At 36.5% G+C, this 72,089-nt stretch overlaps 1 protein-coding gene and 1 long non-coding RNA gene across 2 annotated transcripts in view; both read right to left on the bottom strand.

The window, feature by feature from the left end:
• Positions 1 to 22,618, bottom strand: part of LOC126811126 (uncharacterized) — a 26,682-nt gene extending 4,064 nt beyond the window's left edge. The window contains exons 1-4 of the mRNA XM_050536604.2: positions 22,131 to 22,618; positions 1,691 to 1,799; positions 504 to 808; positions 169 to 202 (exon numbers count right to left, since the gene is read on the bottom strand). Of these exons, the coding sequence (XP_050392561.1) occupies positions 169 to 202; positions 504 to 808; positions 1,691 to 1,799; positions 22,131 to 22,179 (497 nt within the window). The 5' untranslated portion in view covers positions 22,180 to 22,618. The remainder of the gene's footprint in view (positions 1 to 168; positions 203 to 503; positions 809 to 1,690; positions 1,800 to 22,130) is intronic.
• Positions 22,619 to 36,502: 13,884 nt separating this feature from the next.
• On the bottom strand, positions 36,503 to 64,420 carry LOC126811143 (uncharacterized). The gene is made up of 6 exons (XR_007675408.2): positions 64,021 to 64,420; positions 48,583 to 48,691; positions 47,323 to 47,501; positions 46,652 to 46,670; positions 40,626 to 40,659; positions 36,503 to 38,048 (listed from the first exon to the last, which is right to left on the bottom strand). It is a non-coding gene; the product is annotated as an uncharacterized LOC126811143 (long non-coding RNA).
• Between the last annotated feature and the right edge of the window lie 7,669 nt (positions 64,421 to 72,089).

The following is a 72,089-nucleotide window of genomic DNA, read 5'->3' as shown; positions in this document are numbered from 1 at the left end:
AAGAAATAACCATGTATTATACTAATCATTTTAAAACGTGGAAAACTTTTATCAGTATTGTGTGTTTTTAAGATATTTTATAAATCCATTTATCGATAAGGAAGTATTTTCGTATGTGGCTACATAATATTTCTTTAGTAAAACTAACAAGAAAAAAAGACTACTTACTTTATCTTTAGAGAACCAGTTATTTGTCCATTTGCTGTAAAATAAAAAAATATAAAGGGTTACAAGATGGTAATACCAGGTTTAAGTTGACCTCATGTTTAATTATTAACCAATGTATTCTTTAAACCCGTCTATCTCTAAAGTTTAAACCTGATTAAATCTAAAAGAATAATATAGATCTATTACATATTTCACATTAAACAAATCTTCTGAACATAACAATTAATTACATTATCAAGCAACCGTTTTGCAGTAAATAAAAGCAAGTACATGATGGGCATAGGTTTGCCAATCCCCCCACCCCACACAACTCATTCCTATACAAGCAGTTCTACCTTTCAATGAACGACGATTTTTAGCTCTGTCTTTTGTTGTAGATCTAAGACTACCGATGCCCTTTTCATCTAAGTACATAACTGGACCTCTGGGTTCATACATGAAAGGCATACCAACGGGCATCAACTGTTGTGGTTCTCGTTGACTTCTGACAGTATAGAACGTCACAGGTGGTCGAGGCCGAGCGGTTGGTCCATACGATCTAAATTTCATGGTCATGGGAAATCGTTGATACCTCGGTACCGCGCCAGTAGTCGGTACCACGATATCCATTGAATCTTTTTCATCTTCGTCATTTCTCTTTCTGTGAAATAGAAAAATAAATTTGCTCAAGAAATAGTGTATTTAACAGAAATTGTGTTTATAATACCAAATGATTATGTATGCAAGAAAAGAAATATTCGAATTGAGTTGTCTCCCCTTGATCAGACATCTTGCGACCAAAATGGAGAGTGCTGCAAGTGAGAGAGAGAGAGAGAAATGGGGTTTAACGTCCACTCGACACAAACTAGGTCATTTCGGGACTAACATATGTTTTTTTAAAATTTTTATTTACATAATTCTATTGCGCGTAGGGGTCTTTAGCAGTGGGAGGAAACCGGAGGACCCGGAGAAAACCCACGAGGTTGGACAGGCGACCCTACTCCTTGCCACGCACAACCGGGGATTCGAAACCACGCCAGTCGACTCAATGGCAGACTTTATGATACAGCGCGCGCACGCTAACCATTCAGCCATCCAACCCCCCGAGTGCTGCAAGTGTAGTCGTTTATCTTGCTGAGCTTCAGCTGCACGGTGGGATAAACCAAATATTGTATATTATAATTGTGGCCTACAATTTTTACATAGACTCATACATATATAAACATGGATTTATGCATCACGTCACCAGTATGTAAGCTCTGTAGTCTTTATCGCCCAATATTTTAACAAATACTGGGACAAAGACTTCTTCAATCCAAAGAACTGCAACCTAGATTAATGAATTATGTTTAAGTAACAGCGAATGTCGAGCACAAAGAAAATTCAATATATGTGTTTAAATGGTATTATGATTTGCATCTGTGAATTGCTACAGGTTTATCACTTGTATCCGTACCTTTCATAGTAGAAGTCCATCATGTTAAAAATATACTGTGGGTTTAACATAACACTAAATAGTTATAGAAATATAATGTAGACTTACCTGACAAAACAATAAATACTTATAGAAATAAGAGCCACAACCAATAATCCTCCCGCTACAACCCCTGCTATTATTAATCCCGTTAATCCTTCCTCTACCGCCATTACACCTGAAATATACAAAATTATATATCTGATGAAAAGTGACAAGGACACACTAAAACAAACTATTTAATTTATCTACGGTTCTTACAGCTCCAGTGATTTGGTCTCAATCGATGTGTATTACTTCAAGGTTTCAACTCCAAACACCTTTCTTGTGCCATCTGCCCTATTCAATATTGAAGCATCGTATTCTTTTTAGACATAAAGCTTTCTGTACAATACGCAACGCATTTTATCTCCCCAACCATCGTTGATCCTCTCACCCTGCCTACATACTGGTGGCGATGAGCCTACTAGATGATAGTTTCAACCTAACAAATAGCAAATGAAATGAAATGGGGTTTAACATCCTGGTCTTCTGCACCGATTGGGCTAAAGTATGGCGGATAAAGGGTATATATGCATTTGTGAAAAAGCCTTCTTATATCAAGGTTATGCTTGCAATATTTTGAAATTACCAATTGTGTTGTAGAATTTTGTGCATGCTCCCTGGACTTATTACATAAACATTAAAAGGACGTTCCATAAAACAACAACATGCATTGGGCAGCGTGTTTAGTATTTATAAACATATACACAAGATGCCATTTCTCGCGTTTTCGCAAGCTAACAATTTCTGTTTTCCTTTTGTAAATATACAGTTATACGTTCATATTATATCAATAAATGGACGCCTCCTCAAATAACCAAACATGCATGGGGTTTACTATTTGTAGAACATTTGACAGTACAGAGTAATAAAGTTCAAATTGCCCTGGTGATAAGAACTACGTTGTATTACATTCTCTACACCGTGTACGTGTTTAACCCTTCGGGTACAAATTATTATCATGTAAAAATAATTCTAAACAATAGAGAGAAGGGAACATAACATTTTGTTAAGATTAGAATGAAATATATAGGACAAGCTATTGATTAGTTTGGCCTAAGGTAATGCTACCGGTAATTAAGGTGCCATGATAGGTAATACTGATCACGACATATCTATCTTAATAATTCATTGTCTTTGCCTTGATAACTATATATACACATGGCCAACGGCAGCATGTGAGAGAGAGAGAGAGAAATGGGGTTTAACGTCCACTCGACACAAACTAGGTCATTTCGGGACTAACATATGGTTTAATTTTATTTCAATAATTCGCTTGCGCATAGGGGTCTTTAGCAGTGGGAGGAAACCGGAGGACCCGGAGAAAACCCACGAGGTTGGACAGGCGACTCTACTCCTTGTCACGTACAACCGGGGATTCGAAACCACGCCAGTCAACTCAATGACAGGTTTTATGATACAGCGCGCGCACGCTAACCATTCAGCCGTCCAACCCCCCCGGCAGCATGTGTAAAATAAACTTTAAATAATATACTTATCTGTGTACAAATGATAATTCAAAAGCTAATTTTTGGAATGTAGCAGTATAGTAGAATTTATAACTTAAAATATAGTCATTACTTGGTATATTTAATTTAATCCCCTCGTATCAATTGGTGGCGGCGGTGGTGGTGGGGGGGGGGTATTAATAGAAAACGGGGGCTAATCAATGGACAAAAGTGGTATGCAATTTCATTGAATGCAATTTGATGAATGCAACATATCACGATACTTTCAATGAGTACTGGTTACGTAGAATACATAACACATTGGTATAATAACAATGCATACCACATTGGTATAATAACAATGCATACCACGTTGGTATAATAACACAACATAACAGTGATATAATAACATATAACACTAAGTAAGCGCGATAGACCGAATTATCTAGCTAAAATTAAGACAGTGTTTGTATAGTCTGCATTATGTTTGAGTATGAAAACCAGGGTAATAGACTGAAAGTTGTACGTTGTTGACCTCACTTAGTCTTATCCCTATATCCATTAGGCCAAAAATATAAAATATGGATAGATCATAATATTAATCTTTAAAGGGGGCGGATAAATCAGATAGGACATTTTCGACATACTTTCAACAAATGACAAATGACTATTTCGACATATTTTATTTGTGAATTTAAGTGACTAATTATTTGATAAATTTCTGATGTGATTAAATCATTTTACCAATCTATAGGTAGATGGATAGTATAAGTAAAATGAAAATCAAAAAGAAAATAAACATAGAAGGCACAACCCCTTCCACAGTCGCCCACAATTTTTTTTAAGCGAACTCCAACCATGTGTACCAACATTATTTCAATATGAATAGAGTTTTGTGCACCTGTGGCCTATTGACGATATGTCATATATAATGAATTACATCTCAATGAATATGTCAACAGAAAGTTATTTTTTAAGAAATGGGTTAATGTAATGTGACATGGTTATTTTCATAGTGACTATATACAGTCCTAAAGACCTAACGGAAATCTCCGAATTGTCTTTTGAATGACTTGTCAAAAACACCCACAATCTTACTGATTAACAGCAAGTTACACGCAAATTTGATACACATGGCTGCATTCACTGTTTACATTTAGGTCCACAGAGTTCAACTGTCGACAGACTCGGACAAAAACGAAATATTTCAAAACAAACATTGAATCGACTTTGTCCCATCACTAATCGAAATAATATTTCCGATCAATCATTTCTAACCCTTTAGCAAACAGGTTTTTCTCCTTTAATTATTTATATCAATTTTAATATTGTTTTGGCCTATTAGGCCTTTTGGTAAGTAAGTAACCCTTTATATTTACTGGTACTCGACGATTAAAATAATTTTGTTAAATCTGTTAGTCTAAATCTTAGTATAACCTGCACACACATAGCGATGTCTTTTATGTACGTGTGATTATGACCACCCTGTGTAATATTCTACGGGTGTAATTAACAAGGGGGACACCATATTGACACAGGATTCAACAACACAGATCATAACCACTAGCCAAAAGAACCAGATCAATTAAATGGCGGATTGTGTTGACTTGTAAGGCAATATCACAGTACTTAAAGCCTCTTTGACAGGTACGTGTTGAAGAGCTTGTGGTATTTAAAGTGTTCATACGATAGAACGTGAAGATTATACTCCATGTAAGACATGTTTTACAAGATATCTCGCTTAATATTATATAAGATGCCATTCGTTGTTCTCTTTTTGATACTTTTGTTATCAAAATCACACAAATGCCTCATCTCGGGTGTTGTTATGTAAATGGGCACAAGGTGTAAGTAAAGTTTGAAGAGAGCAGCAAAAGGAATGCAACATGTCGCATTGTGACGTTTCGTCAACAAAACACTTCGGTTAGTTTGATACTTTTGTGTGGGTTATCATACAAGAGAAGAGAATATCGTCCGGGTTGTAGCAGTTCTTCGAATTCCAACCGTCAAGGTGTATATGTACCACATTTTTCATCCATACGACAAACGAGAAACGTTTTCCTTGTTTATGGAAGCCCGTTGCGGTCATTCTATAATTCCTGGTCAGGAATAGCACCTAGTCGTTCGGATTGTATGAAAAACCGAGACCACATGTACACGTTAGCATGTACATAAAATAACTTTTTTGCCGCTCTCCGAGCAAAATGTCCCGACATAGTACACTGCATGCGTGTATGCCTACAGACTGTCTTCATTATGCGGATTGGTTCAGACGTTTAAGTCCATTTCATTTGCTGTGATTTGTTCAGATGTTGGACTGTATATTACGTCATATTATACCTAGTAATGACTAGTATACGCCTAAAGATGTGATTATTAGGTAGCTATGACTAAATATATATTTTTGTATATTTTTTTTTTAATAAATTAAATTGTCAACCATAATAATAGGAAAAGGCGTGGTTATATATCAACATATTGTACTGGGCTTATATTCAATTAAATCTACACAACAGCGTATATTTAACTTCTTTATTCATACTTAACACACCTATCTTGTACCCACACGTGGATTATGATCGTGATAAGTACATGATAAGAAATGGGTATTTGCTGATTTCACCCACTTCCCGTTTGGAAATCAAAATAAAGTATACCTCAAAATAAAGTAGTTTTACATGGCGTCCTACCTATACGACAAATTGGCGTTGAATTTGTTGAATTTCTTTTTTTTTTATGAAATCATTTAAATTTGGATATGATTTGTAGAATATGCATATCTGTTCGTAGCCGATCACTTTATTTTTGTAATGCTGTGAGCGCTATCGACCACAAAACGCTCTTGTTGGCGTAAGACTGTGTTTGTCCAAGTTCTAATTGTCTATAAACGTTTTTCTATTTATTAGGAAATGATTTAAATTTGGATATGATTTGTAGGATGTGTATATCTACATGTATAACATATATTTCCTTGTCGATCACTTTGTGCAATAGTTTGGGCGTTGTCAACAAAAACACTTTTGGCGGTTCTGTAGCCGCGGTGGCTCAGTGAGTAAGACGGTGACTTGCTAACCGGAAGGTCTCGGGTTTGCTCCCGATGTTGGCGAGAAAATTCCTCGGGATTTTCCGGTGTGGTTCCCCCTTGTCAGGGGTGCAGGACGTTAGACCTGACAAGGACCAGTGTCTAGTCGTTCGGATGGGACGGAAATGTGACTTAAACACAATTCTGCATAGCCGAGGATGATGACGGATGCTTAAAACCACAGGTTTATGTCAAAAATAGTATATACATTGTATATAGTATATATCTTGGGGTCCCTGACTACAGCCTATAGGTATATGTTTACGATACTATGTGATTACCTGTAATGGTCAGTGATACCTATAATTCTCTAGTCGGTGGGAAAATCGAACCTTTCTTCCCTGTTATTAGTGTTACCCTGTAATAATACTGTTATTTACTTTTAAAACTTCCCTGTGTATGTTATAAAACATAACTGTGAATTATTAGATCCTTGTTATCACCTTACTTTTAAATAAAAAAAATAGTAAAATTCGCAGCTTTATTGTGACAGTCCAGGCTGTATGAAATTCAGAGCCGGATTAAGATTTTTGTAAGTAATGTGAGACACATAATGTGTGTAATGCATCAGGTATTTTTACCCACCGAACACATTATTTATATTTGTCGTAGAAATATATAAACAGATTTGTTTGCTAGAAATATATATATACAGTATATTAATTGGAAGCTTTTAAATGTATAATTGAAAGGGATATAGACATTGATTCACAAACGAAATAACGTTTCTCTTCATATCTTAAGGCCCACCATCGTGTATGGGCTCCCTGTGCCTGAGTACATAAGACCCATGTTTTAATCCAGCCCCGGTGAGATTGTATGATATTGGATCCTTCAAATGGATTGAGTAGGGGTTAACTGCACATAATACAGTATTCAATTGGTCATGCACGTACCAACGGTAGCCTCTATGCATTAACTGTCAGAACAACGCCCTCACCACAATCCCCGGTGGTCAAAGAGTTACAGAGCAATAACCTATTCTATTTATACCATTTGCCCGGGCATTACCGGAATTTATCGAAGAAGACCGATTGCGATATGCTGTACATAATATTTCTTTCTGTCTTCTAAAACATCCGAAGGCCGGTGACACTGTGTTAGCGAGACGTTATTAAACATTATTTCATCATGTATACTGGAAAGGTGTGAACGGGTAGATTACTCAATCCAGGATGCACTATAAATCTGTGGAGGTTTTACTGTAGGAGTTGAGGTATACAATACAAATAAAAGTTTGCCAGAGTCATTATGTCCTAAGCAACAGGTATTGATAATCTGTTATGATTTTTATTAACCTGTATTTTCCCTTTGGCTTTACATCCAAGTTAAAATAATAACACCAGTTTCTACAAAATAATGGACTTTTATTACTAAGTGTATGAATAAAAATGTATGTATGCGTTAGTTTGTTATGCGATCTAACGGTACGTGAGGTTGTGAAAGAAAAGATATAAATCTATGTTGTTGTATTTGGTGTTTGGATTGAATATTAATAATAAACCTAGTTTAAGTTGAGTCCAGTTTATATATACGGCATGATATAACTACCATATAGACATAGCCACGCCCTAGACGATCAAATATCGGGAAGATAATAAAACAGCGACATATGCGAATAAAAAGGTTTTTTATAGGTCTGCGCCTGGCTTCAAAGTATGGCGAGACAGCTATATCAATGACAATGCTCCCAGCAAATAGGATATACATGGAACGTATTTCTATGAAGTAAAATAGAAGCAAATTCGTTTGTAGCTGACAGAAATCTATTTACAGCCAAACTGAAAATGTCACCTGAGATGCATTGGTTGCAGCAAGTCACGCAATCCTTTTTAACTACAATCATTATGGTATGGTCGTGTGGTATTTAATATCAGAATTCATAGAACGTCACTGCGAAGAAAAAGGCCAGAGTCTTTTAGGATATCTCGACTTTGCCCTCGCTTTCAACAACGTTAGCTATCCTTGTTAAGGGTGGGCTACAATTATCGCATTTCCAGATGACCGATGTTAGTATTGACACGATCACGGTTTGTTACTGAGCGACGTTTCTAGAACTTATCTGGTCCTTATCATACTTGAAATTATCTGCTGTGAATGTATTAGTAATCTATATTAAAGATACATTATGGGAGATAAGATAAAGAGATGGCAGTTCTCGCTATAATAGTTAAAAACTAGATAGTGTAAAGGTAATTTGCTGTAAATTTCAGTCAAATTGATCCACTATGAGCCGAGAAAGAAGCCGGTGAAATTTTTGCATGGTCTCGGTTATCATTACTAAAATCATTAATATAAACAGCATAGTCTCGATTATCCACTTTTTCTGATTTAATTATCTTTGGCCGTTAGCGGCATATAGGAATCTAATCCAGCCTACATCGAAGGCTAGCCTTGACATCGAGAGTTTATTATGGTCTGGATAAGTTAATTAATGTCTAATTAATCATTTAGATAACATTTCAGGCCTAAAGAAAGACTTGTAATAAGCAGATTTTGCTCTTGCATAATGCATGTTTAAGAAGGGTTTAAGAAAAAACAATACACGTCGATTTTCAGGCATTCAGGTAATCTTTGCATCTGAGCTAACTAGGTATGAAATTCATTTTACACACAGGCAGTTATTTTTATGCTTTTAAATAATTTTGGGGAACCACTAAATATTGGGGGCAATTGGCTTCAGCCCAGTTAGCACTCTCTTCAATCCATATCTGGTAGTTTGATATAACAATCCTTAAAAAGGGCAGTTGGTGACCACAGCAGCGAGGACCAATGACTACTCATGTTTTGGGAGAACATCTTCATTTCAGAACCGTTCATTCTTTCGAAGCATTCTTTTTATCAACTCAAATGATGGATGCAGACTATGTTGTCTATACCAAAGTTGAATGTAAACATTCATATGACGTGTTATCTTAATGGTACAAGAGCTAAGAAAAGCTCCTCTTAGGAGGAAGTAATTTAACCATTCACAGACACCTCCAAACCTCGTAATTCTAGACTTTAATATCGCTTTATATCAACCCTGTTTCACAATACCTCGCATGTATTAAACTTTGACGGAGATTTATAATAAACCTTTTCATAGATATCATATTACACAGTTTTAGAGAAATATACCGGGGGTAAAAAAAGAATATGATCACGTGACTATCTTGACATAAATCGTGACAATATGTTGAGTATACTCATATCCTCATCTGTATACATACAGTGATGGAGGTTAAACAAAGATCATATTATTGAAGGTATGAATCAAGAAAACCGGTCTCGATAATTTCTCATGGATTTCACATTTTCTACACTGTCATGTCTATTTTTTTATATAATAATCTCAGTCAACAAAAGATCGGATGCATACTTTAGTTTCGCACTGCGGGAAGAATAATATTAATACAATTTTCCCATGTAATGTTTGATATCAAACAAAGCACAATCGCACGGTATGATTTTGAACATTTTCAAGACAAGATAATCATTCGGATAAGGTCCATAAGTTCGTATTTATAATGTAATGTAATGATTAACAATGGCCACATCAATGTGCATTATGGGTTCTCAGATACCCTGGTTGTATACACCCCCACTCCACCGCCTTGTGATCCCAGATTTCCTTAATTTCTCCCTAATTTTGAATTGTCATCAAGTAACATCCGTTAACATGAACAAACTGTTCAATCATCAATAATTAAACAGTCCCAAATAGTCTGAAGCAGCACATTTTTATATAGTGAACTGTTCGTTCGTAATTGATCTTAGAGTTGTGTATAATGGTATTCCAGTTAATATCTCTACACAGTGTACACTACTTTTTATCAGTTGGGTTTCCTTTCCAGATTACCCCCACCCCCTCCCCACCAACCCCACACTCAATACATGCGGAGTAGCGTTGATGTAGAGAGAAGTAGAAAAAGCCTTACCTTACCGCAAAATAAAAGAGGAAAAAGTCTCATTTATCAACCGTTTATATTGAATACCAACCCTAATACAAAGGCGCTTACTTAATACCCGGATGCAAATAAATACTTACAGACTGAAAATAGCAAAAGAAGACGGGCATGGCGGGGCTTATTTTAGAATAAGAAATTGCTCGGGGAGTGGCCAAAGGGAACAGGAAATCAGAGTCCCGGGAAGAGGAAAATTCAGCCTAAAATATTATTTTGGGAACTTCTAATGCCAAGTATGCTTATCGGTCAGGGCCCCATACATACCTTATTGTAGCTAAATTCATATTATGACTAAATTCAAGGTATCAGTAAATAGGCTAAGGGTAGTATGTGCTTGCAGTTCGATTTAGCAATAAACTAACGCCCTAGAAGAGTGGCTGTAACATGCATGTATATTAGATAGAGAAGCCGTGACATATCGTTTCTCTTATGAAAATATTTAATGCAACTACACGAATAGAGTTTCGAAAGTTCATTATTAAATTAGACAATCCTTTCCAAAGGTAATAAAGGTTATTAATGAGTAATGTCATATCCTAAAACAAGCTATATACGCCACATCCGTTAATAATAAACAATAGCATTACAATGTATAAAATATAAAATTCATACAAATCTGCAATGAATGATGATAACCACTGAACCCGAACAGAGGTAGGTGTAATTATATAGATCTGGAACACTCGCTATAGGCAAAGGTTTTCATACCCTTTCAAAACTAAAACTGTTATACACACGCCCATAAACCATATAAAATGACTTTATGGTATACTAAAGTGTTATATACATATCATTCAAGTCATTTCGCTACTGTCTACCTGTATGTCTAGTGAGTGCTGAGAGAAAATAAACTCTAATATACAAAATGCCCTACATTATTGTTCTGACATTAACTGATATATTGATTTCAGACGTGTACTCCGTTCTGGAAACCTTCAAGGATAAATACCGCAGAAATCCCAGGAGATGATTTATATACAAGCACACTATTTCATATTGATGGTCAATATTTTTCAATTATGACAGGTACAACGCATATGATTTTGATATTAAAAAGTCAGAAAACACTACACATGTATTATAATATAAACAAACAGAAGCCGTAATATATCGAGTAGTGATCCGTATGCAACAAACGATGCATGCGATAAAAGATTCTACTTTTCCCTGCAGGTATTGAAGATCCATTATCTAAAATTTAGATAAAGAGCGGACAACTGTCGTTATAATATTTAAAATAGGTAATACATTGAAAATTTCAGTCAAGTTACTATATTCTGGGCGTTAATAAAAACAACGTTTCGATTATCTATTTTTAAATTAAATTATTAAATGACGACCATGTTACAATCCATTAAAATGTCGACCTCCCGGGGGTATAGAGAGTTGATTATGTGGTGAATTTATATAGCATTTGAGGCCAAAAGAAAGACCAGACGGATTTTGCTCTTACATAATGTAAATTTAAATTAGCGTTTATTTCATTATGATGGCCATTGGTGGCGATTCTCGGTGACGAGGATGGATAGATGTGCATATGGTATCTACGTTGCCGTTGTCGGAACTGGTGATGCGCACGTCCACCCTAAACCCTCCAACCCCACCATACACTCCGCCATCAGCGTTATCACTTAGGTGGAAGCGACCGTAAAATAAAGCTATTTCACACACTCCAAGCTATTGCTTTATCTTCACCGTGATTGTTGATATATTTGTGTCGTATCTATTGTATCTTTGCCCTGCCCCTGTGTTGTTGCGCATTCTATTATGCACATTATTTTGAGGGTGTGTTATCTCAAAAACGTGAAATTTGGTGAAGCGAGTCTCTTGACCCAACCCCAGCCGTTAACAATATTCTCTATAAGCCATAGCTATTCAATACTCAAGGTCATTAACCCAAACCCACAATGTTAAAATCTATGTATGAAATTAACAACAACATCACTAATGGAAATAGAAAGATATTGAATGCACCAATTAATCAACATTAATTCTATATAGTTTATTGATTGATCTAACTACATCCTATTTTATTGATTGATTCTCTTTGTAGTCTGAATTCCACTTTCATTAACAACTCTAATTGTTTTCAATGTTTACATTTTGTATCTCACAAACTATTATAGAGATACAAACATGAAATGAAATGGGGTTTAACGTCATATATATATCTACAACCATAATAATGTTTTCTTTATGTCGGTTAATGAATATCGATATTTAATCATATGTTGATGGTTACTTGTATAGTTGAACTTTACTACATATGCTTACATTCGTATTTCGTGTAGCATATAGCAGATCATGACTCATGCTGGCATTACACAATGGGTTCTTTGGGTTGTATTCCTAATTGTTTTCAAATTTGAGTGAAGTCTGTGTCACTACAGACCCGGGACTGTACAGCGCAGTGGACGCTTACGGCTAGCCCCCGGATCCATTCACTTTTTTTGAACTGTCTGTATGTTTGTGTTTTCCTGAGTATGATGTCCTGTCCGTGTATTTGTTTTTGTGTAAATTTTGTGTGGTGCAGTCCCCCTGCACTTACTATTTTTGAGGGGAATTCGTGACGTCAAAGTAAACATGAAAAGGGGTTTAACGTCGCGTCAACATAATATTTCGGTCATTTTGAAACGGACATACTGTTAATTTTTATCTATGCTCACACGTGTGCAATGTCAGAGAGGTGAATTTTGTCTGAACAGCGGTGTTTCTTCCTACTGTTCATTGTTGACGCTAATATGTACACAGGTGGACTTCGGTTTTTGTTAGCCCCATATTCGAAGGCAATATTTTACATGCCACCCCGCGGGTGATACAGCCCTCAAGCGAGAACCGGGATTGAAACTCATTTTATTTTATTTTATTCCATACTCCATTGCCTTTACCGTTCGACAACCTTCCAACTCTTTTAAAGCAACTACATGTATGCAATTAGCAAATCTTCTCACCCCACCCCATCCCTCCGTAACTATCCCATTAAAGCTTGAATACTTAATACGTAAATGGATACGTAAGTGATTATTTAATTAAGAGCTCCCTTTTCAGTCATGGTGAGCAAAACAGAATGTTTAGAATTTTAGTTGGTATGATAGATTCTATTCAAATACTTGTCAACCATAGTACATCTATGTCAGACTATTTATTTAAACCCCCTAATAACATTATCTGACAACCTCATAACAGTATTACACTGGATCAATGTAATAGTCAGTATAGAGAATTAATGTTCCTATATTTACACTGGAACAATACTGACATTAGACTGCCTGAATATTATGTAAACATAGGAGAAAGCTTATAAAGAAAATGTCGCCTTTATATCTATTCAGATATACCACCACCCTATTTTCATTTTTATGAGCAGAACAGTAGGACGTTAAACCCCATTTCATTTCATTTCAGTTTACGTAAATTTTTACACTTAATGTGTCATATTTTTGTCGTTTTAATGACATGCACCACGCTTGATATTAATATCATAACGCATCATGCGATATTATTACTTTTAATCTACAAGAAAAAAAAATCTATTTTGATGCTCAAAGTTTCTAGTACGTTTTAGTAGTCAAACTATATTTGAGCTCTTATTGGATATAAATAAGGATTAGCTAGGCCTAATTTGATCATATTGAGAAACTGGGAAAGCCGCACGCTACTGGATCTTGACCGATCTGGAGAATATCTGGCAATGTTTATACCCACAATTCTAACCCTAACCCTTCAGAATAGTTTTATAAACCTAACCCTAACCCTAACCCTAGAGAAAGATATTCTCCAGATGAAACAAAGATCTAGTATTATGCGGAAAAGCCGATCACATCTGAAGAACAGGAAGTCTTGCGGAAAAAGTAAGTATGCCCACTTCGTGCAGGACTCTTGTCACCACTATTTTGATTTCAGTTTAAACAAACCATATACAAAAATCGAAAGCAGTAGCTGTATTAATCAAATAAAGGTTACGTCAGTTACAGGTAATATCGACAATATCATGGTGACGACCTCAGGGTATTTGAAATGCTAACTTTTTTTCGGGCTAGTAAACATTGTTAGCGTTACATTCTGCACACAGAGAACTATCACTTTGAATCTAGTATTTTGTTTTGTGGTTCTAACCGGTTTTACACCTTTAATACACACAAAGGCCAAATAAATAGTTTCAATTTTATTAAATGGAAGTGGAAAAGATACTTCTCAATATCCTCGAAGTTTACTATAGCGTTTTCGACTAATATCGTCAATGTAGGAATTAAAATGTCAGTCAACTAGCTTCGTGGCTGTTCTCAATTGTGGACATAAGTTTCGTATGTTAAAATCTCCCTTCACAATCTTGCCATACAATCTACGTAATGTACGTTATTATTCATGTTCGTATTAAAGGGCGCATGGCTCTAATTTTTTGGAACCTTGAAATAGACAAGAATGGTTCTAAAAGCACACATTAATGTAAAATGAATGTATGTAAAGTGGTTAATATTCAATTTTTAAAACAAATATTGTAATTTTTAATCAATTATGTTCAGTGAAATACGTGAACACTTTAAATTGAACAGCAGTCGTTTACGCCAGCTTAGTGCATTCTACACGTTTTTTTTAAAATAATTATTTTGTCGTTTGTGAATCAGCCTTTACTAATTACTTTCACACTGTGTTGTAAGATGTTTTTATTTGTTCATTACTAAATGGCACCTGAAACCATAGGGTACACGACTCGTGTATTTATTATAAAATGTTAATTGTGTCTTAAATATTGGATGTTAGGATACTATAGTTTCACGTTAAGATACATACCAACATTAATAATGATTGAAATTGATCAACATTAAATTCTAATTCGTGTTTTTAATTTCGAATATTATGGAAAATGTTGAGTTAGAAACATAGCTCCTTTAAAACGAATAGTGACGACAGGGGACGTTAGCTCAATCTATTTACACAGATAAATCAAGTGCATGAATTATATGTCTACAAAACGTAACATTCATAGCCTCCGGTAATTTATCAATTATGTCATATTTTCATAGTGTTTTACTTGTATATCGATACATGGGTAATTGTATAGCACGTTGCTTCGTGTAATATCATTTTTCTTTGCATAGTTTAGTAAATATTTGTAAAAAAAATGAAACGAATTGAAATGGGGTTTAACGTTCAACTGTTCTGCTCTAATTGGGCTATTGAACACGGGTTGTAAAGAAAAGAAAGAAGAGCGACATTCGTGTCAATTAATTATGTTGAAGAAAATAATCATTAAAAGTGTCCATAAACCTGGGAATAAACAATTGAATTCCTCTTGATGCATGTTATATATATACGATATACGGTTGGTATAATTTCTGTCAGGGGTGTGGTGACCGTGAGTTTGCGAGTACATATACTTGATTTTTTGCAACACACTTACTATCATAAAAGACCCATATATTTCACACAGAAATTTGCTAACACCTAAAATAAAGTGTGCTAACTGGAGTACATGATTCCTAAACCAAAGTTTGTCAGTAGCTCCTGCATAATGAAAATGGTTGTCAGTAGACATTGGTGCGGCGCGTTTGTTAGGCGAAATAAAGCATTGGAATCACCCCTTAGAAATATTCTCAGATATAACCTACTAAAAAATCATAAACGGTGAGGAAGAGAAGGCGCCATCGTTAATATTTGTGTCACTCGGCTTAGAACCAACTCATGCCATTTAAAATCTCACCGTGTCTCTGCTTTCTTTTGGACATCGGCCTTGTGTACGCTATGACCCGAATCATATTCATAGTCATGAATTGAGGGAATTCTATATACTTACAGATACAAAAAAAGACGTTAGCAGTTTTAAATCTGGCCATGGATTAACGATGACATGTCCACCATGTTGAATAACATAGATAGAATCTGCATAGTGATCAAATGACCTGTGATCCTACTAAAGATAACGTGCGTATTAAATAAATAAAAGGTATTTAATGTTTTTCAACTCATCAACAAATCAGGACCTGGCAAGAAAAAAGCGTCTGGTCATGCCGTTGGGGCAAAATGAGTCCCATGTATATCACTAGAAGCATGGTGTTGCTGAGAAAAGTTCCTTGATATTTTTCAGTGTCGCCTTTCATGGACAGTCGTGTAGGACGGGGGGGGGGGGGGTTCCAGCAAGTAGCATTTTCTAGTCGTTCGCGTGGTCGAAACACCGAGATCCCGTCTACACGTTAGCGTGCACATAAAAGAACCCTTGATATACTAAAATTGAAATAAGTCGTAGCCCGCTATGAGGGCACCACTTCCCCCATATTAAACCCTCGACTTCATTAGCCCAGTCGGAGCAGAACAGTGGGCCGTTAAACCTCATTTCATTTGATATCACACTGTATGGCGTATGTCCGTTTTATTACCTTGATTGATGTAGAAAAGTCAGAAGCTAAACCCCTTTTCATTTCATCTACAAATCGACACAGTATTATGTTAAATATGATCTTCTATGTGGATATTCCACAGTGTTTCAAAATAAGGCGTACCGTTTGAATCCATCATAATGAAGACCAAATGAATCCTGAAATTTTTTATGATTTATAAGTCCTTTGGTAGAAAAATGAAAACAGTAAAAAGCGTTTGTGCCTGTATCACTTACTCAACCTATGTGCTTCTGTTTTTATCCAATAAATCAGTCTATCCCATAAATTTGCAACCAAAAACTGAGCACTTGAAACCGGAAACTCACAGATAAGATTTTAATTTTTTTTTATCTCGGTCAAGTCATTTATTCAGAAACGCCAACTTTATATAAAATAAGCGATATGTTCAAAACTACGAAGAAGAAAAATCTGTAAGTAAATTTAAAAGAGATGTCAGCACAGGTGCACCAAATTCTTGCACGTGATTTCGAAATATAAACTACTTAATCCATATTAAAAAGATTCTTACGTAAAATATGGCTTAATGATTGTGACTAGTATTACATGTAGTCACAGTTCAGCGGGTAACATCAAAGATAAGAATATTTACATATGTATATGTGTCAAGTCACAAGTTAGAAGAAGATTTTGTAGGCTACAATAGATCTTTTACATGTATATGCGCAAAGAAAAGTATTAAGCACTCTTGAATATTTAACAATAACTGGTTATACAAGTGTCGACACGAAACCCTGATAATATCACCACGGAAAAATGAATGTGATTTGCAAGATACCATATGACAATTAGAAAAGACCAAAAGTTGATGTGTTTCAACATAACGACAGTTTTAATTTTTCTATTTTGTATAAAATCAAAGATGGCTATCCCAGTGAGGGCGTATAAAGTGACAATACAGTTGAATAAAGGTGTTATAATTGCATTATGAATTTCTTATTAACATAAAGTTAAGGATGCATTATTCAATAGCTCTTTCGTTTGGCTTCAAATGTTATATAAATCATTAATTAGATATTTATTTACATGCCAGGCCCATAATCAAATCTCTAGAACTTCGGATTGTTTTGATTATCAACAGATTTAAATACGATTGGCTGTTAAAGATTTAATTTAAGATGGATAACCGAGACTTCTTTTTTATTATTGTAACTACGGGGGCAATTCGAGACTACACTGTTCTGCAAAAGACGATAACCCTGCCCAGAATGGAGTAATTTGACTGAAATATTCAACATTCCCTTTTCGTTATCTATTTGTAACTATTATTGCGAGAACTGTCAACTCTTTATCTAAATCTGACATAATACATCTTTAAGTCTTAACTTTTATTTGTTCCGTTTCTAACTAAATTAAAAGAGTTAATTTGAACTTCAATCAATAGCTGATTACTACCTAATCCGACTGAAATCACCGCCACGAGTGTAATATTTTATAATAAGGATGAGAATGGAAATTATGTGAAAGACCCAATCGGTTTAAAGCATAGATATGGTGTATTACTTTGGATTTACTATATTATGGACTAAATCCCTTATAATACTATCTTGGATCAAGTAGCGTGGTTTCGATCCCACACTAGTACTTGACAAGGAGTACTGTCCTGCCTAACCTCGTCCTGCGCTTTCCTCTCACTACTAATGGTCCCTACTCGCATAGGAATTATTGAAATAAAATTGTACAATATCTTGCTCCAGAAATGCCTCACCCAGCCCCTCACTGATAAGTGGATGATTACAAATTCCCTTAGATCTAAAAGAGATTCGACAATAATGACCTATTTGTTGTTCCGTTCTTTGTTTTCTGTCCTACATTTTGTTGCTAGTTTAAGTTCACTCACAATCCTGCTAAGAAGAGAATCAATTCTAGACGAAAGTTACTCTTTCATTGTTTTATAGAAATCACTACAGGTGATTGCTTTTTATTGATCGATTATCAATATTTTATTAACATGAATATCGATTATCAATCAGTTATTGTGAACATTGTTGGCTCATGAATTATACAAAATATGTAGTTAATAACAAATAACATATTTACGTCAAAGCGTCAAACTTTTACCATAGCCTTTAACGGCAACTTGAAACTTGACTCAAACTTGTTTATCTTTAATATTTATATTAATTAATGTATTGTCGTAGCTATCTAAGTAATGTACAGGTATACATACATGTAGTATTATTACTCGCATTAGAAATACAAACATATACAAAAGAAATGAAGTGGGGTTTAACGTCCTACAGCTCTGCTGTGTGCTATGTGGGAAACTTTACCCGGACAGCGGCGCTAAAGCTTACTCTTATTTCCGATTCTGTCAAGGGTTCGTTTATGTGCATACCAACGTGCACTCGGACCTCAGTTTTTCGTACCATCCGAACGACTATGCACTGTTCCTTGCCAGGGGGACACAATGCCGGAAAACACCCAGGAACATTCTGGGTAGCGAGTCAGTGCCTTACTCACTGAGTCACCGTTCTCGGTCAATACCGACATTGAACCAAGAATACCTGGTTAGCGAGCCTGCGCCTTACTCGTTGAGCTGCCTTGATTCCCACATACAGTAAGCTTACAGGTCCCGTGTTCAATCCCTACGTTGGCCGAGAAAGTTCATTGGGATTTTCCGATGTGGTTCCTTCTTATCACCGGTGCAGCACCGAGGGTCTGACAAGGGACAACGTATAGTTGTTCGGATGGTATGAAAAACCGAAATCCCGTGTACACATTGGTGTGCACGTTAAAGATCCCTTGGCAGTTGAAATTCGAAATATATAGGGTAGGCTGTAGCTCCGCTGTCCGGGCAAACTTTCCCTCATAGCACTGTAGGTCGTATGCCCATCTTCATTAGCCCAGTCGGAGCAGAACAGTAGGACGTTAAACCCCATTTCATTTCATTTTATTTCCCACATACAAAACGTGTGCCAAACGCAATCCATAGATTGAAGAAGTTTAGTCGAATTTCAGGTAATTCAGTGACTTCAGCATCAGAACCACGTCTTGGTCTCTCTAATCCGCAAAATACTTAGTTAATAGTGAATCATGCAACCCTTATATAATACCCTTTCAACACTGGTGACAACGCCTTTTATATTATCAATAATAACAACTCATCCCACATAAACATAATGTTGTATTCATGTTTTCATGAGCACTTTATGTTTTTAACTGAAATCTTATCCATAATATTGTGTGGTGTTCGATTGAATAAATTAATTGATATATCAAGTCTGAAATTATTATATCATTTGGCACGTATACGGTGTATTATGTAAAAAGGATTCAACTATAAATATATTTTTTTTTTTAAAATAATGTCATACCTTGCTTTAGCGATATTCTAGACATCGTTATTTTATAGTCTTTTAATTACAACATATTAGTTTACAATGCACCTTATGTTTCAAAAGAAATACAATCTAGGTATAAATTACGCATATTTTATGAGTTAATAAAATGTCTATTAAATTACTGACATGATTAATGAACGAGAAAGGGTGTGGACACTTCATATTGTGATGTAGATTATATTATTAATATCGAACTTATTGTAGGTAAGTATTGTTGGGCTAGTATCCACCCAAAAATGTGGGTGTAAATGACTTAACCAGGGCGAAATTTTTATCTTATATTAGGCTACTGCTAAATACAATCTATACACATAGTCTCCTATGCTTTCTCTTTCAATAAACAACCTAAATACCACTGTATTTATACTCCGCTAGCGATCTTTGCCCCCGGGGTATTCTCTACCCAGCAGCCATCCGCTTTTTTTTTAAATCTACCTGCAGATCTTTATTTCAGATGCCTATAAAACGTATAAGTGTTGTAATTTTGTGTAAACGCCTCAAATGAGAAATAACTGATGTCTGATAATTTGTTTCAATGGCAGTTAGTAATTGAACTATACAGGTCACAATTCTATGGAATCCAATTACTGTTTATTACTGAGCGACGTTTCGACTAGGCTTCTCTAGTCGTTAACAAGTCAGTCGAAACGTCGCTCAGTAATTAGCAGTAATTGTATTCCATAGAATTGTGACCTGTATACTCAAATGAGAAGTGGTATCATGTGTTCCAGAAAGAGTCAGCCTACCCTATAGAAAAGGAATTCATTTCTTAAATCAACAACGTTGTTTGGCGTTGTTCGAGTTTTATTTTATTTTTTGTATCCTCCGAGTTCATGAAGTTGACGATTTTTGTACATTCACCCGTTTTTTTCTAGCAATCTGAAATTACCCAAATTCAGATGAGATTGTTTAAGATCTCTGCTGACAGATGTTGCTGACTGTTCAAATATCGTCGAAAATCTTATTTGGTTTACACTTGTAGACATCTTTACAAACTTAACTTTGTTTTGTTAAATATGTTAGCCGTCATTCTTATTTGGATACAAACAATTTCTCTACTTGCATTTAACAACATTCAGAGAAACAAAAAGGCCATAAATGTCATCTATCCATTCCGGTGTGTTTACGGTATCTTTAAGGAAATGATAGATAGGCCTGTCAGTGTTCCATAAAATCAACAAACTTACAAAGTAGCAGAAGCCTTTAAAACGAAACCTATGATGTGGAATAATGTGATATTCGTCAAGTTTTGTTTAATAATACTATTAGAATTTAGCTAAGACATACCCTAATTACTTAATAACAAATGCCTTTACATAGCGTCTTAATTGTATGGGATATAGCCATAAAGTTCAAAATCAAAACGGTCGGTTTTAAATCTCTTTAAAAAGTAAAAAAAGTACATTTTAAATATTTTAAAAATATTTATTTTAAAATATTGTGAATTACCCCTCTGAGTTCCATAATTGGAAGTAAAGGAACCAGGACACATGTTTGACTTTTGATATGGACAAACAATCTGGCTTGTTGGGTCCTTAAATTATATTCCGTAGTACATTGGTGAGAAAAATGTCGGGTCGCATTTATTCTTCATTTGACACACACAAACACAAAGGACATTTATACGATAACAAATGTGTCGTTGATAATCTTCCTGGTGTATTAAAGATACATTATGTAAAATTCAGATAAAGAGCTGGTCGTTCTTGCTATAATAGTTCAAAAATAGATAATGAAAAATGAATATATTGAAAATTTCATTCAAATTACTGAATAATTTATCTTTAAGAATTACTGTTACATGTATACAGTAGAGCTGTACAGGAACCAGGAAAATAAAATGATTTTAACACACCTATGCATTCATACATTATATCCTATCCTGTTTTATAATTTTATAACACCTAGGTTAATTGCAAGAAATGTTTTGTATTTTGGATTTATAATGTACGACGTAGCTATTATAATTATATTTGACAACGATGGTAAGATATGATTAGCAAATTTCACAACATGTTACTGAAATACAGATACATGAGCAAATTGGATATAGTTTTCAGCATTACCATACATTAATACTTGAATACCAATATTGATACCATGTATAAATATAGCCAACGTAGAGTTTAACACGAAGAACGTTATACATTGTCCAACATCGATCTATATTGAAGAATAAGTCGCCCAGTGTCTATACATATCACTGACACTTCTAGACATAACAAAAAAAAAACACATCTGGCAGTCAACTTACCTTGAAATAGACATCCCAAAACCACCAAACGGCTAATTTCTCCCGCCATGTCTGTCGTCTGGGTAAAATTCAGGAAGATGTATAAAATCCAGCACTACATAGTTATTTAATGCACGAAATATAAATCTCACTGCATGACTAAAACACAAAACTATCTGAAGGTAGGTTGAAGTTTAGAAGTAACGCTTGACTTGGTCTATTGTACGTTCTAGGTCTAGTCCCCCGTATTATATTCTCTTCTGCTTTTTCTCACCGCATATATAAACATTAAGCGACGTCACCACTTATTATAGCAACATGTTTTACACATACTGGTATACCTTAAATCTGGACAGCGGCTGCTTAATGTACGAAATAACGAAAAGCGTTCAATACTTTTAACTCTAATAGCCTATTAATCCAGCGTTGAGTCCATGTGCTTTCACTAGAAGAGACAGGAATTTTTCACCGGCCCACCACACTGTCACGTCAATACCAACAGAACTACAATAATGCTAGGGGCATTAACTCGACATTACAGAGTGATATGCATGTTGTTTGAATGGGTTAATTGTTGAGCCTTGAAAGCGATTTAGCCGCCAGTTAAAGACCCCTATTGTCGTTCTGATAATCTCTATGTGTACAAAAGCTGTTTAATTACCCTTTGTGTCACTTACGACGAAGATAACTGTGAACAATTAGGGCATTAATTGTTCCAGTGCTATTGCGTTGGTAAAGATTACCACTGAACACGACGTTTTCGTCTCTGACATTGAAGGAAATGTTAACTACATGTTGTGAGTTTATCAAATGTAAAGATAATTAAAACAACAGTCGCTGTTCAGTTGATTGAATTATTGTTATAACAACTGTCAAGTTTATGCAAGTTTTTTTTAATCTGTAGCTTATCCCATTTATTCCTTAAAACTGACAAATATTCCACGATTATATTTCATGATTGGCGATGGAATTACTTCTTGAAAACTTATTGGTTGACTTAGTTGTGTATATAACTATTTCATATCGAAAGCAGTAATTAGGGTGGATTATTGCGAGGATAATCCCACATCATGTTAGAAATGTTATTCGGTATAGTACGCAGGGCGCGTTGTTCGAGCTGCCAGAGAACTGAACTCTCACACAGAATGCCCTGGGTTCGAATCCCGGCATGGACGAGAAGAAAGTGTGCGATTTAGCCCAGTTGTCAGTGGTGTAGGGCAGATATTAGCGTGAACGTAAAAGAATCCTTGGCAACTGGAATTCTAAGGTGTAGGCGGAAAAGCCGCTGCCCAGGCGAAAATTCCCTTATAGCACACTGCGTGGTGTAAGCCCGTCTGCATTATCCAGGTTGCTACAAAAATGTAGGACGTTAAAAACCCTATTTCATTTTCATTTTTAATCTAATGTTTCCCTTCCCAGCAGAAAATGATAACCAATCATATATAACAGTCGCCCACTGAATTAAAAATAAATATTTTCAAGCTTACAGCTATTTTAAGCGTTGAAAAATAACATTTTTCTTCTTTTACTGTGAATTAAAAAACACAGAGTTGTTTCCCCTTTAATATATACTAGCAGGATACCCGGCTTCGCTCGGGGTCATAACTCCGAAACCGGAAGTGGTAGAATAACGCCACCTGGCCTATGTTACTCCCCGGTCCGAGCTACCCCTATACCCCAAATTTCAGACTCGGGGCAGACCTAGTGTAGCCGCCAACCCCGAACAGACCTGCTTCGCACGGGGGTCATAACTCCGAAACCGGAAGTGGTAGACTAACGCCACCTGGCCTATGTTACTCCCCGGTCCGAGCTACCCCTATACCCCAAATTTCAGACTCGGGGCAGACCTAGTGTAGCCGCCAACCCCGAACAGACTAACGCCACCTGGCCTTTGTTACTCCCCGGTCCGAGCTACCCCTAAACCCCAAATTTCAGACTCGGGGCAGACCTAGTGTAGCCGCCAACCCCGAACAGACAGACAGACAAACGACAGTCACAAATATATATATAGATTTTTGTATGTGTTTCTGTTTAAATGCATTACAAAAAAAACCGCAAAAAACAATCACTGAAGGATATCATACCTAGGGTTGCAAAATTCCCTGGAATTTTCAATTTGGTGTCATAAATTGAAACATGTGTCGCTATTAATGAGTTGCAAGTGACAATAATATTTAAATAACTAAAAGATACAAAAAATATTATCTGATATGTCATATATACTAAAATCTAATAACTAATTATGAGATAGTTCTGTTAAATTATTTATACACAGGTTACACATTCTATAATTAATGCTCAAAGTTAGGTAATTCTGCCATTTCATGATTATCTTCAAAATCATTATCTACATCATCATCGGTGGATAAAAGGGAGATTTCAGGTTCAGATGAATCCTCATGAATATCTGAAATTTCTGTGCTGAAAGGATCGTTGTCAGCTTCGAAGAGTTTCAAATTAGATCTTATACAGACCAACTTTTCAACACATTCATTTGTTAATCTGTTTCTAACTTTTGTATGAGTTGTACCAAAAAGAGACCAAATGCGTTCTGATGCTGCTGATGAAGGTGGTATTGCAAGAATTAATGAAGCTATACTTGAAACAGCTTCTGATGCAAACAGTCCCTCCCACCAAGTTGATGCAGAGATATATTTTGATGATGACCAAATACTTTCTCCTTTCCACAATCCATCTTTTGACCGATATTTAGCCAAACTAGTCATTACTTTGCCTTCATTAAGTTTGTAGTGTGATGCAAGGGAACTAATGAATCCATATGCTTCATCAATTTCCATATCACCAAGAGGTAAAGAATTTCGGTAACCGTTGGGATCTAGCATATAGGCAGCGACATGAATAGGCTTAAGGCAAAATTGCTTTCTTTTCTGTAAAAATCCAAGTACGGACTTCTCTTCAGCTTTTGTAACCCTAATCATACCTATCACAAATTTGGGATGTATAAGGGAATCCTTAGAAATATGTAACCATAATAAATGAATGTAGTTAAAGTGAATTATGATTGAGGAAGTATAACCTAGATCTGTAGGTAACCCAGTCATAAAGCTATAAATATAACCCCCAAAAAACAACCACTGAAGGATATCACACCTATCAAAAATTTGGGATTTATAAGGGAATCCTTAGAAATATGTAAGTATACTATTCAAAAAAAGTAGGGGATATTTGATTTTGGGGGCATAATACTAAAATATGCAAATGACTACGAAAAAAGTCACTATAGAACCTAACAGAAGAAACATTTCCAGTTACATGTGACGCCCAAACGCACCAATAGCTACCGCATGGAATGCAGGTGATGCTTGGGATCATCATGGGGGTCCAACCCAAGATTTGCACGACTCTGACTTTGAATGTTACAGTCATTGTGGCATTGAATTCCAGGGTGGAAACATCAGTTTAATTGTTTTAGTGACCAGAAAACAAATTTTGATATGCGTCGGCTTACCCAAAATGAAAGGTTACGTGCCCTTGGCATGCTACAGATCGGCACAACACAGGCGGTTGTGGCGCGGACGATGAATGTTTCTCAGTCTGTCATAAGCAGGCTATGGTCCAGATACCGTGATACACAATCTGTACAGGACAGACCACGCTCAGGTCGACCAAGGGCGACAACTCAAGCCCAGGATCGATTTATCCGTACCTTGGCCTTGAGAAATCGTGTCATCACAGCAAATCAGATCAGCGCTCGTCTTCAAACAGACACTGGTGTGAGAGTGAGTGGCCAGACGATTCGGAATCGACTGCATAGGGGTCACCTTCGCGCCCGACGTCCTCGCGTGATCCCTTGTTTGAGAGATCATCACATTCAGGCAAGACGTCGTTGGTGTAGGGATCGTCAACACTGGGATAATCGACGCTGGAGCAATGTGATGTTTTCAGATGAGTCAAGGTTCACTGTTGATTTTTTGGACAGACGTAGGAGGGTGCGGCGTCGTCGAAACGAGCGCTTCCAAGACGTTAACGTCATCAGACATGATCGATTTGGGGGTGGTTCTGTTATGGTGTGGGGAGGCATCACTGTTGCTGGAAGAACGGCTTTACATGTTGTTGCAGGGCGTGTTACAGGCCAGTACTACCGGGACAACATCTTGGCAGTCCATGTTGTGCCGTTCGCACGACGTCATGGCCGCCGTTTCATCTTCCAGGATGACAACGCAAGATGTCACAGGGCCAGGATCGTTACAGGTTACCTCCAACAACAGAACATCACCACATTACCTTGGCCAGCACTGAGTCCCGACCTCTCCCCCATCGAGCATGTCTGGGACATGCTTGGACAGAGGTTACGTCAACGTCAACAACGTCCTGCCAATGTCCAAGAACTTGCTGCTGCGTTGCAACAGGAATGGGACAATCTGGACCAAAATGACCTTAGACGTCTCATTAGGAGTATGCCACGTCGGATCAATGCTTGTTTGGCAAACAGAGGAGGATTTACCCGTTACTGACTTGGTTGTGATGCTGTGGTAACTTTGCTGTTTGACCCCGGGTATCATTTTACCCTTATAATGGTCAGTCTGTGCCTTACTTAGTCTAACGATCATTTGGAATAAATCGATGAATGTGAACTTCATTTCATTTTGTCATTTGTTTCTTCGTCAGTTTCATTAGGTGACTTTAATAACACTTAAAAATCAAATATCCCCTACTTTTTTTGAATAGTATATAATAAATGAATGTAGTTGAAGTGAATTATGATTGAGGAAGTTTTACCTAGATCTGTAGGTATCCCGGCCATAAAGATATAACTATACAGATGTTAATGAAACTGAAATATAACCTGTGCGATTTTGTTTTTATTGTCGGACCAACATCAATAATAGTGCAGAAGCTTCTTACACTTCAACAATTCATATACACAAAAAAATCAAATTGCGGGAAGGGGCACAACTCTTACCTGACTTGGCCAATGATACGGACACAGCTCACCAAATGTTCCTACGCTATATACAAGCTATATCATAATGTGATAAGTAATGGAATGTATTATATATGTGTACATATTGTTTTATTAAATTAAATTATTGACCCCAAGAGATATAAAATAATATCTAATATCACAATTCGTTTTGTGGAGTCAAATCCCAGCAAAATGTAATACTTAAAACTTGTTCTGTCTGCCCTATGGTGGCTGATAGTGGCCATGTTAAATCTCGCCCTTTTCATAACGCGACAACACGACATCACGACAGTATTGACGCAATCATACGACACTTTATTCTGTCGTATCATCGTGTTATTTTTATCGTAACGTCGAGATGTCGACTTATTGTCCTAGTCTCTTTCTACAAGTCACAAAAATACAGCTGTACTCATTACATCATATATAGGCCTAAGTAGTAGATTTGATAAATATAAAAGAGATAGTAGGAAAACGTTGATTAATTATTTGTTTTCTCAAAATAATGAAACATTTTGTGTCCACAAGTGAATTATATTTGGTATTATATTTAAAAAATCTAGAATTACAATAGCAGGACCAAAGTGAGTTAGCTAAGTTAATTTCTTGAAGAAAAAGTGGTGTCGGGAGGTATCGAACAAGTAAGCATTCATTGCCATGTGTACGACACCCACCACTATTTATAGATGACTGGAGCGATAGGTTAAAAATGATTTCAGAAGACAGGGTGGGAAGGGGATTGTAAAAAAACCAAATCGGGTCACATTCTTTAAAATCACAGCATTATCATAGTTCAGCACGTCACCCCAATAGTTGCAGGAGTTTTTTTTGAATCAACTGGCGTAGTTTTGAATCCCCGGTTGTACGTGACAAGGTGTAGGGTCGCCTGTCAAACCTCGTGGGTTTTCTCCGGGTCCTCCGGTTTCCTCCCACTGCTAAAGACCCCTACGCGCAAACGATTTATTGAAATAAAATTAAACCATATGTTAGCCCCGAAATGACCTAATTTGTGTCGAGTGGACGTTAAACCCTCTCTCTCTCTCTCTCTCTCTCTCTCTCTCTCTCTCTCTCTCCCATTTGACATCACTAATGGGATTGAGGCCTAGATGAGTAAAAATAGGCCCAGTAATATCTTCAACTATGAACACACTCTAAAAGCCTCATACCCCCCCCCCCCCCCCCCCCCCCCACGTCACCCAAATAGCAGGAGTTTTTTTTATGAGGTGGAGAAAACGATTCGCAGCCGTTATTGACCTTATCGCATCTAGGCTTGCATCCGTTTGACATCACTGATGGGATTGGGGCCTAGATGAGTAAAAATAGGCCCAGTAATATCTTCAACTACGAACACACTCTAAAAGCCTCATACCCCCCCCCCCACCCCCACGTCTCTTACTTAGTTTTACAAATAATTCCAGAATCAATAAAATGGTATCAATGATGTTTGATACAACTGGAAAATAATATGTCAAAAATTGATTAAACATGAGAAATATTATTACATATTGAATCCGTATCAGTGATAACGTACATTTACTCAATATGTTCCTTCCAATGGATCATCATTTAACATGAAACAAGGAAAGCAGCGATCGAAGAAAAAGATTTAAAAACACACACATTTCAATATGACAGTAGTGATTCGGTCATGCATTTACATTCGAGAGTGTCATGCTTTCTTTGAAAGTAATGATTGTGCCAAATTTGAACAAAGTCAGTTTACATTCGCGGCCTATAGGTAGAGTGTTGACAGATCAAACGTAAAAAAACCAAAGAAAAAACCAGACCTATAAAAATATATTTCTAAAACTCTTTTAATTTTGAAATAATATTGTTTTCGCGTGTGCGAAGTGTTTCAGCGAATACATGTAGTCACAGAAAGGGTCCTGTAGATTAAGACTATAGCGCATGTGCAGTTTCAAACTTCCGAGACGACAAGTCGACAAGTCGATGATACGACAAAACCAAACTGTCGTATCATCGACTTGTCGACTTGTCGTCTCGGAAGTTTAAAACTGCACATGCGCCATAGTCTTAATCTACAAGACCCTTTCTACAACTATTCGCTAAAACACAATATAATTTCAAAATAAAAAAAGGTTTAGAAAATATATTTTCATAGATCTGTTTTTTTTAAGGTGTTATCTGTCAACCCTCTGGTATAACTACAGACTGCGGAACTAGATGTTCAAATTTGGCATAATCATTACTTTCAAAGACAGGATGGCATGAAATGAAATGAAATGGGGTTTAACGTCCTACTGTTCTCTCCTAAGCTGGGCTAAAGACGACGGGCATACGCCATACAGTGTGCTATGAGGGAATTTTGCCCGGGAAGCGGCGCTACGGCCCGCTCTTATATCGAAATCCAACTGCCAAGGGATCTTTTACGTGCACGCCAATGTGTACACGGGACCTCGGTGTTTCGTCCCATCCGAACGACTAGACAGCTGTCATTGTCAGGCCCTCCGTCCTGCATCACTGACAAGGGGGAACCACGCCGGTAAATCTTGATGAATTTTGTCGGCCAATGCAGGGATCGAACCAATCTGTGAAAAAAGTCGTCTAATATCTCTGTAAAAGATGACTGTTTTCAACACATGCAATCACGTCACGCGGTGTCAATCATTGGACCAATGGCGCGTGCATTGTTTATATAAGACGTAACTGCTTCGGGTAGAATGATGCCTTTTACTCATTTTAATACCCATTTACGCTACATAGGAAATATTTTTTACCTACAAATACTTCAAGTGTCTTTATTTATTTTTCTAATACATAAAAAAAAATGTTTTAGAATTAAATTTGTCGGAGGAATAATGTTAATATTGGGGACTCATTAAGTTGCATCGATGTCATCCTTATCAGAGGCCTAGCGAATATTCACTTCTGATCAGTGTGGGATCGAACACCCGACCTCCAGGCTAGCTAGCCAGCGTCTTGCCCACGTAGCCACGCGATCCTCTGAAAGGATGATACTCTCGGGTGTAAATACATGACCGAACCACTACTGTCATATTGAAGACGGGCATACGCCATACTATGAGCGAAATTTTGCCAGGACAGCGCACGATGGCCTGCCATTATATCGAATTCCAACTACCAAGGGATATTTTACGTGCCAGGCCCTCTGTCCAGCACAACTGACAAGACCTCGTCGGAAAATCTGGATGAACTTTCTCGTCCAATGAAGGGATCGAACACCCAGCTTTCGGGTTACCGAACCAACGTCTTACCTGCCTAGACACTGCGACTCCCCCGCAAAATATCAAGCACCAAAAACAATGGATCGAGGCCTAGATGATTACACACTATGATAGCCTCATACGCCCCCCCCCCCCTCCCCCACGTCTCTTATTTTGTTTTACAAATAATTTCAGAATCAATAAAATGATATCAATGATGTTTGATACGACTGAAAAATAACATGTATAACATTGATTACATATTGAATCCGTATTAGTGATAGCGTAGATTTACTCAATACGTTCTTTCCAATAGATCATCATTTAACTTGAAACAAGGGAAACAGTCGATCGAAGAAAACAGATTTAAAAAAAAAAAAAACAGGTTTCAATGTGACAGTAGTGCTTTGGTCATGCATTTACCTCCGAGAGTGCCACCCTTTCTTTGAAAGTAATGATTGTGCCAAATTTGAACAAATTCCATCTAGATTCTCGGCCTGTAGGTAGAGTGTTGACAGATCAAATGTAAAAAAAAAACAAAAACAAAAACCCCAGACCTATAAAAATATATTTTCTTAAACTCTTTTAACTTTGAAATTATATTGTTTTCACATGTGCTAAGTGTTTTAGCGAATATTTATGGAAGGGTCTTGTAGATAAAGACTATAGCGCATGTGCAGTTTTAAACTTCCGAGACGACAAGTCGACAAGTCGATGATACGACAGTTTAGTGTTTTGTCGTACCGTCGTATCATCGACTTGTCGTAAGATCGCCCGATTTTATCGTAAGATCGTGTGATTTTGTCGTGCCGTCGTATCATCGACTTGTCGTGGCGATAAGTCGATGATACGACGACACGACAAAATCACACGATCTTACGACAAAATCACGCGATCTTACGACAGAACAAACTGTCGTAAGATTGCGTGATTTTGTCGTGTCATCGACCCGATTTTGTCTTGCCGTCGTATCATCGACTTATCGCCACGACAAGTCGATGATACGACGGCACGACAAAAAGCGAAACTGTCGTATCATCGACTTGTCGACTTGTCGTCTCGGAAGTTTAAAACTGCACAGTGCACATGCGCTATAGTCTTAATCTACAAGACCCTTTCTATAACTATTCACTAAAACACTTAGCACATGTGAAAATAATATAATTTCAAAATTAAAATAGTTTTAGAAAATATATTTTTATAGGTCTGGTTTTTTTTTTACGTTTTATCTGTCAACACTTTACCTACAGGCCGCGAATCTAGATGGACTTTGTTCAAATCTGGCACAATCATTACTTTCAAAGAAAGGATGACACCCACAGATGTAAATGCATGACCGAACCACTACTATCATATTGAAACTTGTTTTTTAAAATCTTTTTTTCTTCGATCGGCTGCTTCCCTTGTTTTCAAGTTAAATGGTGATCCATTTTGAGTAAATGTATCATTGATACGGATTCAAAATGTAATATTTACTACCCTATGTTGTTTAATCAATTTTAGACACATTAATTTCCAGTCGTATCAAACATCATTGATAGGGACCTACCATTTTATTGATTCCGAAATTATTTGTTAAACAAAATAAGAGGGGGGGGGGGGTGCGTAGAGGACTTTCGGAGTGTGTTCATAGCTGAAGGCAATACTGGGCCTATTTTTAATCATCTAGGCCCCGATCCCATTAGTGATGCCAAACGGATGAATATGAGATAAGGTCAATAACAGCTGCAAATCGCTTTCCTCACCTCATAAAAAACCTCCCCTGCACTTATTGGGATGGCGTGCTACACCAAGCGGTGATTTTATGTGGTCTGATTTGAGGTTTTATATAATCCCCTTCCCACTCTAATAAAATAAATTGGACATCTTCTGAAATCGCTTCTAAACTATCGCTTCAGTAATCTATAAGTATTAGTGGGTGTCGTACACGAGGCAATGCATACTTGTTCGATACCTACCGACACCACTTCTTATTCAAGGAATTAACATAGCTGACTCACTTTTGTCCTGCTATTATAATTCTAGATTTTTTGAATATAATACCAAATATAATTCAATTTTGGGCGCAAAAAGTTTCATTTTTTTTTAGAAAACGAATCAACGTTTTCCTATTATCTCTTTTGACGAGTCTTATTTATATGTATCTATTTATATGTATCTGATGTAATGAGTACAGCTGTATTTTTGTGACTTGTAGAAAGAGACTAGGACAATAAGTCGACATCTCGACGTTACGATAAAAATAACACGATGATACGACAGAATAAAGTGTCGTATGATTGCGTCAATACTGTCGTGATGTCGTGTTGTCGCGTTATGAAAAGGGCGAGATTTAACATGGCCACTATCAGCCACCATAGTCTGCAATGATCTGTTTAAAAAGCTACATAATCAAGAGAATATTAAATGGCAATTTATATAATTTACTTTTGATGTTATGTCATAAATTAAACCTTTTTTTTAAATGTGAAAATATTCATATTTTGAAACAATATTTTAGCATGTAGATTCTATGAAGAATCAAGTAATCTGATTTGAATATTTCAATACATGCAATGGTTATGAATCTAACATTTTGATCAAAATAAAACTGATTTTTTTTATCATATTTAAATATGTATATACATGTAGATTACTAATGTAATCTATCTTTATACGTTGTTGTTCATTTTGTGTATTTAAATATGTATATACATGTAGATTACTAATGTAATCTATCTTTATACGTTGTTGTTCATTTTGTGTAAATACTTCAATTATAAAAAGCAGGTAAGTATCTATTGCTACTATGTACAATAACACAGCCAATTTTGACAAAATTCGAACATAATGTCCACACAATAAATGATGTAAGTAATATGTATAGGATATTAACCTACCCGAGGTTGATATGGTACAGAACGCGACGGCGAAGCCCAAGCGTTCCCTACCATCTCAATCCGAGGGAGAGTAGGTTTATATCCGACATATACAACGCCATTTCACCCTTAAATTTAATGGGCTCTTCCATTAAAAGGCAACAACGATTGGATAATTGCTCGATAGTTTCCACCAAATAGCGAAAATTACCGAAGTAATCACGTGCAATTACGTGCATGTTTTTGTTTATACGTCGCCATTTTGGACTATTGAATTGAAAGCAAAAACAAAATGTATAATAATACGAAGTCAGACGAATAATTAATCCTTTTTAGCCAACATATTGACGATGGAATAGATGTGAATGCAAATATCGACGAGGATCTATCCAAAGCCTGCAGAAAATTTGGACCAAAAGGCATTCTTTTCCAAGAATTCTGACAGTAAACCATGATTGAAGGTTTTCGGTATGTTCAGAGAAAGATTTGACCGACTGTTTTAAGTGGACAGTACCCAAAAATACTTTACAAAGGAACTCTTGGGCGATAAATACTTTCAAGTCTTGTAGTGTGTGGAGAAATAATCGCAATGTGGACGAAAAGAAAATTCTGAAAGATGTCTTAGACATGGATAACCGATCTAAATACATGTATGTCGATGAGTACGCCGTCAATTTCGGTCCTGAATGTTAGAAACTGTACCATAGCAAATTTTAATTGTCAAAAGAATAAAAATTTATTCCCGTGTTTTTTTGTATTATTTCGATCATCTACGTCGTCAGCGGTTGATATGAGCCGAATGTGTTGACCTGAGATGACGTCATTAGCGGTTGATATTAAATATCAACCTGTCATGACGTCATCAGCGGTTGATATGAACGAATATATCAACCTATGATGATGTCATGACAGGTTGTTATGAGATATAACTGCTATGGACATCAAAGTAAAAACTACCGCCAGTTGTATATAGATGAATATGATATATATAAAAAGCAAATAATACACAATAAAATATACAACAGAAAGTTCAGTCAGTCATACATCATTCATTTTGATTCTTCAGCCATGTGTCTTGATAAAAGTTAGCGCTACAATAATCGAAGTTTAAGGTCAATATTTCTTACAACTAAGCACCGCCTAATTGCACATGATAACCTCAATATGTTTCTACCTCGAGTTTCATCACTAAATTATTCTTTCCAAAGCATAACCGAGTACTAGAGCTTCCTACATCACTTAAAGGAGCTAATATTTGGGACCTAGGAATTGACACAAATGGGTCGCAACATGTAATATGAATGTATATAAACTGATTTACAATCAATCGTTTCAGTTTTTACTCTAATCTCAAATCAGTTATGTTCGGCGAAATACGCCAAAAGTGTCAATCTAGCGTCTGGTTATTCCAGTCTGCACAGATGGTATTTATTGCGCATGCCCCCCAGATAAGAATATGACGTCGCCGTTTAACATTACTTATGGAATATACATCTAGCCCCATTCTTCGAGTGCCTTGTTACAAATGTCGCTGAAACGCATTATGGAACACGATTCGTGTACCAATGGTAAAATGTTTATTTTATGTTAAACATTGGACACCAGAAGCCCATCTTTTACCGGTAGGATCACAACATCAATGTTGATATAAATTGACAAATAATTGGTGTTTTCAATGTCGACGACTTTGGATGATATTGAGTTAAAGACTTAGCTACTTTAAAGATGCATTATGTAAGAGCTAAATCTGTCTATTGCATGTCTTTATTTTAGCTCCAAATGTTTTATAATTTATTATTTGGGCTACATCTTCAAACGCTCAAAGCTTTGCTCAGAAATTTTTAATACATTCATTTTTCATTTTCTATTTTAAGCAAAAAAAGCCCCCCCCCCCCCCAAAAAAAAAAAAAAAAAAAAAAAAATAAATAAATACAAACAAAAATACCCCCCCCCCCCCAAAAAAAAAAAAAGATGTTGACGCCAATGAAATTAATTTAAGAATACCATTTCGGAAATTCCATTTGATTGCATTGCCAGTTGAGTATCCAACACTCTTATTTTTTTTTATTGTAAAATTTCTCTTTTCATGGGCCATATCTATGTTGTTTTTTTTTAAATAAATCCAAATTCATCGTCACGTTTCATGTTTGTTTGTATTAATGCAAGAATTATGGGATTTATTGCGGGAAGGGGCACAACTCTTACTTGACTAATGATACGGACACAGCTCACAAAATCTTCCTACGCCGTCACCCACGAATGTAGGACGAGCGTTATTTTTAGTCTTTCTGTCCCTTTTCCATGGCTATTTTTTGTAGACTTTTTGGTTTAGAAGCAAAGAAAGGGGTTTGAAAATACATTTTCTGTCAGGTTTTGGTGAATATTCATGATTTTGAAACGGAAGAATACAAGAGATGAGAGGTTGGTTATGTTGAAATGTAGGGCCGAAAATTGCATGTCCACGTCAAACCTCATACATGCTTTTGGCTAAAAGTTGCCACATGTTGCTCTATCTGTGGTAAAAAGCGTTCTACCCAAAGAAAACTTGGAAAAAAGTTAGAGCAAGTCTAAGAAACGACAATTAACATTAAAGTCAATGGGGAAATCATTAGTATTGCTCCGGACATTACACCGATTACTAAATAGTCTCTGTCTCCCAGAACCTCCTTGTCTCCAACGTACTGAGGGACCGTTGTCAATATTTGGCGGAAAGTCTATTGCCCATGCGTAACCGGGAGTTTGGTTTTTAATGTGGTTGATTATCCAGTATCTTTTGGCCAAGTCAAGTAAGATTTGTGCCCCTTCCCTTAATAAATCCCACAATTCTTGCATTAATATAAACAAACATATGTTAACATGAATCGTGACGACGACTTAGGATTAATTTTAAAAACATAGATATGGGCCACGAAAATATAAATTTTACAATAAGAGTGTTGGATATTTCATGGGCATCAACATCTTGTTTTAGGACTAGTTACCACCCTTAGACTTTGGTTATGATAATGTAAAAGACCGGATAATCTAGCAAATGACCTATTATTCTCAAATGTTGACAACGCATACCGACTAATATTTGTAGACTATTTTTCTGGATGATAGAGACTAGAGCAATACCCGAGTCGCTTGACTTACGTACTTGTAACCGGTGTACACCGATCATTAAATCAAATATACCGCCAGTAGAAAGAGTTGTCTGTACATAGAGTGTTCCTGGGTTGTGGTCGTAACAATCCGACCACTGATCTAATCTCGCTTTCACAACTAAAACAGCAATACTTATTTTAATAACATTTCTATTAACACGATATATAAAGATTGCGTAAGTCTATTATCAATGTCACAGAGACATAACTCCTGTGGCTGCTACAACTTGTAATAAGTTCTATGTCCTCATCTAGAAAATTCACAAGAAACGCTAAAAAATAGATATAAATTTATTTCAACAGTGAAATAATAACGGGAGATATATATATATATATACATGTATATACAAACTGAAATCTCCTAATACAAGCTATATTATTATGTGATAAGTAATGGAATGTATTATATATGTGTAGGCAACATTTTGTTTTATTAAAATAAATTATTGACCCAAAGAGATATAAAATAATATCGAATATCACAATTCGTTTTGTGGAGTCAAATCCCAGCAAAATGTAATACTTAAAACTTGTTCTGTCTGCAATGATCTGTTTAAAAAGCTACATAATCAAGAGAATATTAAATGGCAATTTATATAATTTACTTTTGATGTTATGTCATAAATTAAACCTTTTTTTTAAATGTGAAAATATTCATATTTTGAAACAATATTTTAGCATGTAGATTCTATGAAGAATCAAGTAATCTGATTTGAATATTTCAATACATGCAATGGTTATGAATCTAACATTTTGATCAAAATAAAACTGATTTTTTTTTATCATATTTAAATATGTATATACATGTAGATTTCTATGTCTGAAAATAATTGCTAATCTATCTTTATACGTTGTTGTTCATTTAGTGTAAATACTTGAATTATAAAAAGCAGGTAAGTATCTATTGCTACTATGTACAATAACACAGCCAATTTTGACAAAATTCGAACATAATGTCCACACAATAAATGATGTAAGTAATATAGATGAATATGATATATATAAAAAGCAAATAATACACAATAAAATATACAACAGAAAGTTCAATCAGTCATACATCATTCATTTTGATTTTTCAGCCATGTGTCTTGATAAAACAGAAACAAAACTCAGATCTACAGCAGTCAGATCTCTACCAAAATGCAGTGTGCCCGACTTCCTTAAGATTAAGGAGGCGTGAAAAACTCCATACCTTTCATTGTAAGGTAAGGAGATTTTTAACATTATCGCACCCCGTATTCCGTTAGACTTTATTCATTCAAAGCTACATGTGATATCCTGTTAGAGTTGAAATTGGGCGGATTTTGACAGTTGATGGAATAACCTGGAAACTGCAATAATAATAGGCCCTGTATCGGTAAAACCCGATGTACTAGAGTAGTTTCACTTTGCAAGAAAATAATTTGAAAAGAAAATAGCAATAAGTTTAACATGAAGCAGTAGGTTAATGTAGACATGTATAATAATATTAATGCGTGTTAATTTTTAATGGAAGAATAAGATATCAGCAATATGTGTTTAAAAAATCCATTTTACATAATAACAACGGCTGGGTCGGCTGTCAAGGCGGAAAATGACGTTTCCGTTTCTTCGTATTGATGACCGGGACTACTTTGATTTGATTTTTGGCTTGCTCTGTTAACGGCCGAATATATAGGCCCTTCTTTTGTCTCTTCTGGTGGTACCCAATTACTGGACCCAACGACTGTTTTATCGGACAATGTGTGGTAAGGACCCAAATCTAAAGCCTCGTTGTCAACTAATTCTGCCACGATTCTGTATTCGTCGGTATCTTTCTCCTCACCTAACGTCATGGTGACATCCTGAAAATATACAACACATTACGTTAGTTGACGAGACTCTCGATTCTGTAAAACCAGAAAGTGAGACTGTAGCGAGTTCTAGAAGGAATGATCGAAGAGTTTATCGCCTTAATGACGACGAGGAGAAACACTACGCAGTGTGTTATGAGGAACTTTTTGCCCAGAAAGCGACGTTTCCGCCTTCTCTTCGGCCAATGCCAACTGTAGGGGGTTCCTTTACATCCACGCCAACATGTATACTCAGGATCTTCAGTACGACTAAATGTTGTTTCTTGCCAGGACCTCGGCCATGCACCACGGACAAGAATAAACTGGCTGACAAATCTCGGTAACTTTCGCGACCAACACCCTGATCAAATCCCGGATCTCATGGTTAGTGATCCAGCGGCTTTCTCACCGAGTCATCGAGTCACCAAGTAAGATTCAAGATATAGATTAAGCCAGTAATTAAAATTAATATTACACACCTTCTTTTACACCCACATTACCATAAATATAATATTGTTTAACACTCAGTTACACAAGCCTGTTTTTGTTTTTAACCTTTCTGCTTTGATAAAAGAGTTTTACAATTCACTTATTCAATAAAAACTGTCAATTATGCCACACCTCGAGGCTGACGAACCGAAACATAAAACATTGAGATATTTAGTATACATGTAATTAGATCTATTGAAGAAATCTTTTAAACCCGCCAGTAGTGACTTTAAATTTTAGAAATAAAAACTCGAAACGTGTGTTGTCGAAATCAAACGTTGGAATAGTTTTGGAAGAGGGTAACTTTTCCTAAATTTAACAGATTCTTTTGAAATGTGGTATTAAGCATACTGGTAATGTGCGGGCGAACTATCAATTTTCGATGTTCTGAGATCTTTCGATCCGCGGTGGGGGTGGGGGGTGGCCGAATGGTTAGTGTGTGCGCTCTGTATCACAAAGTCTGCCATTGAATCAACAGGTGTGGTTGGGCGTGACAAGAAGTAGGGTCGCCTGTCCAACCTCGTGGGTTTTCTACGGGTTCTCCGGTTTCCTACCACTGCTAAAGACCCCTACGCACAAGCGAATTATTGAAATAAAACTGAACCATGTTAGTCCCAAAAAGACCTAGTTTGTGTCGAGTGGACGTTAAACCCCATTTCTCTCTCTTTATGTTCCGGCATTACTCCCTCCCCTTTGCCGAGTGGACGTTAAACCCCATTTCTCTCTCTTTCTGTTCCGGCATTACTCCCTCCCCTTTGCCGAATAACCCCTTAAAAGCGATACATGCTATGTTTTAACGGATCCATTAACGCGATTGAGGCTGTAGTTTTTAACGGAAGTTTTTCAAATTTTGTGGGAAACATTGAGGTCATGAGAGGATAAACCTTATTATCGATAACCAGCTTTCCGCAGCCTTCCGTTCCGGAGTCATGTCCCGTTCCCCAACAACCGCGTGGACGCGATCAAGGGTATAGTTTTTAACAGATCTCTCACATTTAACATGAGATGTTGTGGTCAGAGAGGACAAACCTTATCGATATGCAGCATTCCGCGACTTGGTGTAAAACATTGGGATCATGAGGGGACGAAGCATATCTATACTCATTGTTCCACGACCTTTTGTTCAGGAGTTACCCGCTCTTCGCTGAAAATCTTGTAAATGTGATAGAGACTGATCCTTTTCAAATTTAGGGGGACGGATTGGGGGTCTTAAGAGGATGAATCCTATAGATAATCGTCATTATGCGACCTTTCATCCCGGGGCTTCCCCCTCTGGAGAAATCCCCATAAAGGCATCTTTATCAAATTTGGTCAATATCCAAGATTTGCTATCTCATAGGCAACTGTAGAGCAATAGCTGACGTGTAGGAGTATTTCAACGCTTTGAGTGGCTATCTTCGTAAATTTGTAAAAAATGTATGGTTTAATGGTCGAGAGGGAGACATTAAGTAATATATTGATACTGCAAGAGGCGTTAGCCCCCCCCCCCCCCACTTTATTTATGCCATGTCGTACAGCTTTATCGTGTATCTAGACAAATGTATTGATAATTTAATACCCTTCTACTCATGTCATGTCGTACAGCTTTATCGGACATCTAGGCAAATTTAACACCTTTATGTGGAATAAGCTCCCACCTGTTTGTTTTTTATCAGAGATAATGTTTATCTTTTAAAACCACGTTAACATTTCATACCCCAGTAAATGTGATTTCCATACTCTATTATTGTGCATCTTTATTTTTCATCTTTAAAGTGTTAACCTATACATTTTAGATGTCACCTATATAAACATATTGTAAAAAGACATCTGCATACTGTGGTTAATGATGCGCTATACGGATACAGTCCACCCATCTATTCTTAACTTCTGTGTATCTTAAGATTTTCATGGTGAACCTCATACATAGTTTTGAGCAAGACGTGGCCACATCTGTGGCTGAAAACGTTCCAGTCTACGAAAATTTTGGGAAAAATTAGAGCCGACCAAAGAGACGAGAATTAACATCATAGTGAATAGGGAAATCAACGGTGACCATATAAATGTTTCATAATAATAACAATGGTGTTCAGAGAATTAAAACCAATAAGCCACACAAACCTTTGTTTCGTATTCTTTCACTTCACCAGAATTCCTAAAATAAATAAAACACACAGATTTTATTTAATTATGTTTCAACGAAATTTATCAAAGTTTAATTTTCAGATAACCAGAATATAGACAATCTGCCTTTAATCTTGGAACATGACAAATATAAATTTAATATGTGTACCTGGGAAGGAAATAAAAGATTGCATGATTGATATTTTCACAATAAAACGTAAACACACTGATTTATTTTTTAAATTGAACTTTGCGTGCTGACATTCATATACATGTAAACTAATTTGATCAAAAATAATGATGTATGTTTTATCTATTACGTTCTTGGGAATATATTTATCATGTCACTTTCATATTTATGGATCGATGACACCTTTTTAATTTTACTTTGATAAATACTTATATTATATAGGTTACGCAAATAAAATAACCGATTCGTATGCATCTCCTGTTGTAGAGATTCTATGATTTGATCAGCGCACCTTCTGGGCACCAACTCACGATTTACAAAATAAATTGTCGACGATGTCATCTGTTCCAAATTGTATTTAACTGATAGCCAATTAAAACAAACAAATCAAATAGTTAAAATAAAGCAAGCTAGCTTTCTATTTAGGGGGGAACTAAACGGTTACATCTCACTGTGCCCACTTTTGATTAATCCAATTAAGGTCTAATTAGGATTAGTGTATTAAGCGGATTAGGATTAGGTGTTATAGGTAATTAGATGGAAAAAAACAAATATTGAAAGTGACTAAATATTCAGTCTTATAATTGGTGAGATGAACTCACTGTAATCGTTAAAGTGATGAATTTTATTCAAAAAATGACCCTTGAATATAATATGAATTATGTTCAGTAAGCCTACACATTACACGGTCTTTATAAGGACACACAGAAGTCAGTCTGTCATATTTCATCATGGCAAACGTTCAAGTAAACATGCAGTACATCCCCAATGCTCAAGGTGGAGAAAACTTAGTCCATGAAGAATACAAATTCCGAGTGAAGAATAGGAAGGCAGAACGAGTATACTGGAGATGTTGTATAAAAGGTTGTCCAGCAACCCTGAACACCCACCAAGGCTTTATTACCAAATATTCCAGAAACCACAACCATGTTGCTAACCCACACAAGGTGGCAGTCGACAAATTTCTCGTTGCCATGAAAACCAAGGTGCAAGAGGAAACCAAACCAGTCTGTGCCATCTATCAAGAAGAAGTATTTATCTCTAATGTTGTGTGCCGTTGATTTAAATGATTCAACGTTAAAGCATACTGAACATGTTCTTCCGTAACAAACCAATCGAGTGTCTGGTCGAGTATTAATGATATAATAATATGTATAATAAATATTTTCTTTTTGTTTGTTTACAGCCCTTCGATCTGACCGTGACTCAGGTGAGATGATCAGAGAGATTCCAACATTCTATAGTTGCTGTGCTTCCCTGTATAGAGCCCGAGCAAAGATCCTCCCAGCACTTCCTCAGACCCGCAACGATATCCAGCTTCCAGATTCTTACACCAAGACCACATCCGGAGACGACTTCCTTCTCCACGCAGCAGCCGACAACAGGTTTCTAGTGTTTTCCACACAAGAAAATCTTTACCATCTCGCCAATGCAGACACTATATACTGTGATGGAACATTTAGCATGAGTCCTACCTTATTCACCCAGATCTACACTATACATGCTTTTGTACACAATAAAATGTTCCCTTTGGTGTATGCACTATTACCCGATAAGAAGGAGGTAACATATGTTGAGTTCCTCAGATGTGTTAGAGACAAAACATTGGCACTTGTCAATGTTAATCTTAACCCAGGCCATGTGTTTACAGATTTCGAAGTTAGTATGCAAAATGCTGTGAGAACTGTGTTGCCGAGGTCAGAACTAAAAGGTTGTTTTTTTCACTTTGGTCAGTGTATTTGGCGCAATGCGCAGAAATATGGACTACAAGCAGATTTTTCTCGGGTGCCAGAAATCAATAAAATCGTCAAGCAAGCAGCAGCATTACCATTAATTCCAATACAGCAGGTTGAAGATGTATGGCTGCATGCCCTTGATGATGCACCACTCCAAGATGCCAGAGTGTTGCAATTTGCAGATTACGTAACTGAGTTCTGGGTGGAGGGGCAGCATGACAGAATGATGTGGAACCATTTCCACACTGAAGGTCCACGCACAACGAACCATGTTGAAGGATGGCATTCCAAGATAACATCCATTATTGCCACCCCTCACCCAAATATTTTTAAGAATGAACAAGCTTACTCCGAGGTAACCATTCTCCAGTTAGGTGCCAACGGAAAATTACGGCCTAAGAGAAGAAAGTACAGGCAACTAGAAACCCGACTCCAAACTCTGAAAACAGATCTTCAGAACGGTATAAAGACTGTATTCGAGTATGCCGATGGCGTAGCCCGTTTAACTACATTGTAAATTTTCATTGTTTATCTTGTTTTTGTGTGATGTATGATATACCCATGTATGTTATACTTTTATTACATATTTTATATATAAAACATCGAAAATTGTTATATTTTCATTAAATTATAAAGTGCTAATGTGATGTATGATATATCCATGTATGTTATATTTTTATTATATATTTTATATATAAAACATCGAAAATTGTTATATTTTCATTAAATTATAAAGTGCTAATGTGATGTATGATATATCCATGTATGTTATATTTTTATTAAATATTTTATATATAAAACATCGAAAATTGTTATATTTTCATTAAATTATAAAGTGCTAATGTGATGTATGATATATCCATGTATGTTATATTTTTATTAAATATATATAAAACATCGAAAAATAAAAAAAAAATTACATAAAATATTTGGGTTTTTTTCCCATCTAATTACCTATAACACCTAATCCTAATCCGCTTAATCCACTAATCCTAATTAGACCTTAATTGGATTAATCAAAAGTGGGCACAGTGAGGACACACCAACTAAACATGTAGCCACCACAATTTCCTACACATTTATCAATACTTCCATACACCTTTAATCTTTTTTGGTAGGGCTATGTTGATCATATTTGTATCACTATTATTACATCACAGCTCCTTGAATCGAAACGTAACTGGGTCAACGAGAATTGTCGAGTTAGTGGGGATCATTTGGACTAACTGGGCACATTGTCACAGGGATATACAGGGGCGCCGGAACCCGGGTACAAGGGTATACAAATGGTACCCTGCCCTTTTCTGTGGTATACATGTATACCCATGCTCTAATGATGAAAGTTTTCAACCCTTTTACTAATCTATTCATTTGTGAATAATCCGGCTTTTGTCTCTTTCATTATCATGTATTTTAAATGGTTTTATGTTAGAATTTGGAATGCTAGAGGCGCTCTAAACAGCGTTCTCGGAATTGACAAATTTTCAAAATTTTCTAGAGGCCGTGGGAAGAGACCTGCCCCCTGGACCCCCTATCTGTTGGTACCCTGGCCCTCGCGCCGTTCCGGCGCCCCTGGGGATATGTGTGAAATGAGAAGGGTGCGACTGTCACGTCACCAGCCTGGTCCCCTAAAGTGCCAATCCCGCAACTCTATAAGATGCTCACTTCACTACTCGTTAGTACGTTTCGATACCAGCGATTACCGGATAAAGACCTTTTCCTGTCTTATTTCTATGGATAACTTAAGAAACCTTCCAGACAATTGTCCACAGAAATACAGAATTTAAAAATAAAACGGAACGAAATGAGATTGAGAACACACATAAGCCGAGCTTGGGGCACGGAAAAGAAGGTGATTGAACACACACTTTAAATATAGCTTAAAGGTAAACAGCATAAGAAAAACAAATAATGAAACAAAATATATCAGGATATAAAAAAAGAATTTGTAATTTAATAAACTATTTACAATGGTTTATAGTTTAATATTATCCATGCATATACTGGTGACTATTTTAGGATTATTCATACCAGGAAGTTAAACCTGTACAAACAATAACTTATTAAAGTGTTTCAATGCATTACGTTACTGAACTATAAATGTAAGGATGCAATTATATGAACAAGCTTACAATTACTGAAGTCTCGGCTTGGATTATCTAGATTCTAGAACATTAGTCGAAACAGTAATTGTACATGTTTTTCCAATGAATTATGTCCGGGGTAATATAACATTTATGGTTTTATATCACGCAGCCATAGTGTGTGCAGTAGACTGTAAAAGATAACTTAAATAATTTATATTCACGCACACAGTTATTGTGATCTAAGGAAAAAGATATATGGCCTATAGGCTAGCGTACTACATTATAGGGTGAAGCAGGAACTAAATAATATAGGCTACATAGGTATAGACGGATACAAGAACAGGAGAACGAACATATCTAAAATTGAAAGCTATTTTTATATCTTTTCTAACTTTGGCATAGGTGTATCTTAAAGAATAGTGAAAATCCGACAACATCAAAAGAATCATGACCAATGCACACCCAAATAAAAACGAATTATTTAACATATTTAAAGACTTGTCAAGACAGACAAAATATTCCAAAAGTTTCTGGTGGTAAAAAGAAATCACATCTACAAAGAGAAATTATTTATTTGTTTTTTATCGAAAAGGGTATAGAGGCGAGTTGCTTACTTCTGGTCTTTTTAAAGTGTGATACTCTGCCCGTTTGTGTTATTGCATGCTATAGGCAGTTTCCTATTTGATCAAGTTAGAAAAAATACAAATAAAAAACGCAAAACCATGATAATCTACATTGCTATATTAAAATACTGTCGTTATTTAACAGAATGTGTAAACAATATTACAAACTGACATTTACAGCTTGAAAAAGTTTCAAGTGTGGTCATTAAATTTGACTTGTCTGAGAATAATGAACATCAAAATGTAATTATCTACATATTCTGCTATAAAACAGTTTTTATATTGGTTGACCCAGTTTCTTACCTCCTACCATGCATTACCCTGGAAATTTAATGAAGTAAACTGAAATTTTCTTTCATAACCTGATTCTTAGACGGTACTAAAGAAGTTTATTGGAAATGCAGCACTTAAGAGGCGCTGTCGATCAATATTGATTATACGAATTTACTATGAAACTAATGATCCTTAAGGTTCAATGGCCTTAACCCCGGGGGAGCCGCAGAAGCGACTTGTATTCTTTAGGTATACTGCATTGGCATGGTCGTTACTAAATAAAATATAAGAGTTCACGGATGAACTATCACAAAATATAGTGTAATGACTTAGGAATTAAATTGGAGAAGATAACGGTGGAAACATAGATCTCGTTCTGGTTGTGAAGGGCTTGCAGAACAGTTAAAATTTCAGGGCCCTCAGAATGTAGGTTTTAATTATGAGCAAGATATATAATACTTGTAATTAATTAAGGATATATAATCATGCGTTATCCAGTGTGCAAAGAGAGATACACCATATACCAAACATTATTTGTGCAGTTTATCATAAACTGACCTCTAAAACGAATTAATCTATAAAATGTAACGCCATGAACGTGAATAATTATAGCCCCGATATAGATTAAAGATACATTAGTTAAGATTTAGATAAAGAAATGATCATTCTTACTATAATAGTTCGAAAATAAATAATGCAAAATGAAAATATTGAAAATTTCATTTAAATTACTTTATTATGACCCAAGGTATCACTGTTTGTAGTTTTGACAAGATGTGTGCATTGTGGTAACCAGAGCACTGGCATATTCGAGACTTAGTCTCGCTTTCCCATTTTCAAATTAAATTTTTAAATGGCGAACCGTTCTAATCTAGTTAAATATCGCGTATGCGATGCCATCGAGAGTTGATTATGGTCTTGTTTTTTAAATAAATGTTTAATTAATAATTTAGATAACATTTAAGGCCTAAAGAAAGACCTGCAATAGGCAGGTTTAGCTCTGCATAATGTATGTTTAAGAATATAACGTTTGATATGATGCTAATTAATAAGATAGCATTAATGTTTGAAAAAGCATGTGTATTTTGGAAACAAAAGTCAGGATGTAACTTACCAGCCTTCAACCCACGATCCTGAAAACAGAGGAAAACAGATTTATGAATTAATGAAAAGCGTGAAGTAAAAGATTAGAATAAATATATGAATATTAATATTAGAATAATAAAAAGTAATAGGGAAACTGTAAAAAAACCATACAAGGATGCAGCGCCATTACATTAGCTAAATAAGAGCGTAATCAATAAGTTACAAATTATGTTGATGCCTCGACAGCGTTCCAAATAGGTATACATACTGACACCATACTGGACCGGTCAGTGTATAATCAGTTAAATTGAACACTTCATATAAATTGTATTGGTGAAGAATCAATTAAACAGGGCATTTCAAATAATGTTTAAAGACGACGATTGATGTTAATCATTTCAAATAGAGTTAACAAAATAATGTATAGATGGTATATGTGCAGCATCAATTAAAGAGGGCATTTCAAAAAGGTATAATGATGTTGATTAATGTTATCAGTTATAATTAAGAAAATGATATTAAATAAAAACATATATCACCATAATCATAAAGCCTATCAAAGCGATGTCACACCACCAAAATATGCATCAATGAAGTCTCATTATTACTTCTGGAGACTGTAGTTGTTATTTTGTTTTTCTCCTATTAGTTGTAAGTAAAATCATATACGTGAACCGTACGTTAGAATACAATACTTACTTGAATCTTGGTCTGATACATGCATTGGTACTTTACCATTTAAAGTACCATTGCCGGCTGCAACTACCATGCTTCTATCTGAAGCCGCTTTCTTTGCTCGAGCTTTCCTTAATGCAATAACATGACGAGGTATTTTTACTTTACCTCTCCACATTTGTAGTTTAGGATACCAACTATCTCTGAAAAACACAATCATCTGTTAGGTCAGGATGGTTATTATCTATAAAATGCAGGAAATCAGTTAATGGGTTTGGTCTTGCGCTTCATACAACATGAAATGAAATGGGATTTAACGGCCTACTGTTCTGCACCGACTGGGTTAATGAAAACGGGCATACGCAATACAGGTGCCATGGGGAAAATTTTGCTTTTGCCCGGACAGCGGCACTACGGCCTATTCTTGTTTCGAATTCCAAATGTCAAGGGTCCTTTTACGTGCACGCCAATGTGTACACGGGACCTCGGATTTTTGTCCCATCCGAACAACTGTAGGCGGACGCCTACGCACTGCACCACTGACAAGGGGAAACCACGCTGGAAACTCTCGATTTATTTTTTTTTGATCAACACAGAGATCGAAAACAAAGTCCTACTCACTGAGTCTCCGAGGCTCCATCGCGCTTAGAACATGAATTCCAAATTGAATATGTCTTTTTCATAAGAGAGAGAGAGAGAGAGAGAGAGAGAGAGAGAGACAGAGAGGGGGGGGGGGGTTAACGTCTATTCGACACAAATTAGGTCATTTCAGGACTAACATATTATGGTTAAATTTTATTTCAATAATTCGCTTGCGCGTCGGGGTCTTTAGCAGTGGGAGGAAACCGGAGACCCCAGAGAAACCAGCGAGGCTGGACAGGCGACCCTACTCCTTGCCACGTACAACCGGGGAATCGAAACCACGCCAGTTGACTCAATGGCAGACCTTATGATACAACACGCACGCGCCAACCATTCGGACACAGTTATTCTAGGCTCAACATAAAGGAATGACACATTTCTTTCAGACTTACTAAGAAATGCTTAACCAACACATTTACTCTAGACTTACAATGATCAAATGACACATTTGTATTAGGCTTAATAAGATCAAATGACACATTTCTTCGAAACTTATCATGAAGAAATGCTCAAATGCCACAAATTATTAAAGACTTAACATTAGGAAATGCCACAATTATTCAATTTGCATGGTTACAGATGAAATGATGGAGTGGGTTTAAAAAAATCGTGTGAATTGTGGATAATAACTTGTACACTTACAGTGTAAGTAATAAGGCTAACATTGTTATTACAATTATTAACATAAAGAAACCAATTACAGCTGCTGCTATCAGACCACTTACATCACCTACAGCTTGTCCTAATACACCTGTAATATATAAAAAACATACACAGATATTAATATCCAATATTATATACACACTGTCCTAATACACGTCATGTAATATATAAAATAATACACATATATCAATATCTTATATACACACTGTTCTAATACACGTCATGTAAAGTATAAAACATACATATATTTTAATGTCTTATATTATAGAAATGAAATGGGGTTTAACGTCCTACTGTTCTGCTCCTAACCTGGGCTAATGAAGACGGGCATACGCCATACAGTGTGCTATGAGGGAAATTTTGCCCGGGCAGCGGCACTACGGCCTACTCTTATATCGATTTCCAACTGCCAAGGGATCTTTTACGTGCACGGCAATGTGTACACGGGACCTCGGTTTTTCGTCCCATCCGAATGACTAGACAGCTGTTCTTGTCAAGCCCTCCATCCTGCATCACTGACAAGGGGAAACCACGCCGGAAAATCTGAATGAACTTTCTCGGCCAATGTAGGGATCGAACACCCGACCTCCATGCTAGCGAGCCAGCGTCTTACCCACTTAGCCACGTGATCCCCCGTCTTATATTATAGACCTCTTGTCCTGATACACATGTAATATATAAAACATACATAATATCTTATATCATCAAATCTAATTACATGATGACATGTAGGTAGGATATTGAAAACGAATGTAATCTGAAAAATAACATTAGCTATAATGTGCATTTGTTTCCATAGAAACATCATTCACAAAACTATATAATCTATTTACACTTTTAATGTCTTTTTTTTAAATCCATTTTATTCATTGTTTAAAGTACAGGCCTAACCACAATCCCAACGTAAGTATCTAGAAAACGTCGTTGCCTTTTTTTGGTGTTGACCTACTGCACAATCTGAATTTGTTTAATACTTTCAAATCATGACTACCCATTGTAGACAGAGAGTCCAATAAATGAATCGGGTTTACTGAAAAAGATGGGATAACCGAGTGTGTATAAGCAAAAACACATTTTTAATACTTATTCTCCCAAAATATATAAAAAAAACTTATAGTACCCTTATTATCGAAATATAATATAAGGGGTATTTAACATGTAAGTACAGTTATAATGGCAATAACACTGGGGATCTTCGTTTTGGGTCTTAGGTCTGCAGTTATAGACCCTCGGGATATCCTTTTTATTTCACGGTAACGATAATCCTGACTTCGAATCAATGGATTGTTCTGCCTTATGTACATTGGAGCTAAGGTGAATTCAGATAGCGTTTATTTTCAGTGTAGATGACTTTGATTATCAAATGTACAAAACCATTGACAAATACCACGAGAAGAAGGAATGTGTAAAAACGTACATGTAAAATGACCATGGGGGATCATATGGCTTGGTATTTGCCTATAAGCTTTTCTTGCCTACAGTAATCTTAGGTTATAGCTTATGTCAAATAAAATGCGTTTGAACGATTTATTTTTGTAGGTATAGGTTTCATTCTCTTGTTTACCTGTTAAAGTAGACATGTTTGTTTCTTGTGTCTGTCTTTCTCATTGATTAATTTTGTTATTACATGATTATCCCAAATTTAAAGGAGCTGTTCCATATATATATATATTATTAAATAAAACTGGTTAATTTTATTTCAAAAGCTCCAATAATCATTCAGCCTAGTCCCGTGGGGCAATTTAAAGCTGGAGGGGGTGGGTGTCTAAAGCGATCATAAGGTCTGTTATCCATGCAACCCATCTGGTATGTACGTGACAAGTACGTAACAAAGTGATTTTTTTTATCTAAGTACTCCGGTTACCCCCAGAAATGTTCCAGATAGTAATGAGTTGAAGCTTAATCCTCATCGCTCCATCTTGTCTGAATTATCCGTTTACCGAAGGTACCTGGCATCATTTTATTTATTAGGTTACACAATGGGGTGGGAGAATATACATATTCCCCGTTAAGGATTTGCGATCATTCCCAACCAATACAATATTTTGAGCTGATGCTTTATGACATCTGTAAATCATGTCCCCGAAGCAACGATCGCGAGTGTTACAACGTCTAGACGTTGCTAAACTTGTTTGCAATTCCCGAACCTATAGCTACGTTATCTCCCTTTAGCGCAGACACATGAACGATAGCTCAATCAGAGGTTGTGACACAAACACACTCAAATCAAACATGGCGACCTCCACGGAAACCTTGACATTGAATAAACTCGATTATCACAGGTAGACATTTTAGCCGAAAAGCGCGAGACTTGTTATTCGCTCTGATCGGAGAATCTGATAGGCTCCCCAGCTGGGTTAGTATGCAGTCGAAATTAGTGTCGAAATATGCAGGGTATTACGCGAAGAGCTTGATAAGATGTACGGAGTTAAAAGCGAGATCAAGCCTTCTATTGAAGATGTTTGTAAGTGGGCTGCTGGTATTTGCTTACATTTTAATGTTTGTGTTGTATATTTAAACCCACTATACCAGAACATGTGAAATTGAGGGACGACATCTTTAAAACGAGATCATTATTTCAGAGTTATTTTGATTCATAAGACGATAATTACTATCCTATGACGTGAAGGGCTTGGTAAGATGTACGGAGTTAAAGCGAGATCAAGCCTTCTACTGAAGATGTTTGTAAGTGGGCTACTGGTATTTACTTACATTTTAATGTTTGTGATGTATATTTAAACCCACTATACCAGAACATGTGAAATTCAGGGACGACATCTTTAAAACGAGATCATTTTTTCTGAGTTATTTTGATTGACAGGACTATAATTACTATCCTATATTATCATTAATCTACATGTCTATAAAAGACTTGAAACATCTGTAGACAATACACATCTTATTTAGACTAATATTAAACTAATGTTTTCTTTCCTTAATGTCAATAAATTGCCTGTACCAATAATAACACGAGTCATTTGTAAATGGATTTTAGCATACAATAAATGGTACAGCTCAGCTATCTAAAAATGTATAGAACATACAGTACATTAATACAAACCAGACAATCCAAAATTAACGACGAAACACTTTCCAATGACACCAAAATAGACGAATTTAAGCTAAACGTCAAGATGAATAGAGGAGTATTTGCATTTGGACATCCCCCAGGACATTTCTCTCGTAGATGTTTCGTAAAGAGAACTTAGACACTACTTCTTGCATGACACCCGCCAAATCATGTAACTATAGTTCACAAGTATATGGAAGAAGCGATACTACAAATGCATATTCACATGAGTGCATAGAGGAATGTTCAAGTAATGTAGGTTAGGGAGCTCAGTTTTCATAGAAATTTACCCTACCATCAATGTTATTTACAAAGCAGAAAAACAAAAACAAAAAAAAAAACACCCCCCCCCCCCCCGAAAAAACACCATTATGTAAGCGCATTTTTTTACGTGTAAAGATACACATCTGAAATCAAACTCCTTAAAGAATAACGCATTCATACAAGACTTTAAAAGACTATCCCTGTATTTAAAACGTAAAATGAGGTTATATAATTTTAAATAACTAGGATATATTCCGTGTGAACGTTTTAATATATTTATATATTATATTAAAAGCTTTATATATACATATACAATACGGCACGATATATTTACATAGACCATATCAATAGAGTATAAAAAAGGGGTGTGGTAAATCTGGGTATTCAAGTGAAGTAAAAATTCTTGTTTTTTCGACCGTGATGAATTGGTAATGTATGAAATCTTTCAATAGTTCGTTTTACTCATCGAACAGACATAACTACATCATTCGCTATCACAACTGAACAAAATCATGATTTATAAATATATACACATCCTTTAAAACACGTCATCATGTCCCTTCATGCATATACATATTAATCATTTTTCTATTCTCACTTTTCTATAACAGGACTATAACAATGTATATTTATACGGTGTGATACAGGATTCAAGATATCCGTGAGGATATGGCGTTACCATTTATTTCAGTATACAATATACATGTTTTTCAGAAAATAATCTTTCAGGATACTATGAGCTTTTAGTATAAATGATTGCCTTCTGTCTTATCTTTGAAGAGGGAGGGAGAGAGAGAGAGAGAGAGAGAGAGAGAGAGAGAGGAGAGATCATTTCGGGACTTTAGGGGTCTTTAGCAGTGGGAGAAAACCGGAGGACCCGGGAAAACCCCACGATGTTGGACAGGTGACCCTACTCCTTGTCACGTACAACCGGGGAATCGAAACCACGCCAGTTGACTCAATGACAGACCTTATACAGCGCGACCATCCACCCCACCCCTTCTTTGATTCAAACCCTTAGATTGCCTTCTAAATAAGATCATAATTCTATTAAATTTAAATATGGAAAATGGTTATTTGCTTTTGGGCGCATTTAGGCTATAATAACTGTCGATAACACTTTAAATAATTTATTTCATGTAGTGTATTTTGGTACGATTTAACACACGGTTGTTTACATATGCGCGGTATTAAAGACAATTCCGGGTCATCGTGTGTATACCCAAGCAACCTACGGTTCAGACAAACAAATTTGCTAATGTGGGTGTATACAGTCTGATTTTCATTTCGTACACAACCTCTAGACTGACCAAATCCCTTTACTGTGGATATTTTAAAATATATCCGGACTGATAATTATGTTCCATTGATCAGGGCCTAACTAGCTCAGAGCAATGAGAAAGTGTTGTCAGGGGTGCTGTAAAATTGACGAACAATGTATATCTATGGTCGACAAGGTTTTCACAGGGGGGGGGGGGGGATTTTGCAGGGGGGTGGGGGGGCTTTGCCTCCGGCTCCTCCACTAGTTACGGGCCTGCCATTGCTTAATAAGATGATTCATAGACACAAGGTGCATACTACATCAACGAAAATCACTAAGATGGTGGCCATGACATGAGAAGTTGACTAATGGACTTGTATTTGACTTAAAGTACTGACATGTTTAACATAAAAAGTGGTTATAAGATAAAGTAGCTACTCGACATAAAGTGTGATGACATAACTCTAGCTGAATAAAGCAATATATCATACGTTAGTCAACTTATTAGCTTTAAGTTACCATGATTCGTGTAGCCAAAATGTCGAAGCTGTAAGTTTTGAGGGCTGTTGTCTACCAGGCGTGAAATAATCATACTGTTTAAACGACATTTATTAATTGACCTTATTAAAATAAACGCAAGAGTTCTATGGCATAAATCGATTGATTGCGCTTGAAAACGAAAAACGATTCATTTTGGAAAGTAACTGATTAAACATACAGTACATCATTTCCATAACCGTTTCAGAGAGAGAGAGAGAGAGAGAGAGAGAGGGTTAACGTCTATTCGTCACAAACTAGGTCATTTCGGGATTAACATATGGTACAATTTTATTTCAATAATTTGCTTGCACGTATAGGGTTCTTTAGCAGTGAGAGGAAACCGTAGGACATGCGACCCTACACCTTGTCACGTACAGCCAGGGAATTGAAACCACGCCAGTTGACTCAATGACAGACCTAATGATACAGCGCGCACGTGCTAACCCCCCCCCCACCCGCGCCGCAAAGAATATTCTGCATTTTTCATGTCTCTGGAGGTTGCACTTTCGGTGCAGACCATTTAAGTATATTCATCGGATACAAAAATTGGTAGTAAATGTAAACAGCCCGTCATACTTACTTTGTCACTAACAGTTGCATGATAAGTCGTTTATAGTTTTTATAAGAACGCCCGCTAAGAAGATATTAAGGTGCGCATAATTATATTTTACACCACAATGTCATTTAATATAGCAATATTTCCTTGTTGGGATTGACGAAGACTGAATTATTAAATGGGATGATTACTTACAATCTTATGAGGAGCACAAATAAATATCGAGAGGACAAACAAACCATAAAAAAGTAACGAAATTTATATCCTATTCAGTCTTGAGTTTATTATTTGTAGCAGATTATAAACCCTGAAGAGACTTATTTACATGATATGCTTATATGAAGTGAAGTTGCTATAAATTTCATAACATAACGACTCATCATCAATGCAATTTGGAAGCCGTGGTGGCTCAGCGAGTAAGACGTGGGCCCCGTGTTCGATCCTGCGTTGGCCGAGAAAGTCCATCACGATTTTCCGGCTTGTTTCCCAAATATCAGTGGTGCAGGACGGGGACCCGGCAAGGGAAATCGTATATTTGCCCGGAGGGAAAAAAAGCTGAGGTCCCGTGACCACATTGGCGTGCACGTAACAGATCCCATGACGGTTGAACTTCGAAATAAGAGTAGGCCGTAGTGCCGCTGTCCGGGCAAAGCTTCCCTTGTGGCACACTGCATGGCGTATACCAATCTTTATTAATCTAGTCGGTGCAGAGTAATGGGACGTTGACCCCCCATTTCATTTCTATGCAATTTATGAAAAGAAACTAACACGATATGCATTTATGCCAAAATATGACATTGTATTGAGTTTATCAGATGTGTTATTTTGATTAGTGATAAGACATCCTCTATACGAATAAATTTGTGTTTCGGGGGGTCAAGCAGAACTGTTAACTATAGTTTTAGTTTAAAGTAGCTAAGTCTCTAACTCAATATCATCAAAAATCTTCGACATTGAAAACACGAATTATTTGTCAATTCAAATCAACATTGGTCTTGTGATCTTACAGGGAAAAGATGGGCTTCTGATATCCAATATTCAAGACAAAATAAACATTTTACCATTGGCGTTTCAGCGCCATTTGGAACAAGGGACTCAAAGAACAGGGCTAGACACATTCCACAAGTCACGTCAAATGGTGACGCTATATTCTTATCGCCGAACATAACTGATTAGAAATTACAGTAAAAACAGGAACGATTGAATGTAAATCAGTTTATATACATTCATATCACATTATTATATGCGTTGCGACTCATTTTTGTCAATTTCTAGGTCCCAAATATTAGCGATTTAGCTCCTTTAATCTGTGGTTTACTATGTCTACAAAATCAGTTATATCTCAACCCGAGTTTTATCTATCAAAGGATTCTAGTGATCTTAAACAACCTGAAGGACTGTTGATAACAATAGCACGAGTACCTACCACTTTAATAATACAAATATATTTCACAACATAATTTATGACATTATCAAAACTTTTAGGGATGCTATAGCTTTTATTTGCGAAAAATTAAAGTATATCGAGTAAAAGCAATTGTGCACAGTGATGGCCACTGGTAATTGTGTTTTGACGACAGTTTGAGCCAAAAATTAAACTAAAAACAGTAAACAAACAACGTTCCGTTTAATCTTATTTATAAGGCCATAAGGTCAATGTCATGTAACTACTCGAATTCCAATTATATGTTCATAATCGTCATTTTATCATCATTTTGCCATGTTCAGGTTCCATAGTATTGGAACCGTTTATCCAATTGAAATCTCTGATAAGGAAATACAGTCATACTGTATGCCAGTGGTTGGGTATACGATGTTATTTAACACTTTATTTGACACGGAATAATCCTGTTCTATTCATCAAAAATATATCTAGGACTGATTCTTTAATGCCAAATTCTATAACGAAATGAAATGAAATGAAATGGGGTTTAACGTCCTACTGTTCTGCTCCTATGCTGGGCTAATGAAGACGGGCATACGCCATACAGTGTGCTATGAGGGAATTCTTTTACGTGCATTCCAATGTATACACGGGACCTCGGTTTTTCGTATCATCCGAAGGACTAGACAGCTGTCCTCGTCAGGCCCTCCGCCCTGCATCACTGACAAGGGGGAACCACGCCGGAAATTCTGGATGAACTTTCTCGGCCAATGCAGGGATCGAACACCCGACCTCCAGGCTAGCGAGTCAGTGTCTTACCCAATTAGCCACGTGATCCCCCAAATTCTCTAACATCCACATTATAATAGTACGTATATAATCAATGGAGATGTGTAATATAATCCATCTTAAAATGTAATGGCCATTTGCTTTAAACAATGGTCACACAAGACTACAATCTAAAGGATACGACAACAAGCAAAATGCTTACAGATGTCGCTTCCGGATATACCAGTTATTTTTAATCGGTAAAAGAGAGAATGCATTAATGAGCAGTGAGGTGAAATCAGTTTAATTTTCAGTTCTCCCGGGTATTTGGTTTTTAAATTGGTGTTTTCCTGAAGAAATAGGATGCCGAATTTTAACAGGTGTTCCAGAAGAACATAAAATCCAACCTAATTGTGATTCAATATATGATATTGAATTAAGTTGACCCGACGTGTTACTTTGATTACTGGTGGAGACAGATATTTTCGATTAATGTTTTGCTTTGAAAGGTTAACCGGAAGTCAGCTTGTTTACTAATTTAAGTTTAAATTCTGGTCTACTCAATTGCCGAATTTGGATTCTTATAATTCAAGATCATAACCCTTAAATTGCTAGTATGTGCAATCAAGGTTGGTATTTAAGATTTGACCAGAAATAAAATCTGCAGTGACAAATTTCAAAATGAATCCAGTTGTCTTTTCTCCAAAGACTACCAATCAAGAGACCTGTGATTTCCAGCCGTCGACCACCCAGATTCGGAATCTACGCAAAAACTGGTCTAGAAAAATTTGGTCTCATAAATTCACAGCTCGGGTGGTGACCCCCCCCCCCCACTTCAGCCACCGGACTATCAGACATAAATATAAATTAACAAATTTCAGAATTTTGACCAAGGATAAACGGTACAGCCCGTCAGGTGAGAAATTAATACAATACAAAATTAAACTAAAGGAATGCTTCTTTATAAATAATTGGAGGAGAGTTGAATGACCAATGGAATAACACATCCGTATCACGGAAGAGGAATTCACAAAGGTGTACGGCGGCTTGATTCCGAATAGCATATTACGCTAGACATAAGTACTTCACTGCAGATTAGAATTTCATTGGCGTTTTGATTGACAATTTTGAGAATCCCTACTAAAGTGCAATAGAAATTATAATTTTGAGAGTAGCCCCAAAGGGACTTCTTCGTTAACAAATTGAACACTTTAAGTAATATGTACTTATAAAGAATGCGAGTTACGTAATAGATCGCCCAGTACGACCCCTCACAAATTTAGATCTCTAGTCAAAAAGCTCACTACTTATCTGTGTTGTAACAGCCAGCTAAGTATAACCAGATAATGGCTATTGACTTTAAAAAGTTGTATGATATGCAAACAAGAATGGTGGAAGAAAGGGGCTGATTAGAATAGACCGTCCCTATAGCCTTAGGGGATTACGATAATAACAACATCTAAAGAAAATAATTGGTATGTTTCGTGTCGACACCATAAGTGCCGCTAATTGAAAATAACCCTAGATGTGTTTTGGAGATTTTCCGATATGTTTGTAAAAATTATTATATATAACATATTGTGTAATGTGTAGTTGGTGTAAAATTTATATCTATATGACATATTGTGTAATGTGTACTTATTTGGTGTAATATTTATATCTATATGACATATTGTGTAATTGGTGTAATATTTATATCTATATAACATATTGTGTAATGTGTATTTTGTGTAATATTTATATCTATATGACATATTGTGTAATGTGTACTTATTTGGTGTAATATCTATATGACATATTGTGTAATGTGTATTTGGTTTAATATTTATATCTATATGACATATTGTGTAATGTGTACTTATTTGGTGTAATATTTATATCTATATGACTGATGATATAAACATACAGCCTTAATGTACAAATAACTGTGTCACTTTAGGACTAACCCGTAATTTTTGTTTTTATGTAGAATGTGGTGGATGAGGATTATCTTCGGTCAGCGGGTTTCCACCCAGTCCCTGAATTCCAATTGTCAATATGTGCTTATAGCCATGCTCTACCATTGACTCTGGATATGCTTCCTTTGTCAGCCACGCTGGCATTAACCCTGTGAGCAAGACTTGATTACCAAATGTAACCCTTCTCTCGGCCTAAATGGAATGTATCCAATGTAGAATGTCACCGAAGAGTCACCGGTGAAGATACATTCTATAGAGTTGAGACCATTGGCCATTTGAAAATTTTGGATTAGAGTTGAGACCATTGGACGCTTGAAAACCCGAGAATGTGATGAAGTTTTACAATAATATAGGCTTCTAATCTTAAAACCTTCTATACACCATGAAAAGCAATGGCGATAGCGCGGACAACGAAGCTGCCTGGTGAGTTTACAGAAATACAAACCAATATTGTATTAACTAGCGGAAAATAACATACATACCTCACTTCCATTGCATTGTTTTAACACTCATATAGCCTACACATGCCTATATTACCTGACAATGACTGATATGTGGAACTGGTTCACGTGTTAATTGTTTATTTAGTACCCATGTATACATTATTATCAAATGTACGAAAAATATATTAATTGTACTTGATATAGAACGACTTAGTTTTAATGGCACTGTATACAACAGGACATTGACAGCTTGAAACAATGATTTACTGCAAATTTGCTTCGATGGATCGAACATTATACATGTACCAATAATCTCCTAGGGTAACGGTGATAAAACTAAAATGTGCACGCGTACCATGCGAACAACAAGACAAAAATAGACTAGAATATTATGGGCTATGTTCCGGTGTTGGCTTAAACCCTTTGAGATTTTCAAGGTGGTATTGATTGACTTGTTTAGGGTGGCGCATAATCGTTCCAATAGTACGACCACCCGTATAATCAACCGCATGCAGTTACTAGAGAGCAATGACGTGGAATATGATGTGGCCTTTGAATAACTATTGTCACCTACGTTAGTGTTGATGACACTAAATAATTGGGTTCGATCCCTGCATTGGCCGAGAAAGTTCATCCAGATTTTCCGGCGTGGTTTCCCCTTGTCAGTGATGCAGGACGGAGGGCCTGACAAGGACAGCTGTCTAGTCGTTCGGATGGGGCGAAAAACCGAGGTCCCGTATACAAATTGGCGTGCACGTAAAAGATCCCTTGGCAGTTGGAATTCGATATAAGAGTAGGCCGTAGCGCCGCTGCCCGGGCAAAATTTCCCTCATAGCACACTGTATGGCGTATGCCCGTCTTCATTAGCCCAGTTTAGGAGCAAAACAGTAGGACGTTAAACCCCATTTCATTTCATTTCACTAAATAATTGCCCGACTGTATGCTGAAGGAACACGACATAATCCAAACGGTAACAGGAATGAGTGATTCATCAAATACACCCATGGCTTTCATAAAGTCTTTCATCACAAATCTTAACGTGGTGTCTATGGTAAGGCTGTTAGCAATGCGAACTTCCCAAATGAGAAGCGTTTTCAATGAATAAGCATATTCTGCTTCGTCCTTTGCATCCGTCACTAATTTATGTCAATGGAGCGATAGATTGGATTTCAGAAGTCGAATATGTATACTATATAGACTATAAGTACTTTTATTATGTTTATAATATGACGAAGCTGTTTATATGTTTTATAGAGAGAAATGAGCTAAGTAAAACATGAAATCGATTAACCTGTCTAATAACAAGTTCAGTAATTGATAGAACCAATATAAATACATCAATCAAATGGTGCTAGATTCGATTAAAAACTCAGCAATAGGTATAGGTCTGTTTCCTGTATGTAAATTAAATTATAGACTCATATTCTGCGACTTAATACAAGCTTGACCTCAAAACACCTGTTACTTTTAGAAATGAAATGAAATGAAATGGAGTTTAACGTCCTACTGTTCTGCTCCTAACCTGGGCTAATGAAGACGGGCATACGCCATACAGTGTGCTATGAGGGAAATTTTGCCCGGGCAGCGGCACTACGGCCTACTCTTATATCGAATTCCAACTGCCAAGGGATCTTTTACGTGCACGCCAATGTGTACACGGGACCTCGGTTTTTCGTCCCATCCGAACGACTAGACAGCTTTTCTTGTCAGCCTCTCCGTCCTGCATCACTGACAAGGGAGAACCACGCCGGAAAATCTAGATGAACTTTCTCGGCCAATGCAGGGATCGAACACCCGACCTCCAGGCTAGCGAGCTAGCGTCTTACCCACTTAGCCACGTGATCCCCCTGTTACATTTAGAAAATCATTATAATTTTTGTAGAATTATGACGGACACATCTATTCGTCAACGTCTTTAAGCCCATTGTCCAAGCCACGCCTAGTACTGTCAACCACACATGACCCACACATGATAACGGAGAACTAGTCTTAAAAAATCCGAATATGCGGGTATGAGAAAACGGGGTTTCTAATCGAGAGTCAAGTTGTATAATGTAATTTCTCAATTTGGGCATGACCTTTATCTACATGTAAATCGAAATAAGGATTGTCAAATAAGGATTAGTCTTGGTTATGATTTCAAAAATTATGAAATGCTCCAGGAATGGAAGTAGTTTTCATAATTCCTGGCCGAGTGATTAATTCACCAATTCCATTATGACCAAATTGTTAGCATCTTTAGGCTATGTCAAAAGAATGCGTTATAATCCATTGACAATTTACACAGACTATTATCAGATTTGGACTCACAGCTTTGCTTTTCTTCTCATAGCGTGAAAAACATAAACTGGTGTTTGTCCAGAAATCAGAACATTGATATGACAGTATAATTAACTGACAACCTTCACAGTATCACTTCCATGTCATTAATTTTCCATTGCATTAAAAACAAAACTTAGTAGGTGGAAATGAAATGTCTAAACAAGTGTTGTGTTATCTGTTTAAAGGCTCAATATCACTCTTGTTGTAACTGAATAATATATCCCAATCTTTATTCTGATCAACAAATTGTACTATTTTACAATATTCCAATTAATTGATGATATAAATTTCATCTTAACACACATAATTTAAAAAATTGGAAAAATTCAACTAAATGATTTGAAAAGCCTCACGTAAACCTTTTCAAATGTGACTTAAATTTAAAAATATTTTTGAACCCTCTGGACAAGTAAAAGAGGATTTAATGGATAATTTACACAACAGGTAAGACACTAACACATCTAGTACTTAGAATAAGGCTATTTTTTTATTTTCTGGAGCTGTCAAGCCAGCAAGAGTGTTATTGTCCCTTTAAGCAACCCCCACGTACACTTCGCACATTCGGCGTTCTGACATTTTGTATCCTCAAATGTTTCTAATAATCCTTATATTATTGGAAACTGGTCATTTAAAAGTTGACTTAAATGTCTTCCATAATGTCTTTTAGCGACCGTGGTCGTATGAGAATATAACAGTACAAGTTTGTTCGCTTTGTGAACTCCTCAAATGAGATGAGATTGCCCAAAATAACAGTATACTACAACAGTTCGCTTACTGTACAAACTACTCATATTAGAAGTGGTATCAGGTGTTCTAGAAAGGGTAAACATGCAACCGTTTGTTGGTACATGAAACAACACATACGGTATATATAACTTGACGTAGGCTTTGTAAAACGAGTTCTTGGAAGTAAATCGTTTTTTTAGTTCGCTGTATAGGAAACCAAACAGTTTAGATTTTAAAATAACTACATAATAACCATTTTTACAAGACATTTTATGGTACTTCTATCTATTTCGTTCGTTTGTTTGTTGGGCATAACGTCCGCTTCATCCGAGGATAATACCACAGGCAATCAACACCAGATAACACAGCTACATGTATAGTATTTTATGTCTCTATATAAGCACCTTTTGTCTCGCTGTTCATCATAACAAATGATTGATACCTGTCAATCTATGTCTTATATTGTCTATTTCACATGTACAGACGTATCTACCCTTAGGGGTACCGACATCACAATAAACTACCATAGTATAGAGATATGCTTGTTATCGAAACATTCCAATTTCTCTATACATGTTTATGTATTATATCTTGATCTATATATCATATGAAATAAATAGATAAGCCTGGACTCTCTACCAAACATATATAGTCTAAATATTAAACTAAAACTCATATGTTTACAAGGATCTTGAGCCTCGGATTACTGTCTCAGATTAAATTTACTCTTCCGGATTGGACAAATTATTTCTTTCAAAACAAAGCATGACTCATGGTAGAGCTGCATAAAAAGATGGTCATATATACAAGTATTCATATCAGTACAAAAGATTATACTTATGTACAATATATAGAAAATCCCGTGAACAGAATTACTTAAGAAATACGACACGCCCTGGCCATAACGAGTGAACGCAATTCAAAAGGGAGCCTGACCTTGTTTAAAACCTATAGAGAAATGTCATTGTGTCATGGTTCAAGAACATCAGCCCCCAGGGCAGAAAATTTTCACAGTCAAAATTTGTGAATTCACTCAGTTAAAACAATGTTGCTTTAATAATGGCTAAGTTAAGGAGGGCATCTAAATTCATTGCTTTAGAATGAATCTCAATACATTTATTTCTTAAACTTCAAGTAATCAATAGAATTCTAGAATAGTTATTCGTTAAATATCTTCCTAAGAATGTTTCTATGATATTTTCAAAATAAAGACAAAACCATGTATCTATAGGCCTATTAAAGATCCCGTCCTATCCCAGTGACACCCTCTAACACAGATCATTCATCTATTGATATTATAATAAACTTGTATAAAGTACATGAACCAAATCACATTGATAATATCGCAATAATACAAGTCCTTTCATCTAAACATGTTATTTTGGGTGTTTCCTCTCACTATATTATAATATTAGGTTAAATATAGTCAAAGGGTCTGATAATGCAGAGCTTAAGGTAATGATTGAATTTCTACCCCAACTAGAAATATTGATAATTGCCTATTTTTTGTTTTCTTTCCTGTACGTATTTTATAGTCTACATAAATCTATTCGGTAATTCCACTATAGCTTTATTACAAAAGGGAAGTGTTTACTCATGATTTATATACAAAATATAACATAATTAGCACATTGAAACTTATATAAAGCAGGCATATGATATAACTAATCCGCATTATAAATGACTGGTACAAGATCCCATGTAACCTAACATATTACATAGATATATAAATAAGGATAATGTTTAGGACAATGCTGTATACAAATGGCAACTAAATTGTGGACGTTTAAGCTTAATCTGATCAACGAACGGATCAACTATTAAACTAATGAAGCTCGAGTGGGGTGGGGTGGGGTGGGGTTTTGAAACGGATTTAGTCCACGTTATTTTAAAATTTTATTTTAAAGTCTACTATAATGGCGAACTGCCCCATAACAGTTCAAGCTTCATGGTTCAACAAATACAGGTCCTTCATCCGAGATCATAAATCCCAGGTATACCCATCTGTAAGATCAGGTCAAGCGACTACAGGCTATTTCAGTACTGACAATATTATTAAACTTTACAAGATACATTTCAGTTGTTCAAGAGTTAAAATAACAATATCTATCGGTGTTATACTTACCTTGTACCATACAGGTACATAACACTGTTAGAATCCACATACAATTCGCCATTTTTCACGTGTATAGATTTACAGCAGTCAGTGATGTCTGTTGTTATTAATATATAAATTACCCCACTACACAAGTCTATAGTCTCTTACTTCATAATACACAACAATAACACAGTTAAAATCACCAAGCAGTATATATATGGATCTTCGAGAATTTCCCTTTCTTCTCGTCCCTGTTGGTCGTATTATCAGGTATAACCGAGTCCTACATACTATGTGGAGATAGTGTATTATTAATCCGGGCTAGGAGAGGTAAGGTCGTACAGGTGGGGCAAGGTGTACAGTAACAGGAGAGGGTTTGACTAGCCTGTCATCTAATCTACTACCTGGAGACATTACAACAGGGACCGTCTCATAATACCCTATTTATCCACCTGTATATCGATTGAGAAGCAGTTGTTGACGTGTGAAGCAATCCAAGAATAAAACGTTTGAGAGCTCTTTATTTTTGCCATTAGCTTTTATTAAAATAAAATAAAATGGGGTATTTAAGGGATGGAGTGGGGATATTAAACAAACCTGACGTTATAGAGTTTATTGTTCACGTTCAACTCGCAAAAGTGTCCCCTGATGTATGCATTAACAACTTTCGGATTTTACGCCCCTTTCGCAATTTCCACATACATAAAATAGAGTTCATTGTTCATTTGTCCCCTTTCGCAATTCCCACATACGTCACTAATAAGAGTTGAGTCACATTTTCTGAACTAGAAAGTAAAGATTCAAGTCAAGACATTGGTATTTACCATCACAGGATAAAATAATACAAAGGATAAGAATTGTATTCCCGAAGCAATCGCTACGAGCATTATAAGCCCATTAATCACAGCTACACTTATAACTTACAGTGGAATAGTTGTTGTTTTAATTAGTAATCATTCCTGGACCAGGTTCCTACTTCAGCTTAGGAGTAGACTACACAAGGAATCAGACTTTTAGAATCAACTGGGCCCATATGCATCTGGATACAGTTGTCTCGAGATTTCAACTAGCAATTTCTCTGAAAATACTTCTTGGATTGAAGTGGACTATATGAAAAGTCTAACCAATACCCGTTTGAGTAGGATACAACTATTATAGTCTAATACAGACAAGAAGTGCAACCAAGAGAGCTAAACCGGTAGACCAGTGAAAGAGCCACGAGAACAAATCTATGAGATCAGTAAAAAAAAACCCACGGGAGCTGAACTAGGAGACCAGTAAAAACACTCGGTAGCTAACCTGTTTTCTAAACCTATAACGGTAAATCTCTTTGATCGTTGGGGTTTATTCTGTGCCCTGAATAACTTGCGGTCTGAAAGTCGGGGCGGCTTTGGATATATACAGGGGAATTTGGGGTTATTTTTCTAAAAGTTTTTCTTTAAACCTGTAGCAAGTTATTCTTCTAAGGTAGGTTTTTTCAATAAGAAACATGATAAAAGGTTTTTCTTATTGGAATTCTGGGATATTCTCATTTTACGTACATGTAAACATAGATGGTTTACAAGCAAGATAAAGTCCTCGACTTCGGTTATGCTAAGGGAAAAAAGACTAAAGAAAAAAAACCTCGACAGTCTTTCTTTCCCAATCATAACCTCAGTCTCGTGCTTTATGTTACACAGAAAAACACCCGAGCTTAACTAGAAGATCGGTAAAAACATTTAGATAAGTAAAAAATGACCTCGAGAGCTAAACTAGGAGACCAATAAAATAAACTAAAATAAACACGAAAATTAAACTAGTACAGTAAAAAGCCACGAGAGCTAAACTAGAAGACCAGTTAAAACAAGAGCGTTAACTAGGAGATCAGTTACAAAAACCACGAGAGTCAAACTAGGAGATAGTCTGTTGGAGAGTCTCTGTGTCTGTGTGTGTGTTGGGGGGGGGGGGGGGGCAGGCATTGCCGAGACAGATGCGCTGTCACATACTCCTATTCGAAATTTTGTGAATTCTACACAGCTAGTATAGTTAGTATGCATTTAAGGAGCTATAAACAACAGAATTTATAATCTGAATATTAAATACTCCGTCATTTCCTAATTTAGTATTGAAATTAAAGACAAAGGAGTGTATTTTTTTTTCAGTATAGCATTAACGACGGATGTAAAATAAAGAACTGTAAAATATTAATATCTCTTACGATCTTTTCGTCCACTGAGCGATAATGAATAAAATAGCTTTCAAAGAACCAGTTATTAATTGAGTTTTCTATTTTTGGTGAACTAAGTAATCAACGTAGACTATAAACACGCCTTTCAATCTCACCACAGTAGTAGTTTTGAGACATCCCCTAGGCAATTTAACGGCGTTATCTGCAGTATTCACGTATATCTGAATGGTTCCACATGGTTGATTACAGGCAGATTAATAGAGGACCAGTGTTTATAAAGCCACTAATACGACGATTCGTTTCCCGTTAATTCGCATTAATTATGAAACAATGTAGTGCATAGCATTAATGACTTGTCATTGTCTGGACGTGAATGGGACAATCGAGTAAAATATTCTTTATTAATCCTAATCCAGTTAGCTTACTATGCAGGGAATGATCTGAGTAAAAAAGATAGATTTAATTAAATCTATTCAATTCTCTCTATTTGAATTACAGTTTTCACAACGACGAAAACGTGAATTGGATCCATGAAAGGTGTTGGGTGGTGGTGGTGGGATTATTGTCAGTTCATAGTTTAAAGATTCCTACCTTGAATGATAGAAGACTTAAAGCACCTTTATGTAAGATTATATAGGGAGTTGACAGTTCTCTCTGTAATAGTTAAAAATGAAAAGAGGATGTGTTGACAATATCAGTCAAATTACTTCACTCTGAGCCAAGGAATAGGTGACATAATTATAGGCTAGCCTCGATTGTCATTAATACCGTTGTTACGATGATCAACAAAGGCTCGATTGTCAATTTGTACAGTAACCGCATCCACCGCAAAATGTATGTGAGTGGGAAGTCATGATCAAAGATCATTGAAGTACTATACCATCCAACAAACGGATGACGTGTTGTTATGATGGGCTTGATAATATAAGACACGAGAATATTAACAACTAGCAGGATACCCGGCTTCGCTCGGGGGTCATAACTCCGAAACCGGAAGTGGTAGACTAACGCCACCTGGCCTATGTTACTCCCCAGTCCGAGGTACCCCTATACCCCAAATTTCAGACTCGGGGCAGACCTAGTGTAGCCGCCAACCCCGAACAGACAGACAGACAGACAAACAGACAGACAAACGAGTCACAAATATTAGTATAGATAGATAGATAATATAGAGTGTAATGCTACCTTTTCATATTATGTTATTTAATGTTAATCTTTACGGAAGCCACGATGACTCAGTGGGTAAGACGTGTTCTACACCTACATTACCCGAGAAAGTTCATTTTCCGATGTCCCCCCCCTTTTCAGTGTGTGTGTGTGTATGTGTGTGTGGAAGGGGGAGGGAGCAAAGGTCAACGTTTAGTCAATCGGTTACGACGAGAGACTGAGGCCCCGTGTACATATTGGCATGCACGTAAAAGAACCCTAGATCGCAAAATCGCTGTCCGGGCAGTGTCCCCCATAGCACACTGCATGGTGTGTGCCCGTCAGTAGCAGCTGAACAGTAGGCCGTTAAACCCCATTTCATTTCATTTCGGTAATCTCGACACGTGTTTTAACACAACCGGTGTATAAAATCAAGGGGGATAAATCCACTACTACTTATATCCAGATGCAACGCCTTTGGATTGAGCCTATTAAATGTTATTCAGACTAGCTCAAAAAGATACGATTGCGTCTTTAAATAAGGAAATAGAAGAGGAAAAATACTTAATCGTAAGACGGATCTCGTTAATGACTGGCTCCCTTCGCAAGCCTTATGACCTAAAGCGCAAGCAGTAGACGACCCCTCCCCCCCCCAAAAAAAAAATCAAAAAAAAATCCGTATACCTGGAGCAGTGATAAAAAACCCACGCGCAAGCGAATTATTGAAATACATTTGTAGCATTTGTGCGCTCTCTCCCTTTCATCTTTCGTCCAATGGTTGTATGATTTGCACATCATTGGAACAGTACCGCAATTTTTAGACTGTTATACCAATGGATGGCAACAGTTCGCCCGATTGAATATTATTACGGACTAGAATGAAATATTTATAACGAAATAAATCGTCCTAGAATGAGGTAAACGGCAACTGTTTTTAACATATGGTACATTTATGACCGGCATGAAGACATACAGGCCAAAGATCCCAAAAAACAGGACCACACTACACACGAAAGCTTTAAATGGACACAGCACACCATTCATTTCCCCACTGAGTCTAATGTTGAGTCTCGTCCTTTTCACCGGCTCTGACGTTCTCCCACAGATGGAGCAACATGTGGCAAAGTCTGGCTCAAAAGCATGTATGAGGTTCACCATGTTACTGTCCTCACCCCTCCCTACAATTAAACGCAACCAACATTTTAACTCTCTTATCCTCCAGTCTCAAAACCACGAATAATCAAAACCTGGCAGAAAATGTATGTATAAACCCAGTTCTTCGATTCTACACCAAAAGGTCAACAAAAATCGTCACGCAAAGAGAAAAAGGAAAGAAAGACCGCTAAAATGATCCAAGGACAATCCAAATTCTCTAGGTCATCTGACGCCCTCAAACAACTACATTTTCTCTCATCGACCGCCCAGGATTCGTATATTCCAAAAACAAAACTGATAAAATAGTACCCTTCATTGGAAACCCCCGAGTCTGTAAATTATTCGAATTATGTGTTTACTTCATTTACTTCTATTATTTATGTATATTATTATGTGTATACATATTGTACATGTACAGTGCAATTGAATAGACCAATGGTGTTATTATGAGCGCTTAGTGGTCACATATGGTACTCATATTCTCGAAAGTGGGCCTTTATATCCTTATGATAGGGGTCATAAATGTATCGAATGGTAAAAAAAGGGTTGCCGTTTATCACCCTTGTATGCAGGATACCCGGCTTCATCGGGACCAGCACGTTCCACTGGTAGACGATTGGAAGACATATCCAGGCTAGACTTCTCGGGGTTAAAAATTTGTTTAACGATTAAATACCTATAACATTGTTGTATTTTGTTGTAGAAATCATTATTCTACAAACTTAGTTTTGTTGTTGTCGTATTTTTGATTTTATCACCACAATGTGAAGTACTGTTGTCCCATCGTGTGACAAGAATTGGTCCCACAAACACAGGATTGTGTCATACAGCTACAAAGGTGATACCGTAGTGTCATAGCCCGCGACAAGTGACATGCCAGTTAGGACACTGTAGTGTCAAATATGCAGATACTGGTTTAATTCTATGTTACGATGATGAAATGAATAAACTTTTAAGTTTTAGATGGCGTATAACATTGTCTCAATAACTTAGATACTAACACTTTACCCCATGCCAAAAGGATGCTGTGGCATATCTGTTTTGGTGGACACAATTGAAGAACGGGATTGAGGCCATAGAGTCCGTAAACAGTTACTTGTTGTAAAGGTTTCTGTATTATCTGTTATCCATTGCACTAATGATGCACGCATTCTATAGCAGGAATCGATATTCATAATCCGTTTCCTTGCTGGTGTACCATTTAGATTTTACTTGAGTAAGGTTATTTGCAATTACACCGAATTTGAACGAGCACGCCGTAAAATGGAATATGTTAGGGTTGAAGTTTAATTGACACTAAACAACTGTATAACCAACACGGCAAATGCCATACAGTGACGTATTAAATCTATATTTCAGAAGATTACTTCCAATTCTGCTGGAATGAATAATTACATCTACAATGTAGTGAGAGAGATAGAAATGGAGTTTAAGGTCCATTCAACACAAACCAGGTCATTTCGGGACTAACGTATGGTTTAATTTTATTTCAATAATTCGCTTGCGCGTAGGGATTTTTAGCAGTGGGAGGAACCCGAGGACACGGAGAAAACCCACGAGGTTGGACAGACAACCCTACTCCTGGTCACGTACATCCGGGGAATCGAATCCACATCAGTTGACTCAATGCGATGACATACCTTATGATACAACGCACACCCCCCCTCCCTACAATGTACCACCAAATAAGGTTATGTCTAAAACCAAATCAGGATGGTACGAAGTACCGAGGTCCCATGAACAGGGCCCTTGAAAGTAAAAATGAACCAGCGGCTACCAGGCAGGATACGCCCACATTTTGCAAGAGATGAATAGAGAACAAGCTAAAAACAAACGTGATTTTTTGTACAGTTATGGTCTGAAATGCGCAAATATCAAAAGGGACTGAGATCTTTGGAACATAAAGATATGTTTTAAGTTTCATCAGATTCGGATAAAAATTGTGACCTCTAGAGGGTCGACATACTTCGTATTGCATACTTTTACACAATTTTCGTACAAAGAGCGGACATTTTGTTGGGCAGTTTCATTTCGATTTTCCCGAAATTCGAATTCAACCTTCATTATGGTGGAATGGTGAAATATTCGTTTTTTAAAATCGGACAAAAAAATTTGTGAACACAGAAAATCCGCAAGCTAAAAATCCCATTTTTCGAACAATCAGGGGCCATAGTCTAGGAAGTTAAGTTCAGGTATCCACGAATATCAAAAGGATCCAAGATCATAGTGTGTAAAATGGTGATATATTCGAACATTTTTTTTAAATCGAATAATAATTGTGACTTCTCGAGGGACCACACGCTAAAAACTCGATTTTGCGTACAATCAGAGGCCATAATTCAGGAAGTTACGATCCGATATGCGTGAATATTGATAAGAACCGAGATCTTGGTGTTATAAACTTGTATTTCAAGTTTCATCAAAATCGGATCAAATTTGTGGCCTCTAGAGGGTCCACAACTTTGATATACCAGATGTTTACACTATTTGCGTACGAGGGGCGGCCATTTTGTCTGTCAGTTTTGGTCTGAATTTCATGAAATTCGAACTAAACCAGCCTTAGGGTGTAACGGTGATCTATTCAAACGGTTTTATAAATCGGATAAAAATTATGGCCTCTATGGGGTACACAAGCTAAAGACGTGATTTTTCGTACAATCAGGGGCCATAATTCAGGAAGTTATGGTTCGATATGCGTGAATATCGAAAGGAACCGAGATCGGTGGGGTATAAAGTTTCATCAAAATTGTGGCCTCCAAAGGGTCCCCAACCCTGATACACAATATTTTGACACATGCGAACGAGCGGCGGCCATTTTATCCGCCAGTTTCATTCCGATTTTTACGAAATTCGAACTCAACCAACCTTAGGGTGTAACGGTGATATATTGTAACGTTTTTTTTTTAAATCGGATAACAATTATGACCTCTATGGGGCCCACAAGCTAAAAACGCGATTTTTCGTACAATCAGGGGCCATAATTCAGGAAGTTACAGGAAACGAGATCTGTTTGTTATAAACATACATTTCAAGTTTAAACCAAATCGCCAAATCGGATAAAAATTGTGACCTCTACAGTGTTCACAAGCTAAAAACATGATTTTTCGTACAATCAAGGGCCGTAATCCATGAAGTTAAGGTCCAATACATGACAATATCGAAAGGGTGATAAACCTATATTTCAAGTTTCATTAAAATAGGATAAACATTGTGACCTGTAGAGTGCTCAGAAACAATTGTGGACGGATGGACGGACAGGGGCGACGACAATATACGTCCACATGAAAACGCCACTGTCGATGCAAAACTCTCCTGGAACAGAAAAGTAGGGCGATAAACCCCCATTTCAATTGATTTCATACTGGTGGAGGCTTCCCTTTAAATTATTTAATTCATAGATTAGGACGTATAGTTATTTAACCTTTGAGTTGTTATTTTGTATGCAGTTAACATAGATAAAGGATTTATGACATCATACAATACTATACAACAGAGGTTGCGTGATTCTATTTTTCATTTCAATTTCCTAATTAACGAAACACAAGACTGGACAATCAATACCAATCATGCAATCAGTCCACAAAGGGTAAGAAAACAATTTAGTAAATATTCTAATTTTTGTGAAGGT

The sequence above is a fragment of the Patella vulgata genome, chromosome 2 (genome assembly GCF_932274485.2).
Source record: "Patella vulgata chromosome 2, xgPatVulg1.2, whole genome shotgun sequence".
Classification (NCBI taxonomy): Eukaryota; Metazoa; Mollusca; class Gastropoda; family Patellidae; genus Patella; species Patella vulgata.
This window is presented reverse-complemented; position numbering and strand designations above follow the sequence as displayed.